Below are 72,089 nucleotides of genomic sequence, written 5' to 3' on the forward strand. Positions count from 1 at the left end.
GGGCTGATTGGCCATTGCCTTGTAAGGACACTCACTTGCTCAATGTGTAGCCTTGACGAGTATAGGATAGTACTCAAGGGTTGGTCATATTTATAGGGATAGTACTTAAGGAGGTGAGGTCCCTAGCACTTATAACATGCTATGGGATGATTGGCCATTGCCTTGTAAGGACACTCACTTGCTCAAGGTGTAGCATTGACAAGTATAGGATTGGATGGCTGGCCTGCAATTCACGGTGTTCATATCCCTACCTCATTGCATAGTGGGAGTGGTCTAATACATTAGAATGTATTGTTCATCCTGCATAATATAGTGGCTTATCTGGCTGATCTGATACACAGGGCCCTCATATGGCATGAGATTGGGTGCTCAAATGGCATAATCAAAATCCTCCCACTCACTTGGTGTCTCTTTAATAATAACTTGATTTATAGGTGTAGTTGGTGTCGGCAGACGGGTGGTGGCAATGGTAGGTTTTGAGTCCTAGGTGGGCCAAGGGGGATCCTTGTATAGCTAATTGGCCCTAGTTATAATGGTTTGATGGTGCGGTCAAGGCCAAGGGTTGCCTCCATTGATACATGGGTGGGGGAATAGACTTGGGGTACCTGTTAGATATGCTCAATGCCCCACCCTCCTAGTAACCACTAGTGGTCCAAGGTGCTCAAGTTGTAAGGCCTCCATATGAGGAGAAGCCATGTGTGAGCCTGGGACACTGGATGTATCCTGACTTGTGATGGTATAGGGAATATTCCCTGAATATTCCATGGACGACTAGTTAGTTCCACCAACTAGGTTGACTGGTCGGCTCCACCGACTAGGTTGACTGGTCAATTCCTTCGACTACGTTGATCCGACTACCGCCCTCATAGCTATAAAGAAGCGACCTCCCCAGTCGATTGTATCAGATCAATTTAGATCAGATCAGATCTTCCAACTAGTAGGTCTTCACCTAGTATCTATCTAGATCGCCATCTAAGCTCCACTGTGGGAGCGCACGGGTGGATGGAGCCATCATCTATACTACATCAGTATTGAAGGAAAATTTTGTTCCTCTTCAGTTTGCTGTGTACTCTCTATTCTTTGTTCAGTTTCTATTCTGATGTATCGTGTAATTTAACATGATATCAGCCCAGGCGGCTCTAAGGATCGAAGAGTAGAAGAGAGGCGAGGGCTTCAACAACATACAGAGTGATGGCAATAGGAAGCGGCTTGAGTTCAGTAGCTACAGCTGCACCAACAATCCAGGCGTTGAGGATTTGCCCACAAGCCTTCACTAAAGGCAAGCTAGATGGTACGAACTACACTCTGTGGAAGTTTAAAATTACTGCTATTTTGGATTCATATGAGCTTCTGGAGACAGTATTGGGGATTGACCCAGAACCACAAGGAACCCCCGACCCAGCAAATCTGGGGAGTACGATACCTCCTTCTATGAGCTTGGAAATGTAGGAACGCAGATGCTCTGTGTGCCTTGGTTACAAGTACTACTGATAGTGTTTTGACCTTGATTCAGCATACATCTAAGGAAATCGTGGCTTGGAACATATTGAAGACTCAGTATGAGACGCGGAATTAGAAAAGGATCTAGAACCTAGAGAATCAGCTCGTAGCTGAGAAGTTTAATGAAGGAGAGATAGTGGAGGCGTTCATAACCCGAATCAAAAATCTGTGTGACCAGATGGCTAGTGCTGGGATACAAAAGAGTAGCGAAGAGCTAGCTCAGTGGTGTCTCTAGATATGTCCACCAAGGTTTGACGGACTGGTAACAATGCGCTTAATACTTAGGTGAGATCCCAACCATTGTCATTTGAGGAGTTTTGTGCTTTACTTATGGAGAAGGAATTGCGGCTTAAAGCTCAAGATGGAGGTGGTAATGGGGATGCTGCATTCTCTGCCACTGCGAAAGGCAAAGTTGGTTCCTCCACTAAAGGTGAGTCCTCTACTAGTGGTGAAAGAAGAAGGGTGGCAAGAAGAAGTTTCAGGAAGAATGCTTCTACTGCAAGAAGAAGGGCCATGTGATTGCAGATTGATGGGTCAAGAAAGCAGATGAAAAAATGGTACCTCAAGAAGATAGATAAGGGGAAAGAGATAGCTAACACAGTGGAAGTAGAGTTGGATCTATTTCTGGCCATTGAGGAAGAGTGTTCCTCAATTCAAGAAGCATCAACCACTAATTCATGGGTGTTGGATAGTGGTGCCTCCCATCACATGACCTGCAAGAAGGGTCTATATTGTTCCATGCAGCCTCTACAGGAACCCATCACCATGACGGTTGGAAATAACGCAAAATTTCCTATTGAGGGTACAGGTATGAGGGTACAGGTACGGTTTCATTTGTTTTTGTAAATGGAGATGTTAAGAAACTATCTAATGCGCTGTATGTTCCACAAATCAAGAGAAATTTGCTATCAGTTGCTTCCATAACTGACCTTGACCATGAGGTGAGGTTCAATAAGACAGGAGCAAAAATTTTGGATAGTGCAGGCAATCTTGTTGGCACAAGAGTAAGGGGGAACAACTTGTATGAGCTAAGTGCTCTTACAACCACTGCGGGATTGGGCACAAGCAGACTTTGGCACGAAAGATTCAGCCACATAAGATTTACAGTGCTGAAGGAGATGCAGAAGCAAGGTATGGCTGCTCACTTACCTGCAGTAGCGTAGAAATCAAAGAACCGCATGAAGCTTGCATGATGGGCAAGCAACAGAGAAAGGCATTCCCACAAGAAAGTAAGAATAGAGCAAACACTCCTCTAGAGTTGGTGCATGTTGACTTGTGCGGTAAGATGCCTACATAGGCCTTGGGGGGAAATTCCTATTTTTTATTGATTGTCGATGGCTATAGTAGGAAGATATTGGTGTACTTTCTTCACAGATGGTGGTGGTGAGTTTGTTTCTATAGAGTTTGGAGATTTTTGCAAGAGCAAAGGGATCAAGTGACAAACGACAATACCACATATGCCTCAGCAAAATTCAGTTGTTGAATGCTAAATGCGAACCACTGTGAGATGAGGAGGTGTATGTTGAAAGGTACTGGACTGCCAAACCACTTTTGGGCTGAGGCTGTCAATACTACAACTTACATCCTAATCGTAGCTATATATTCATCATGATGCATCCTACCAAATACGCAATGATGCTGGCAAAAAGGATGGAGAAGCATGGAGCCACAGCATGGCTTGTCAACATGGGATGGATTGGAGGAAGGTAACACACATACACGCTCACACATGAGCTAATGAGTAGAATCATCTCAGGTCGACAGCCTTTGTAGAAGGCTGTCTCTCTCTCTCTCTCTATCTATCTGTCTCTATCTCTCTCTTACACATGCTGGCACTCAAAGGTAAAACACCACATGAGGCTTACAGCCAATAAGAAGCCATTTGTCTCCCATTTTAGAACATTTGGGTGTAAATGCTATGCACGCATGTTTTAGACAAAGAGAGAAACAAGCTACAACCAAAAAGCACCAAATATATCTTTTTAGGCTATTGTGATGAGAAGAAAGACTATAAGTTGTATGACCGAGAGGCAAAGAAGATCATAGCGAGCCACAATGTGGTGTTTAGGAGCAGCCACATGCAGTGGAGGCAAAGAAGAGCTCTTCCACTTTATCATTAAGTGAAGAGGTAATTCACTATGGACCTATCCTAGGAGCTATAAAGGAGGAGGAAATATTAGATGATGAAGGTATAATTCACTAACCTGTTGTTACACCACCAGAAAAGCAATTGCCATGATGGAAAAGGTAGCTCTATGACCATGATAACCAGATTCCTATGTCTGTTGTGTAGCATGCAGATGGAAAGACCAAGGCGGTCTCAGAGAATCGAGGAGCAAAGGAGGGCTTCTACTCACATAGTCAATATGGCCTTGATGGCTGAGATAATTGTAGACGTAAAGGAGCCTACAAGTTTGGAGGAAGCACTTGCAGACCGAGATTGGAAAAATGCTATATGCAAGTAGAATATGATAGCATCATGAAGAATGAAAGTTGGGAACTAGTAGATTGACCACCCAACAGAAAGGTTATTAGCACCAAGTGGGTTTGGAAGGTAAAGTACAATGCGGATGGGACTTTGAAAAAGTACAAAATCAGATTGGTTGCACAAGGATTTTCGCAGGTTGAAGGATTTGATTTTTAGGAATCTTTCACTCCAACTACTAGCATGACCACTATTCGCACAGTACTATCGGTGGCTGCTCATAAAAAGTGGCCAATTTATCAAATGGATGTTAAATCAACATTCTTGAATGGTGACCTCAAAGAGGAGGTGTATGTGGCTCAGCCACCTAGGTTTGAGGCCCCCCATTCTGAGAACAAGGTATGTAAGCTGAAGAAGGCTCTGTATGGGCTGAAATAGGCCCTAAGAGCATGGTACCAACGGATAGACAAATTCTTTCATAAATTAAACATCAAAAGATGTGCCTCCGATGCTAACTTGTATGTGTATAGGAAAGGTGGAAAATCTGCTTTTATTGTTCTATATGTGGATGATCTCCTTATTATAGGTGACCATGAAGACATGATCTAGCAGACTAGAAAGGCATTGAGCATGGAGTTTGAGATGACAGCAGACTTAGGCTTGATGCACTAATGTTTGGGGATTGAAGTCTGGCAAGAGCCAGGCAAGATCTTCATCTCTCAGTAGAAATATGCAAGGGAGATCTTGAAGGCATTTGGTATGTTCGAGTGCAAGGAGATAGCTACACCTATGGAGGTAAATGCAAGGCTATCTATGGAGGATGCCTCACCACCAGTAGCAGACATTGGGAGGTACAAGAAGTTGGTCAATAGTTTCATCTATCTATACAAGACCAGACCAAACATCAGTTTTGCTATTGGCATTTTGAGCAGGTTCTCCAAGAAGCCCCAGGAGAATCATTAGAATGTAGGGATGTGGGTGCTCAGATATGTCAAGGGCACTCTTGATTATGGCATCACCTATGGTATGGGCACTTCCTTTGCTGGTCATTGTGACTCAGATTGGGTTGGAGATGTTGATTCTAGGAAATCAGTTTCTGGATATTGTTTCTCTTTAGGATCAGGTATCTTCTCTTGGATCAGTAAGAAACAATTGTCTTCTATCGAGGCTGAGCACAAGGTAGCATGTTTTGCTGCATGTGAAGTAATGTGGGTAAGGAGGATCTTATGGCACATGGGAGTGCAAGAGGATGAGGCAATTGTGCTGAGGTGCAACAATCAAAGTTGCATGGCTATTGCTAAAAATCTAGTGTTTCATGCGCGCACAAAACATATAGAGATTCAGTACCACTATGTATGTGATTTGATCGAGAATGGGATATTGGAATTGGTCTACTATCCAATAGAGCAAAATGGAGCAGATATCTTTACCAAGGCACTCGATAAGGATCAACTTCAGGGTCATCTTCAGGGACTCAGCATTGGCCTGAGAAGGTGGTGGACATTAAGGGGAGGTGTTAGATATGCTCAATGTCCCACCCTCCTGGTAACCACCAATGGTCCAAGGTGATTAAGTTGTAAGGCCCCCATATGAGGAGAAGCCATGTGTGAGCCTGGGACATTGGATGGATCTTGACTTGCATGTTAGATAAGGTCTATCAATGAGATCGTTGATGGTAGAAAGATGATTGTGTGGGAGCCCCTTGCTCTCGCTGGAATCTGGGGGCCAGTTGGCCCCCAGTTGGGGGGGTCCTAGGGGGGCTAGCATCCCCCCTGGTGGGGGTTCGAGGGCGAGAGCCCTTGAAGTACAGTATAGAGAATATTCCTTGAATATTCCATGGACGACTAGTGGATTCCATTGACTAGGTTGACTGGTCGGCTCCACTGACTAGGTTGACTAGTTGGTTCCACTGACTACGTTGATCCGACTACCACCCTCATAGCTATAAAGAGGCAACCTCCCTAGTCCATTGTATCAGATCAAATCTTCTAGCTAGTAGCTCTTCACCTAGTATCTATCTAGATTGCCATCTAAACTCCACTATGGGAGTGCACGGGTGGATGGAGCCATCATCTGTACTACATCAATATTGAAGGAAAATTTTGTTCCTCTCTAGTTTGCTGTGTACTCTCTATTCTTTGTTCAGTTTCTGTTCTGCTGTGTCGTGTAATTTAACAGTATCGACATTGAGAAGTCTCACGATTTTCCCATCTTGCATAGTGAGCACAATAAAGCACCAGCCTAGCTCAAAGGTGGGTGCACTCATTCATAGGGTGGTTGCTTGTGCATATCCCACACCCTAAATTGTCTTGTCTTGAAAACCACTGCGGGTTACTGGGACCTTGGTTTACTCTAAGATAACACAACCTCTTACAATAATTTCAAAAAAGTGGATATGTTTTGAAATTGAGGACTTAGATGAGTGAAAGGATCATCGGGATAGATCTTACCATCAAACCAAATGTTAATGTGCTTTTCACCTTTAGCATGAAGGTTAGCTAAAACTGTGGGATGGTGGTCCTTTCTACTGTAGGGAACTCTAATAGGAGCATATTCTTCATCAAGTCGAACATGAACATTGGGCTTTCACTTTCGATATCCATTGGTAAAGTCTTATAAAGGTGTCATAAAATGAAACGAACTGGAAGAATTGCAAGAAGTACTTTAGTGGAACAAAATGAGAAACTAACCAGAAATACAAGAAGTGAAACAAAATGTGACAAACCTAGAAGAAATGCAAGAGGAGCTTGGGAATGGGAATGTGAATGAGAGCTTGAAGGGAATGGGAATGGAAATGGATTGAGAGTTTGAATGACAATGGGAGTTTGAATGGGGATGGGAGATTGAATGGTAGCTTGATGGGAGATTGAATGGTAGCTTGAAGGGAATGGTAGCTTAAAAGAAATGCTAGCATGAAGGGAATGGTAGCTTGAGAGTTGAATGGCAATGGAAGATTGAATGGGGATGGGATTAGGAGCATGAAGGGAAGGGTAGCTTGAATAGGAATGGGAGCTTGATTGGGGTGGGAGATTGAATGGGAGTAAAAAGTGTGAGTGGAAGGAGGTTGGACATGAGGAAAGGTGAAACCATGACCCAAAATGGTAGTATGGGCAATAGTAGTGGCTCATGGGACACTTTGGGGGGGGGGGGGAGGGGTAAAAGTCAAAAATTTGAAAAAAGTCAAATTTTAGGGTTGACCAAATCCACGACTTAGCTTATGTGGCACTTTAGCCCCCTTTAATACTCCCCACCCTTGACCCACTCCATACATAATAAGACAAGGAGAGGGGGGAGTAGTTATTGAGGGGGAGGCTCCACTTGAGAAGCCTTTGGGCCCCAATATGAGCCCTTAAGCATGCTTGACTAACTCACTAATCCATTCCTTATGAGGCCCTTTTTGAGTGTATATTTCCCCTAATGTATGGTCCATGTTAGAGGTGAAAGCATTAGTGATGGACACTGGAATGGAATCACCTGAAGACTGAATGCAATGTGGCATATGATGTTGGAGATGTGAGTTCCTCATACTAAGGACTTACCTGCTGTGTTGAATAACTGCACGAACATTGGTGAACTCTTGCTGAGTATCTACATTTGGCGCAATAGTAGATGGAGTCGGATCCATGCATGAATGTGATGGTTGTACATCACTCGAATCAGTCTGTGCTAATGTAATGGGACTACCTCACGCTAAGGACTTACTATCAAATATGCCTCGTGCTAAGGGCTTACCACTGAGAAATGTGCATGATCAGAAAGTGTGGGCTAATCCATGCTAATATTTTGAAACATCTGTGTCCAATCTCTCAAGACCAATGAGGCTCGAGTCATCATTATAAACTAGTACATACCCGATGGTAATAAATGGTCAAAGTAGGTTCTCTTTCCACTCAGGGATCTCATTCGGAGTTACGACTGGTATGTGTGAATAGCTCCATGCTCAAGGTGGTTTGGTGCTCTGTGCAAGAGGCTTACCCATGTACCGGCGGCGAGAGTGTCTACCCATGAGAACATTGTATGATAGCTGGCACCACTGGGGACTTATGTTCAACTGTCAAAACCAAGTCATATGATGAAATAACAACTGTGTGCCAAGGATCAAGCCTCTAGTGAAATAATGACACCAATTGAGTGTCGGGAGTAGCAAGAGGCTATATAAGGCTGATGTATGTGTGTTGGAACCAATGCCAAAAATAGTCAACAATGTGTGACTTTACATGGGTGGCATGTGTGTGCAAGAAGAATGCAACAATCTTGAATCTGAGAGGAAGATAACTCTACAAAGTGTCACAAATCCCTGATGTAAAGAAGTGTTGAATTGCTGAATGCCAAGAGAAATGAACTGGTGTCAAATATATGAGTGTGTAATCGATGATAGATTCGATGGCACTAATGCCAATGGGACTGACGCCGGTGGGAACTAACTGGGTAATATGGCAATGGATTACTTGGCTTGGTGGAGTTTAATCTCCTCTATGGCTATGCTATTCTACATCTAGCTACATGTCAAAGCATCCAATGCAGCGAAATGAGTTTTACTTCATCCATTTTAAGTGTTGGATGGCTGCAATTGATCAGGAGGTGGCTTTGATGAAAAGGATTGGATTATTTTGACTTATGAAAAAGTCAAATAGCAAATCTGAGGTGCTCATCACATAGAGCACAAGTTGGCGATTTTTTTTCTTTTTGGATCACCACAAAACTCCCTCTTGATCAAAATTTATGGCCATTTGAAAAATGTGCCAAACTTTGTCCAAGGGAGCACCCAAATGATGAGGTGGTACATGTGATGATGTGGTAGTGTGATGTCACATGCCAAATGCATTGTGTGCCTATGAAGAGATAACAATGCCTAGCAGGGGGCTGTGCCTCATGGCATGATGACATGGCATGCTTATGTTACATGCTGACTATGCATCCTAACTGGGCAGATGATGACCTGGCACTGCATGCTGACCGGATAGATGATGACCTAGAACTGCTGAGGTGGCTAATGATGATGTGACCATGAGGTTTAATGAAACCCAGCCTAAGTTAAGTAAACTCGTGTGACTTGGCAAATAAAGTAAAGAGATGACATGGCATCTAGATAACACTCTACCACGTGTCAACCTCTGAACCCTAGGGTTGCCAGCCAACACTTAACCCAACCCTATCTACCCCGTGGAATTGCCACATGGCCTAACATGCTTCTGAGGTAAAAGATGAACAACAGCAGCATCGATGGTGAGGCAGATGAAGGCGATGAACTACATGCTATGGTGTTGAAGGATCGTTGGCATCCGATTGTGCTATGGCATAAGCTGTAGGCAGTGGATGCAGGTAGTCACTGTTGGAAGATGCCACTATTTTAGTTGAGCGGGGCATGGAGTAGCCGTCAAGGGTGTCTATTGCTTGCCTTGGTCACCGTGAGCACTGCCCGTTGTGAGTACTAAGTGTACTAAGTAGTGCACTATTGCTTGTAGTGTTGAGTCGTTGGTGGAGTGCCAGTTGTTGTGATCCGGTTGGTGTTGTAGAGCGCTAGTTGGCCGTATAGAGGCGCAGCGCCGCCGGAGTTTGTGCCAGTTTTTTGTTGTAGCTTCTCTTGGGAGGCATTGAAGACTTTAGCTGGATGAAGGCCATCTCGGTCATCTCTGTTGATGGAGTCGCCCGTCGTGGTGTGTGCAGCCAGTCGTGGTGTGTGCAGCCAGTCGCTACTGGAGTTAATGCTTCGAGGTGGTGTGAGGGCATGGAGCATTAGGAGCTCGTTGGAGTTGCTGGTCGACTGTTCATTGGAGTGGGGGAGAGCCCGTTGTACCTCAAGAGTTAGTCGTTGTGCCTGGAGTGGGAGAGAGCCCGTGAAGTTCGCCCGTTGTAGCTATGGGAGACTGTGGCTTTGGCACACCGGTCGGCCTGTGGGTGCAGCGCTGGAGGTCACTTGCTGCGTCTAGCATTGGTCTTAAGTGCATGAGAACGTGTAGTCGATAGCTTGCTGGATGGCGGCGCTAGAGAAGATGGTAGCCCTCGTGCAGAGTCATGGTAGCAGCTTGCCGTTTTGTTGGAGTTTGGCTGCCCGTATGGTTGTCTGGAGCTCCTTGAAGCTTGGTTGATGCTTGCGTTTGTTGAAGCTTGGAGTAGCCGTGGAGGTCCACCGCTTGGTCGAAGTAGAGCGAGCCTTTGCTGTTGTTTGCTGAACTATCTATGTTGGTCCTGAAATGGCTTTGGAGAACTATAAGACACACCTTGAAAGTGTAATAGAAAGAAGAGAGAGATTTGAGACACTTCGGAATCTCATTAGAACATCTAACTAGGAACCTAAGGTAGGAACCTTAGAACCTTTGAAAAGCTTCGTTAAAGAAGATAACCATCTCTTAATCACTCAAGAGATGATAACTAGAGCTCCAAATGGCAGAATCAAAATCTTTCTTCCTCAAATCGAAGATGACAATGAGCTCTACAAGAAGACTTATAGAAGATGATGAAGGTGCCTCACGTAGAGGGCTTGTGCCTTGACTGAAGCAATGTCTTTTGCCTTGATAAGAGCAAGGGATTGCTCTCTCAAACAGAAAACTCTCTCAATGGAGGATGCCTCATGAAAGGAGGGCTTGACACTCATGAAGGGACTGGGAGCACCATTGGCTCTAATACCATGATAAAGTGTGGAGAGAGAGAGAGAGAGAGGAGTGCACATGATATAGCTACTCCATGTTGTATTGAACATAAACATGAATATATACATGAATATCCCTTAGGAGTAGGTTTAGGGTTTGCTCCTAATGCCCTATCTAGATGGAACAATTTACACGAGATTTCTTAACAAAGGAGAGCCCTCCTTTGATCATGTTACCATTTTTGAAAAAATGCAATCAATGAGTAGCATTTAAGGTCCACACCCTTCATTTTTGCATATTCCCATGCAAATATATCATGACTTACTACATGTACAATGATCCTCAGTGCCGAAGTTGACCTCTGAAAGGTCATCCTCTTTGATACATACAATCCTTAGTATGTGCTCTTCATATGCCACTTCTACTTTCTTGATCACATCTTTATTACACTTAGTGTGGTGAATCTCCTCTTCTATATTGCATTCATATTTTGAACCCAATAATTGTCCTTTTATTTTCTTCTATTCCTAGTCTGAAAAATTCTGCTCCAGTTCTTGGACAAGCACACCTTAAATTCATTTCGTTCCTCTCATAAGTATAGCTAGACAATCCTACTCACATCAAATTCAAAAATTGATATGGGTGACAAATTCAAATCTAAGAAATGTTATTCTAACTTAGAAACCACGTTGATACCTTCTGTGGTGACTGGTCAGGGGACATACCTCCTTTCACAACACAACCTTTGGTATCATTTTTAATTTTAATTTTCTGGCAGATTTGTCACATCGGCATTTTACTACCTTTAGCTATACCGAGTTCTTCAACTTCTCCTCCAAGGGCTTCTCTTGCTCGAATGTATTTTCTACCTTCTTGGATTTACGTTTGTCCTTCTTGCCCTTCTTTTCTTCAAATTTTTATTTCTTTTTCTTCATGCTTTTCCTTTTTTAGATCTCCTTATTGTCTTCATGAGAATCATCATCTAATTAGTCAATATTTGAATTAGAGTAATCCTCAAACTCTAAATTTGAATCTTCCTTATTAGAGTCAAAATCAGTATTTGAGTCCAAGTCTTCCTTCTTGAACTTCTTTTTAGGGGAATGACATCTCCTTTTCACTCACTTTGTTGAATCTATGAGTGCATTAGGCCTCTTGCACTAGCCAATATATCTACTTCTCCCTCCACTTCTTTTAAGAGCCCCTTAGAAAAATACTCCGTTAAGTTTTTCATAAGTCAATTGTTTAGTTCCCCATAATTCTGTATTCATATTTTGGAGCTTTTGGGCGTTGTCCTCCACCAATAACTCCTTTTTTTTAGCAGTTTCTTCCAAAAGTTGTTTGGCATTTTCTCTTTCCAAAATCGTGCCAAAAAATGTTGTCTTCAGAGCATCATAATATGAAAAATGCGCTTACCATATGGGATGCACCAACTCATCTCCTTCTGCACTAGTGTTATTACCAACATGGTGTTAAAGTTTCTCACTTTCCAATGCTTCTCAAACTAAGTGACATGGTTATCATGGTTTAGTTACCTCTCAATTCCAAAAACTTGCACTTTAGATAGCCACATTGGAGTTTTCCATTCCAGCCTAAGGAATAGCTAGTGGTGTTAGGGGTGGTTGGGCTGTGTGTTGTGGTTGTTGTATCATTGGTAGATTTACTAGTCTTTTTTGTTCTTGTTGAATTAGGGTTACTGGTCATTATTGTTATTGTTCCCCCTCTTCCTCTGTAGATGGTGCCTCTGGTCCTTCTAGTTCTGCTATAGATGATGCCTCTTATTCTTTCACATCTTCTTGTTGTACCTTGGCCTCTTTTGGTAGTGTTCTTGATTTTAAACTCCTTGTTTGCGATAGGTCACAAACTGAAGATGGTGATTCATCTTCCATTTTACCAATTCAATAGGGTTGACAATTGACATGAAATCCTTATGGCCTTTCAATTGAGCATTCAAAGCAATCTTCTGTGTTCCTTCTTCAACATTTAAAGGCTCACCAAAGTGAATTCCAACATCCAGTTCGACCATTGGATTACTTCGCTGTTGGGAGAGTTGCTCCTACATGATGTAAAGTCTACTATCTCATATAATAAAAGCAAAATCCCTAGCCATGATAATCTTCTAGCATACAGTCTTTGGTATATGACTGTCCATGCTAGCACACCTTCCCTAAGTGGAATTTGGATAGGAAGAACACAAATATCATTAATTATTGGAACCTTAACCATCATGTACCTACATCTTTTTAAAACTCTAGACTAGGTAAATCATTTTCTCAAAATCAAAATTGGTTCTTGGTCACCTAATAGTCAACAATACCACTCCTCATGTTAACTAATAAATCACTAGTTGAACTCCATCTAAACCATCTTCTATTTCCCAAAAACATGGCATTAATGTCCATGCAAGAACATCCCTTTGCCTCAACTTCATTAATCCATATGTCCGCGAACTAAGACACTATTCCTCCACTATCCATGATTAATCACGTGTAGTGGCCCATTTCGATGATCTTTGGAGGCATCTCCAATCAACTAGGATATGGGCATTCAAACTCATACGATCCTGAAATGTTAAGGAGGTACATGACTCACAAGAATACCAACATGATTTTAGGACTAGATCAAGAAACACACATTTTGAATGAAAATTTGGACTCTTAATCTCACAAACACTAAAAACCACTTCATTCAAGTAAATATTCATTGTATGATGGTTTAGAGCCATTCAAAATGCATTAAAAATGGATCATAAATCATTATGGAAAAGAGATATAGAGCAAGAAACTTTGTTCTAAATTCTACTCTTGTATTGTAGAGCTATACTAGGCAAAAATTCATGGGGCACCAACTCCCTTTAGTAAGAATACCTATCAAAATCTTGAGTATGAGATGAATTTAACAATCTGTCATGAGTAGAAATTAGTCAAATTAGCATGGTTGTGTTCTACACTAAAAGAGTTTCGGATGTGTCTTTATGCCTTGAAATTTAGGTCACACATGAAAAAGTTATATTAATTTGAAAGGAGATGGGTTTTCATACTTTAGTGTTAAAAAAAAAAAAACCCCTCATTTAAAAAACCCCCTGCCTTGGGCCTCACATATTATGAAAAATATGTACAAATCTTAAAATCTTGCATATTTCTCAAGGTGTATACCTTATCTTTTATGGGAGAGGGGACATGCGATTTTCATATTCTTCCCTTGCATATTTGAATATTTTTTAAGGAAATCTATGCATATTGTATATGGACATTGTCCTCCCATACCTTGGATTTTCGACAAGGGTAGTAACATAATAAATATTGAGTTGGTGTTCCAGCCAAAAATTGTAGGCATGAAAAATTGTAGAGATGTAGTTTACATAGCAGTTACTAACTCCCACATAACCATATGTGCAAAAATCAAGAGATATAGAGTATTCCAAAATCTACTATTTTGTTATAGAAATGTATTGTGCAAAAATTATAGGTGTGCTGAATTGCAGAACTATACTGTATATAACTACAATGAATGACTCCCACATAACTATACATGCAAAATCCAATTATGGTTCCCTTCTCCTCTACTCTTGTGCTTCCACTCCTTGCTAGGCTAACCTCCATGGCCTAGCCTATGGGGTTAGATATCAAGCTAGAGTCTCCAACAAGTTGATCCTATGAAGAATGAACCATAGGAGGTCCCTCTTTGGCCATTTTTCCCCTCCAAATGAATTTCTACTAGGTTGCCTTTAGTTTGGTTTTTTCATAGGCAAAGAAATAAGTATAACTTTTCAAGCTTTACTCAGATCAATTCAAAGTAAAAAGAACTTTTATTCCTTAAAAGATAGGCCATAATTCTACCATCCAAGTTAAAGTAATATTTTGCATTGTTTCCATGACATTAGTGTCACAAGAAGGGGGGGTTCCTAGCCTATTGTCATTTCTGTTCTATGATGAGTCAGAGCAATAGCCTTCCTATGGTGCAACAATAGCATTAGCTATGCCTAACACTAGGTAGAATGACTTCATCCTTCTCTAACAAATAATTCTCCTTCTTAAGAAGGAGAACAATGAGGCTGAAAGACATGTTTAAAAAGCTAGAAGAGAGAGTGAAAATTGTTGCATTCAAGCTCAACAATCTAACTCCCAATGCAGTTGTAGATGAAGAGCTAGTCTCTACACTCAGATGAGAGAGTTCCATAAGAAGCTTAAAGGACAAATTCAAGATAATCTCAAAAAAGAAGTGAAGAAATAGGTTTAAAAGAAAGTAAAGCAAACTGGAGGGTAGCTCAACTCAAAGAAAATTTGGATTAGAGGATGATCAGGCAACTAGAATGTAGTAGAAGATAATGGGAGAGTGAAACCTTTGAAAAACTCAGCAAATTTATACTAGGAATTGAGTATGGTGATATAGATTTTGATATTGGTTAGGAAGGAGCTCATGGAATTTTCACTTTCAGCATAAGAGAGGACGAACACGGATCCTTAGACAGTCCAACAAGCTAAAAGAACTTGTAGTGTGCACTGTAGAGGAACTCAGAAAAACTTAGCTAAATAGCAAAGCCTCGGAGATGAAAAGGTGAAGGCAATTAAGAAAGAAGGCAAATGGGTTGTCTACCTAGATGATAAGGCATTGATCAAGGAGTCAAAGCCGAACCAACATGCCCTCAGTCTATAACTGATGTATGATGTCCATTTGCTTCTTTTTTTTTCTGTTTTAGTTTCTCAGATGTACTAGTGGATCAGTTGTAGTTGGGAGTGCATATAATTATCTCATGTCTTTTAGGAAATAATAAAAAAATATTTTCTTCTAAAAATAATTTCAAGTGATACATACCCTTAATCTGACCCCTCATATCTCTATGGTGTAAAGACATATTATCAATGACCACTATTTGATCTTGGGATAATTTTGTGCATATTTATAAGAGAATATTCATGGTGTTACAAGACTCTAGAGCAAGATAAGGTAGCTACGTCTCATAATATAGTATTGTCCTTCTCTTGTTTGTTTCTAGGAAATGAAGCAAAAACACACTAGGGAGCAAGTTGATAGGGTGATGGATAAATAAGGGAATTTGGAGATTGGTGGTGGCAAATCATACCTAGACAACAAAATGTAGGAGATTTTATATGTGGTAGGAAGCAAAGTCACCAAGAGCAAGCATGACAAGTTTACAATTGAATTCTATTTGCAATCTTGGAATGTGATCAAGGAAGATTGGGTGGAAATGGAAGATTCCTCAATTTACAAGGGTATTAATCATCAAGGCCTTCTCTACATTTGGACCTCACTTTTTTCCTCTTCCAAGGCCTTCTCTGCATTTAACAACCTTTCTTTGAGGCCTGCCATGACTTGGAATCCATGTTCATTGTATTGCAAGTTGCACTTTGCACCATCTAGCATCTCATTTGTTGCATCGCATGACGACATGGCATTTTTCATTTTTTTTCTGACCTCTACTTGAATATCTACTACTATAGATTGAACCTAGGCTTCATGTGTTGCATAAGTGTATGCGGTATCCATGCATGCACCTGTAGTGTTGCTGATGATGCCACTAAATGGCTCACTATTTTCATGGGAAAACTTTGATATTTTTCTCAAAAATCCACCTTAGAGACTAGGTTTATTTACATGCTCTCCTCAAACATGGTCCAATTAATTGGCTCGGTGCACAATTCATATACAAGCCTCTTGCAATTACTAGCTTACTTCAAAATTTAGAGGAGGGCCCTAATAATACTATTTGTACAATATGTACAATTGGTTGTAGTTATCTTGCCTCACAGTCCTTAATTTTCCCTTTTGGCCCCTTTTTGGGAGCTCGAACAACACTCTTAGACATAGCTTGGGTGCTACCTCCTCTCAGTAAGCCGCCTTGGATTTTGTCCTTCTATAAACTAGCTATATTCATGATTAAAATCCTCCTTTGTTTTGTAAAATTCCTTCAGACCACTAATTCAACATTGGGAGCACAACAATGGCTTAATGACTATGTAGCGGGTAGAATTTCTTGATAAGGACTGAAATGATGTATATTTCAATGACATTGATCCCACCTGTGACTGAAATCCTTGAAGGACATGATCCCAACTCTGAATCACATTGGTCCCGAAAAATAGTGGTCAAATACGTGCTACAATGAGGCTACAATTCTATGATCTCGCCTGCATCAACAGTATAGAACAAAATTCAAGGTTACATTAATTACACTAAAATTATACTTAACTTCAAGAATTTGAGAGCTAATGTTGACCTCAAAAGATCGTGCATATCATACAAGCTGCACACCAAACAACAAACACAAGCAAGCACATAACATACACAATAGTGCTATATATGTGACACCACATTCACATAGCATGTCATCACATACAACAAGAAACACATCTTTGAATAAGAACATTCACAAATCGATTTTCATTCTTGCCCCAACAACATAAAACCCCATGACTTTTTGGGAGGATTTGTATCTTTCTTTCAAGGACAAGTCCAACTCTTAAATTTGTGATTTGAAAATGCATAGAATTGTGTGCTATGCATTCATTTCACCCTTTCCTTCCTCTATTCTCCATAGTCATATAGCATACATCCCTAGCTGTAAAGTGAAGCCCCAAGGCAAAGCTCTATGGATGGAAGGGTTTTAGGACAGTGCAACCACCAAAGTTATTGAAGGAAGGATTTCTCCACATGGTCATCTTTCAATAATGCACTTGAGAGAACCTACAAGGAGGCTAGCTTAGCCTTTGGCAATAATGAGGCAATGAATATCGAGCGCTTGGATCAATATCTCTTCTGTTCTTGTTTGTACACCCATTGTTTCAACCCAACCAATTTATACACCCTCTCTTGCGCTGATACTGCACCACCATTTGAACTCCCTACCAGATGAATTGTCAATGTTGGACGGTTGTGCATGCACGTATGTGCGTGTGTGCATGTGTGTGTGTGTGTGTGTGTGTGTGTGTGTGTGTGTGTGTGTGTGTGTGTGTGTGTGTGTGTGTGTGTGTGTGTGTGTGTGTGTGTGTGTGTGTGTGTGTGTGTGTGTGTGTGTGTGAGAGAGAGAGAGAGAGAGAGAGAGAGAGAGAGAGAGAGAGAGAGAGAGAGAGTTTGTTGCCTACTAGACCTTTAGCTAGTCAAGTAAGAGGATTTAAGAACGCTGTGCTGATAGAAAGATTGTAGGTTCCGACCAGAGAGATTTTGCATGCTCCAGAGAGTTTGCAATGAGGTGAAAGAGAGACTTGGATGTTTGCATACCCTGAATTTGATCTCATCACCACATGAGAAATGTACTCCAATTTTGTTTCATGATTATTAATTAACCATGCATTTCACTCACTTGGTATAACAGATGCACATTTAGAACCACTTCCTATTTATGTTTCACACAACCATAGATAAATAGAGAAATAAATAAATAAACATAGATAGATAGATAGATAGATAGATAGATAGATATATGGATGGATAGATCGATAGATAGATAGATGGATAGATAGATAAATAGATAGATAATGGATAGATATATGGATAGATAGATAGATAGATAGATAGATAGATAGATAGATAGATAGATAGATATCTAGATATAGATAGATAAATAGATATAGATAGATGGATAAACAAATACATAGACAAACAGATAGACAGATAGACAGATAGATAGACACATAGATAGGTAGGTAGGTAGGTAGGTAGGTAGATAAAGATAAATATATATATTGAGACATATATTGAGAGGTATTACACACACACACACACACACACACACACACACACACACACACACACACACACACACACACACACACACACACACACACACACACACACACACACACACACACACACACGTGCGCACACACCAACCAAAAACCAAGTATACACCACTTTTGGCCAACTTGGCTACCTCAAGATTAATTAGGTTAAATATCACATAAAAACTCATTCTTTTTGCTATCCCACTGCCATTTTCTCCACATCCTTTGCATGTCCTTTAATATGAGCTTACAAGTTTGGTAGGTCTTTTCATTACATAATTCTATGCAAACCTTATATGCATAGGATGAACCCAAGGGCTCATGTAGTTTCATGCTTTCACATGCATCTATGATTGCAAGACCTTTGGCAACCTTAGAACCCATCACCTTATCCTCATCCTTAGCATCTACATCAAGAAACTTTTATATTTTGTACAATCCTTAGCATCTCATCCTTAGAGTCCAACCATATCCTCATCCTTAGCATCGACATCAATTACTTCAAGAAACTTCCACATTTTGTGCAATCATAACATTAGGCGAGATGAGGGCGAGATTTGGGCTCTCAAAAGGGTGCCAAATTAGTGTTTCCTCATCTTTAGGATTAGGGAGTGATTTGAGATTCGAGTGATATCGGAAGGCTAAATTTTGCTCTATGGGATAAAAGCATGCTCATAGGGTAAAACTATGTGGAGAACAACTTTCCCTTTACTTACTTGTTCAATTTAATCTATTTTCATGGATAAATTGAGGGAAAATGTAGGTGTGAAGTTTGTTAGGTTGTGTGCGGTGAGGATCTCAATGAATTCTTGATGGAAATGGATCTATTTGTGTGCAGTGATGATCTCAGTGAATTCTTGATGGAATATGCAGGTGCAAACTTTGTTAGGTTGTGTGAGGTGATGATCTCAGTGAATTCTTGATGGAAATGGATCTATTTAGATCCGCAAGGAAATAGCTATGTGAATCTAGATAGTATGATGATAGATATACTAACACAAATGCACCCATCTACACTTAATAAGAAAATACCATGCTAACCAATGCTAATTTGTACATGGGTCTTATTTGTGGATCCCTGAAGGGACTTATCCCCTAGACCCTAACATCCCTAACATGGTTTCTATATACCTTCTCTCTCAAGCTTCAAATGTAATACTTTTTGGCCTTGAAATTCGACATATAATGATGGAGGTAGGCATGTTGCAAATCTCAAAGTGTATTCTCTTTGCAATTGCGTCTAATGGTTTATGAACGTGCTCAAGATGATACTATAGTTGTTCAATTTTTATTATAGACACTTTGTAAAATCATAAAGCTAATCACTTAAGGGGAGATTTATAGGATGTTATTAATAGCCCCATGTAGTTGATATAGTATCTTGACTCCTTTTTCCTCATGTTTTACAAGGTCGACAACATTAAATAAGATGTTTAAAAAATGATTAATTATGAATGATCTCTCTTTTTGTTCGTATGTTTAGTAAGCTCTTTTCATTTGTATGTTTCATAGTCCTTTTGACAAGGTCTAAACTAATATCCCTTTGAGATAGCTTTTTTCTTAATATCATGGTATCTTATAAAAAATGCCAATATATTTATACTCTCATTGTTGCTAGAATGCCTACTGGATTATATGCCTCCTCTCATTGTTGCAATTTATGCGTCTTGTAGGACCAAGGAGGTGTAGAGGTTGAATTCAAGAGTAGCAGAGGATTAGAATAAGAGGAGCAGATGTTTAGAGTAAAAGTAGCAGAGGTATAGATGAGGCGTAGCAAACGTTTAGAGGAGTAGACAATTACTTTAGGAGTAGAAGAGATTCAAAGCAAGAGTAGATGAGATATAGAGTAGGAAGGCAAGTGCAGCAATAAAGTAGGGTAATAGGTGCCAAGTTTCAGAGTAGGACAATAGATGCAAAGGTTCAACGGAATAGCCCAAAGGTTCAAAGCAATAGTGCAAAGGTTGTGAGGAACACTAGCAGAGACTCAAAGCAGGAAAGCAAGACACCAATTGCATAGCAAAAGCAATAGATATGCAGAGGTTTAGAGAAGGAGAGCAAGACAACAGGTGCAAGGAAGAAGCAACAGACATGCAGTGGGAGGATGAATTTTGAAATTTGGAAATCCTTGGGACACAAATTTTAGAACTAGTCCCCCTAAGATTCACCCCCCACTTTTGGCAGCTTCAAAGCAAAATTGTGGGCTTAACCCACCTAGGTAGGGGGTCAAAGCCTCCCTTGGAGGCCACCATCATTCAATTAGATCCCCTAATCCGTTCATTAAGAGGCTCTTTTGAGACCCCAAATCTCCCCTAATGAAGGGCACTTTCTTTCTCAAGCAAAAAACTTTGTCCTTTCCTTATCACAAGTTGATAGGGAGGGAGATGAACTTGAGGCTGCCCGAGTCCATGCATAAAGGCACCAAATTACTTTACTCAACTCTTTGCTTTAAATTTTTATTATTTGACTTTGTGTTTGGTTACACACATAAAGGATGGTTTCCAATTGGCTATCGCTTTTAGATCTTGATATTTTTTCGTCATTTTGTAACACAATCTTTATCCCACATCTTTATTTCCACAAGATACTTTTAAATGAATCCATAAATTGAATTGCAATTATTTGCTTCAAATTTTTATTATTTGACTTTGTGTTTGTTTAGACACAAAGGATGGTTTCCAATTGGCTACCCCTTTTAGATCTTGATATTTTTTCGTCGTGCATTTTGTAACACAATCTTTATCCCACATCTCCATTTCCTCAAGATACTTTTATATGACTCGATAAATCGAATTACAATTATCTTCGAAATCCCTTTTAACTAGTTTCCCATCATTTCTAGGTGGCTAAGAACACAAAGTGATGATTACCTTCAAAGTTGTGACCATCTTTAGAATCCTTTTGATCATAGTTTTCTATGATCTCTATGGCTAACTCACCTCAAGTTCCTAAAAAGTCTTTAAAAGATTTCTTGGATACAACAAAAGGATTGGGAGTATGTGATTATTACAACGTGAGATCCCCTTCTAGAATATCCTCACATGGGGGAGGTGGTGAGTTTGATTCCTCATGGTGCACTACATGAAGAGTTGCATGTCCTCTCTAAAGAACGTGGGTGGTCAACTAAATTTGAGGTTTGTTTTATCTTGGGGCATTTAGAACTTAGCTCAAACAAAAAGTACGAAAGGACCGAGAGAGATGCGACTCAATAGAGAAGGAGAATTAGGGACCAAAGGATGGGAGTTCCTCCTTAGTGAAAGCCAAGACATAACGGTATGCAATCTAAGGCAACATACAACATTAATAACGATCTAAAAGTTGATACTCTCTAGTTAGTGGGGCAAGCCGAAAGAAAGACTTACACACCTATCTCAATATTCTCCTTGAAGTGGAAGTGCCTAAGGATAGGAATTATTAACTACCCAAGAAAAGTCTCCACAAGACAATCAATCCACATGCTGATGTGCTATGCTTCGGCGTAGCTCTCTCGAAGGTGCATGGATCTCCTACTCTTGTAGGTGTAAGACGTGTAAATTCATCCCATGTACAAATATAGCCATACAATGACCCAAGCATATCTTATGAAGATGGAAGATCCTCTTAACATCTTACCCATGGTCTTTCGAGTACATAGAGCACACTCTATAATGATGCCTGGAGGTCAGGAATGTGATTTAAAAGACTATGGACTTTGCAAGGTTATTATGACTATCCACGAGCTAATGCATGGCAAGCATGTGCACCACAATATCCAAAAGCTCCCATAGGATTTGATGGGTTAGAAAATGTTCATTATGCACTTTGATGCAAGGGCAATAGATGTGGTGATCAAATTCTTGCGAAAGATGCTGGAGTACCTACCAAGTGCCAATCAGCTCAAAGCATTACTTTTATGGTAATAATGATGGAAGAGTTTCCCTGCAGTATTCATTTAAGACTCGATTTCTACTCCTGCATAGTTCTTTTCTGTGTTTTGTGTTTCCAATGCATGCCTTTATTTTCTGTGCACCCTTTGTAGCTGACATTTTCACTTTCGAGTGTTTCCAATAAAAAAGTGTACTGCTCCCGACATTCGTGTTTCAATCCCCTTGGAGCCTTCATTCCATTCAACCAAAGACTTACACACGGGTTTAGGTATGCGCCATTTCTTAGCTGAGTCTAAAGCTAGAGCCACGTTGTTCCCTTGCATAGCAGCCAAATGACCCCAACACAGATTGCTCAGCTGATGAGTCATTAAGTCTTATGAGCCTGACACCAATTCAACATCAGTTAACTCTCAGCTAGCAAAATTTTGAAAACCTGCGAGCCATTCAAGCATCATATCAGAATAGTTATGGTCTTCAGGAAATAAATTTCCTATGCTCCCTCGCTTATGCTTTGCTTATACGTTAAGTCAGAAGCTACCATAGAACATTTTAGCACCCTTCCACATCGTGGCTAAAGGCTACTAGTCCCAGATTCTGCAGCCACACAACAGAGTCCAGGTTGTTTTAAACATTAGCTCATCGACTTGAGGCTCAGCTCATTATAAACTATTTTCTGAATACATGCCGTGTACTGTCTTAGGCTTTGAATGCTCTCTCCCAGAGGGACTTCAAATGTTCCAAGGCCGTCTGCCCAACCCTCCTGACTTTTGGAAACTAGTTCCAACATCTCTAGGTAGACTTGCAACCCCACAAGCAATGCATAATGTGCTTAAAACAGTTCTATGCCACCAGAGGAATCTCAGCTCCAACTAGATAGCTCCTAAAATTTCTGCATGACCCTCCAGCCTCTACTCATTGAGTAGATTACTCCCATTTTTCCCTTGACGACACTCTGCATGCAGTCTTCTTTGTTCATCTCAAAAGGCTATGAAGTAACAATTTTAAGGGTTTATATAGCTATGTGTTGCTGGCATGGCAACAATTTGCACGCAGTCTTCTTTATTACTCATCTCAAAGGCTCTAAAGCATTTTCAAGGATATAGGGTCTCTTTTCTACTATAGCTCCCTCAGCCTGGAGGGTTGGCATTGCTTGCTGGCCATGTGGGACCATACTCTCTTTGTACCCCAATAGGAAACTTTGAATACACTTCAAGCGCCTCGTTAATGCGTGCTCTCCTTAGATAGGAGTTTGAAAGCATAGAAGATGCCAAGTGTCATGGGAGCATGCCACATGAGGTGATTTTCATACCCCCATGCTTGGCTATACAAGGGGGCATGGGGAGTCCCCCTTCTCACGGATGCTGGGAACTGAGGGTGGCTGGAGTAAGGTCTGTCACTCAATTGGCACCCGAGCATCAACTGCTCAAGTTACCCATAATAATGATAGGTAAACAGTGAGATTTTTCCATCCCATTTGGTCTACATTGTTGACACACACATATTTTCTATGCCTTACATCATTAAGTATTGTAAAGATCTTGTTGGAAATTTTCTTTCATGATAGTTAATACCTAGTTAATACTAGTTGATGAACTCTTGTGCTTATATTAAGCTGATGTTGCAACTTCTACCCTCATTCAAGAGACACGTGTGCCCTCCTTTTGCACAAATATAGCAGTTGAAGATTATCTCTTCATTTATCTGAGTGAGACTCCAATATCTCTTTCACTTCCAAAGACTTTCAAATGCTCTACTAAAAATCAATAAGAAAAACCGTAAACTGCCACGTAAAATATGCCTTCATCATTGGGGACAATGTCTGTGCGCCGAATTCACATGGAAAAGATTATTCTATAGCAGGAACTTGATACGAGCAAACCCTACACAAGATGCATGTGAAGGCTGAACACAGTTCAAGCCAGTTAGCTCTAAGAAGGGCAAACATAGGATGATGTGCAATCACAAGTTTTCAAACAGCTTGCTACCCACTTTAAGCAGAAAAAAATGGGAGCATAGAAACAAAAGTGGCTTTACATCCAGTCCACTTCTGCGAAAAGGGTGAAAGTTCTAATCATATTGTTGAGTAGAGTAACACGATATTGAGACAGGCAACTTAGTCACACAAAAAGAACCAGAAAGGACACACAAGGCTCGAACTTCACCTATGATATCACATGAATGTCCTCTAAAGATCTTGCTAGATCAAGCATAAGCTGAAGACTTCACCTCGAACCACGATAAGATGTGATCTGTCTACATTGAAATGTCAATCACTGTCAGATTCAAAATACAATTTGACCATCTTCCACAGTTCATTCAAAAACATACACAAAATTACGACAATCAATGAAAAGTAAATGAAGACTCTACATTTTTAATAGTCTCCCACATGAAGATAATGATAGAAAAAAGATAGTGATGCAAGTTAAACACAAAAATTTAGCACGAGTAACCCTCATGTATGAAGGACAGAATTGACAACATCCCACAATTCATCGTCGGCATCACAACCAGGCAAGACAGGTCCACCAAATCAACAGGATTTCAAATTACAATAAAGAATCCTACTTCACCATATGTTCATCTGCAAAAAAATTTGACAGACCCTTCAACTTCCAAGGGCAACCGTTTCCTCGACAGTCAACAAAATCATAACAAAAAAGCACAGCCATACGTAGTCAAAAGCATCTTCGCTATTTGAGCAAAACTGAGTCTGATGTCCTGCCAAATGACCAAAAAACTCTTGCAATCAGTAGAACACCAGCCTTCCAAAAAATATAACAAATTGTTTCTGGAATCTATCTTGAGATGGCAGACGGATGCCCATGTAATGTTCATTTTAACATGATCGTAGTGACCGATCAACCTGAAGGGATGGCAACACTAAAAGAATGGCAGGCACTGTAAGATGAATCTCTAACTGGACACAAAGAATCACAAGGTAATTATACAACACTGATGGCACTTCCTCCAGATGAATCGATCTCCCTGCCGCGTAGGGATGGATTCACGTGAAAAGCAGAATGCCGTGTGGGCTCTTCGGATAATTTTAAGGAAAGTGGGGAAGGCCTCACGGTAGGGGGAGGAGCGCCCAGACTCAACTCTGAAATTCCATTCCAGACATCTATCCTGATGGGAGTGGTTGGGAATACAGGTGTGGGCCTGACGATTTTGCAATCAAAAGAGTGATCAGAGTCTCGAAGTTCAAATACTGGCCAGGCCGGTACTGGTAAGCAGTTAATAGGTCCAAAAGGACCCTGCATCAATGACGACCCACGCAAGTCTTCCGAATCAATGGGAAGAGATGCTAATCCACTGTGTTTGGATTCTTCTCCTGTCTCCGCAGCATTTTCTGCACTCGCGTCGCTGGACCCGGAGTTCGCCACAGTTCCACTCGTGTAAACACACGGACTAGGCGAAGGTGGCGGAGCTTGAAACGTGCTCCCAGTCGACAGACCTGAAGTAACCCCATAGCGCGCTTTGTGAAACTCTGCAGTCCAAGCAAGTTCGTGTCGAGATGAAGGTTGTGCTGCCTCACTTGAGTCTTCGCCTGGGTTTTCAATGGGTTCCTGATATGATGCCATGAATCCTTAGTCGTCGCTTAGCAACACCTTGCGGCGATCGGTCAGCAAAACGAGGATTTGGCCACAAAAACAGGATACAAGGGCGTAAAGAAGGACCAACTGTGACTTACAGTTTCTGGAATCATATCGAAGAGACTGGACCTCCTCTTCCGTTTGTTCAGATTACTCTGCCTGATGAAATACTTCTGGGCATGGCTGGCGACCTGCGTGGGAGTTCTGGTGGTGACGAAATTTCGAGAGATACCTTTCCAATCGCCCTTCCCCAACTTCTGTAGTCCAAGGAGAAACATCCGGTGCTCTTCTTCGCTCCAAGGGATGCCTGAAGCAGTCCATGACAAGATCACAACAAAACTCTTCTTTTTGAGCATAATAGAGCAGAGGCTGCTCGCCTCGCGGAGATCACTGGCATAAACGAGATCAAAACTGCAAAATCAAGCGCCCAGGACTTGTCTCACCCTTCTTCCGATCCCGCGAGCTGCTGGGTGCCTGCACCATTCCGTCCGAAGCATAGCCGTCCGCGGTACCACCCGACTCAGCCTGCTCAGTGGGGGAGGATGGACTGTTGGAGGGAGCGCCCCAATTGGAGAGGTTCCCCATGCTCATGCTCTTGCGCATGCTCCCTTCGTCTGTCAACCGGACTCCAAACAATCGCAGTCCGCGGTCGGGGCAAGTTCGGGAATTGTGCCCATTGTGGCCACAATAGGAGCACTTCCTGGTCATGATTCGCGAAAAAAGACGCCGGAATGGGTGTGCCCTAACGTGCGGATGAAGCTTCTTGCTGCTGCTGCCGCCACAGCGGCGGCCTCAAATGGAAGCCGTAGATCTGAGGGCTATGGCGATGAAGATTCTACAGCAATTGAAGCGCCGACCTTGCAAAACAAGAGGCATGCAAGCGCTGGCTGGCTATGGCGATGCCCATGCCTCTCTATAACGGAGGTCAGCTCACAGGACCTCGTTAACCTAACCATGGTTCAGACTCAGACTTACAATCACTTTTAGTTTCGATTACTTTTGTAATCATACAATGAGGAAGAGAGTTACTACATCTCGCACAAGCCACGAAAGATGTCTAGCTTTTGCTATTTCATCATGCAATGCGGGGGTAATCTTGGAACAAATGAGAGCAAAGCAATCAAACAAGTTTTGTCATTGTTGAGTCAATGAGAGAGCATGCTAGCAATGTCACTAAGAGTCTTGCAAAATTGAAATTGAACTCTATGAGAGGGGAACTAAGTGCTTGAGAGTTATTTCATCCACTTTGCAAAGCAAAGTCGGATTTAAAGGGGCTTTTACTTCAAGGGATAACTTCAAAAATTGGCATGTGTGCAAGGGTTAACTTTAATGAATAAAGGAGATATTTTTATGTTCTCACACTTATTGTGATACATATTGGCCAATGCAAGCTCATGCACCCCTTAAAAAATATTGCTTTGATGTTTATCATGTATGCCTCTCAATTTCAAAAAATCCTCATATATTAAAACTTTTCATCTACAACTAACCTCTAGGACATCATAGTGAAAAACTGCTAGGACATCAAAGCTTGTATGAAAGTCCAAGAAACTTAAGTACTCCAAAGAAAAAAAGGTAAAACAAAACTTATGTACGCTTGTATGTCCGAGTAAGCAATGTGATGTATTTGAGGCTTAAAAATGTGGATTTCGTCATGCCGTTAATGGGGAGGCGTAGATGTAGAATGTGAAATGGGATTCCAAATTCATTTTGTGTTGTAAAAAGGGATTCCAAAGTTATCCACAAGATGTGAACAGGACCAGGCTTTGGTTTAACTTGAGTTGGGGAGAAGCCGCACGTTTTCCGAGTTGCGTGCCCTTTGATAACATCTCGCCGTCCACGTTTGCATTACCGTAGTGGCACCCACCCTCCATCCTTCCATTGACCACGTGCCACTGCCGCGTCACTGTCCTCCAGGTCGCGCTGGCCGCCATGCACGCCGTGTTCCGTCCAAAGACTGTTCGCCACGTCATCTTTGAAAGGTTTCTCTTATTTGCCACATCATCCACGTCGGCAGAACGCTGCAGCCCACACGCCAGTGAGGCCATTGCTGAGCGAAGCTCGAGATATCTAGTCTCATCCGGATCTTATTATTGTCCCCCTCGGTACAATTACTTACATTATCCAATGTCTATCCATATAATGATTTCATTTCTGGTCGGTCGCTAAAAGTTTACTAGCCTAACCGCCCAATTATCAGTATGCCTTGCCTTGCAAGTTGCTTGTGCTTCACAATCATCACACTTGGGTCGCTTAAATCCAAAGTTACGAATCTAGGCATGGGAGGTCGGTATTTAGACGTTAAATCCAACGTTGGGAGGTGACATCAACTAATAGAGGGCTCATTCGCCATCGAGTGCGTGTGCTCGAGGTCTCTTTGGTAGCCACCTTTTAATCTCTTGGCCCCATTGAAGGATTTCTCTAAAACATGGAACACAAATATATTTATCAACCTTAGCCATCTCACATATATATTCATGAGTGCTCTCCTTTTCCAAAAAAGGTAGAATGTTCCCTGTTCATAAGTTCATAACATTGAATAGCAATAATGCAACTCAAATACCTTTCTTCAAGTCAATATCAAGGTCAAAAAGGTTTCATGTGTTTAAGAAGCGTGCATTAGCATTTGTTCATAGGTTCATTTGCTTACATCAAACAATTAGATGGACTCATTGTGGTTTATTGGAGCTAGTAGGAATTACATTGAGGTTAGAGAAAAGCAAGGAGAAGGTGGTGAACATCATAAGTCACCACAACCGTGATCTCCGTGATTTTAGAGAGAGAGTCTAGAAAGAGAGAGAGAGACTCTGTCTCTCTCTCTCTCTCTCGTGTGTGTCTTTGTCATATAATGACAACTCGATTTCAAGTGCGTGCATGTGTGTGTGTGTGTGTGAAAATTCCACCAAAAAAAAAAAATGTGTGTGTGAAGACTCGACAAAACCCCATTTTATAGTAAAATGAAAACAATTTTGGACACAAACAAGAATACTATAATTTAGCAAAATTTTACCAACATGTAGGTGAAACCTTAATGGTCAATTTGCAAAAGGTGTACAGAATGCATGTACAAATTTTTTTTGCTTTGATAAGTCGTAGCAGGCATCACTTTTATTGAAGAGGGGAGTCTACACACCTCCCACCATCCAACAAGAAAAACATGGTAAGAACCAGCTTAAACCTTACTTGGGAAGACAGGTGTCCTCCTCCCTTGTTATCGGCGTTACAATAAAAATAAGAACTTAACCACCACAGACTTATCAAGCTTGATGTAAACTGGTGAGAGTCAAGATGATTGGAGTAATCGTGAGTTTAGGGGAAGGGTGTAAGACAAAGGGAATAAATTTGTGTTCATTATGGACGGAATTAATAAAAAAGAGGTAAGCCAGAGGAAAAAAGGGGGGTTATGAATTTTCTAAGAAAGCATATGGAAATTTATGGAGAGAAATTCTAACAAGAGAAGGGGTAGAGAAAAAATTAAAGAAATAATCATTACAAATTTAAAAAAATTGAAACTTACTAAGGGACATGATTAAAATTAAGTTAAAAAATGAACTTTTAAGACCATGGAGGGAGAGGAGGCTAAAAGAATAAATACTGTAGTATTTAGGAAAGTTAGGGTCAATAATTTATAGAGGTTAGAGAGGGAAAAAAAAAAGCTTTACAAGTAAAGTCAATTAATAAAAGAGATTACCAAGGGAAATGACAAAATATAGAGCTTTAAGACCATGGAGGGTGGGGAGGGTAAAATAAGAAATTAGGTATCAGAAGAGTCAACAATTAGAAAAGGTTAGCAATAGTAAATGTAGTAATTCTTATAGAAGCATAGTTCAATCAAGGGAGAGGGGGGAATAAATAAAGGGGGAGATAAGAAATAAACAAAGGGAGGGTATCAATATGATGTCCTTTGGGATGATGGTACTTTATTGCCTTTTCCATTGGCAGCCAGACAGTATGGATTGGGAATGCATTATAGGCCTCTTTGGCATTCCCTCTCTTAGATGCTTTTTTCTTTTGTGCCAGTTCCCAGATTGGAGCTCACAAATTGGCTTACTGATTGGTCTTTGCATTGCCAGGGTTCTCCTTTGCGGCCTTTATGCTTGGCTGATATTTCAGTGGGGCTGGTTTATACAGAATTTTGCTACCTTCTCCTTGGATTTTGCAACATGCCAACCGACTCTGTTCTTTTAATCATAATGCCAAATGGTGGTGTAAAAGGTTATTCACTCAGTGGCCAGTGCAGCATCATTCGCTAGTGAGTGTTGTATCTCAAGCACAAGCCTGGGTCGTTCGGAGGGCTACTCATCTCGAGTTGCTAGTTGCTAAACTTGGCGCGGGTCCCTTCAACCTCTTAAACACTCAGCCGTGCTCCCTTCATCTAGCATAAAGAAGTTCCCACAGATTTTGGGCTGGCTGATCGTAATCTACTGGCATATAGGGATCTCGTGAGCTCGGTCCATGAACTAGTGCCCATAGTCTATGTAATTGAATATAATGAAAGGCAATTCGTAAATCTTGGAAGTACATAATCTGTGTAGTGAGTGTGCCAGCATGCAATCCCTGGCAACTTTCCCAGACTATCATGAGGTTTAGACTGAGATGCACGTAAAGCAAGCTTAGTATCTCTTTGTGGGGCGACAACCCCGTAGCATCACTTATCTGTCTGTGGAGCGATAACACCGTCAAAAATCTATCTAACTACCCATAGCGAAACATATCTCCAACTATGGGCTAGCACAATGAGCCTGGCTACCATGCTCTACGCTACTAGGATCTTAGAGGAGTAATGTGTTTTGTAAAGTGGACTCCTAGCTACACGGGTCGAGAGGCAAGAAGAAACAAAAATAGAATAGCTACCACACATGGGACATGGGGCTCCATTGTCCACAATTCATAAGTGGCATCATTTCGTGATGCTCCAGGTCTTCTGATGTGCTGAGCCCAATATAATCAGCAGCAAGTCACTGAAGTCAGCAGTTCGCCAAAGCTTTGTAAGCCACAGATTCGTGCCAGAGCTTGGTAGGTCATGCCAGTGCTTAGTAGGTCATTGGAGCTTGGTAAGTCGTCGGAGCTTTGAAAGTGTGTTCGCTTCAAGAATAGAGGTTGAAAGGGAAGTGCTCTTGGGGTTTTCCAAGGTTGGGAGGGAGGGAAAGATGTACATTCCCATGCAATCATTTCCTCAATAGAGCACACTGATAAAACTGTGACTTCTCAAGTACAAAAAGTTCCTTTCATAATATTTAAAGCGTATCAGTATGTGATCTCTTCCCTCCATGCCATACCTTCACTCCCTTTTTTCAATATAAATCTCTACCCCATACTTTCACTCCCTTTCTTCAATATAAATCTCTACCCCAAATCTATCAAATCTCATAGTATACATAAATGACCAGAAAAAAATCCAACCAAGTGAAGGCATCTTTTTCTCCAACTTTCAATAGTAATATCCAAGGTCATCAAAGTGTTGAACAAGTGCTAGGATACTCCTCTCCCATACCGATGTGGGGGGTTGTAGCATAAAAGTCATGTGGACCCATCATGCACACTTGGGGTCACAAGGGTCCGCAAGGGGAGGAGTGCGTGTGTGTGCATGCGTGCGTGTGTGTGTGTGTGTGTGTGTGTGTGTGTGTGTGTGTGTATGTGATGTCCTTTGGTTGTTGGTGATGTCCTTTAGGATGATGGTACTTTATTGCCTTTTCCATTGGCAGCCAGACAGTATGGATTGGGAATGCATTATAGGCCTCTTTGGCATTCCCTCTCTTAGATGCTTTCTTCTTTCTTACCGATTCCCCAGATTGGAGCTCACAAATCGGCTTACTGATTAGTCTTTGCATTGCCAGGGTTCTCCTTGTGGCCTTTATGCTTGGCTGATATTTCAGTGGGGTTGGTTTATACCGAATTCTGCTACCTTCTCCTTGGATTTCGCAACATGCCAAGCGACTCTATTCTTTTAATCATAATGCCAAATGGTGGTGTAAAAGGTTGCATCAAATCTGGTCCTACAAACTAACAGTTTTATGGCAAGTGCTACTTGGTGTCATTCCCATTGGCACACTCCTAGTTTATCGACACATTGCTCATGCATTATGCCACAGATGTTTGGCTCCCAAGGCATCTTTACTTCATCTTTTCTGGACTTGTCCCGTTGCTCAAGGTTTCTTTATGTTGATTCATCAGTGTCTTCATGCACGCTTTCCTTTTGCTACATTTGGAAAGCTTTTTTGGCTCTCTGGGATTCACTCGCAATGACTGGAGTTTGACTTGTTCTTTGCATGTGTCAGATATTGGGCACTCTAGACCATATGGAAAGACAAGAATTAGCAAGTCTTTCATGAGCCCACCTCTTCCATGTCCTTTTATTTTTGCATGTCACTCATGCAATCACTCTATGATTGCTTGTCTGTTCAGCAGATAGACTATGATGTCTACTTATCTTATAATGAGATTTTTTGATTTTGTATTGGCTGATCTCTCCTTTCAAGACAATCTTTTTGTTCAGAGACAGGCTATGATGTCTACTTGTCTTATACTGAGATTTTTTGATTTTGTATTGGCTGATCTCACCTTTCGAGATAGTCTTTTTGTAATATAAAGTTACATGGATTTCACTATATATATAAAAAATGTGTGTGTGTGGTGTCTGTGTCTATGTGTCATTGACCAAATAAAAAAGCTCTCAAGAGTTTCACATCCAAGACCTCATCACCATAAAGATGTGCAAATGATTACTTACTCAGAATAGACTTCCATTATACCGATGTTATAAGTCATAACTTTTCCCAATTATATAAAGATAGAATCGATTAATGACATATCTGCGTCAGTAATGGTCCTAGCTAAGCATGATGCAGTGTTTCCAAAGCATTAACCTTTAGGCATTACTCCCACATAGCGCTACTTTTCACTATTTTATGGGTGAATTGGTATGAGTTACCACGTGTCAAATAGTATCACCAACTCGCATAGTGCACTATTTAAAGCAAGGATTATAATACAAAGATGGATGAATAAGTAGAGCATAGAGGAGAGATCTTATCAGAAGGTAAGGCATAAGGGACCAAGCTACATACCCCCATTTCCTTACTAAACCACCACAGACCATTATAGTCACTAAAGGAGTGATTTGATGAGGCATGGGAATGAAAAGGGAATTCCATTTACTAGAAGACAAAAATCACCCCATTGCGAATATTTTCATACATAATGAAGGTAGTGGCATCGAATTACCCTGCAACAAGAAAGAAGAAATATTCTTCTTAGTTGTACATTGGAGTGAGTAGAAATTTAGAACTGAAGTTACTCCTTGGTGGAGTATCAGTCCATAAGGGTGGAAGAAGCAAAACAACATGAAGACTGACCTAGTTAGATCAAGAACTAGTGAGCACAGACATAATAGATTAGGCTCCCGCCTTTGGTCATCCACAATCACTTTCTACTCCTACTGGTAATCCGTTTTAGGATTGCAAATAGAACTTGTTGTATGTGTCATGTTGGGTGGGGGGAAGGAAAAGACCGGGGACCATAGGTTGTGAGGAAGATAGGGGTATGCCTTCTTTTATATGGAACAGAGTGTGAATTGCACAAAACTTATGGTAGGATTCGAAGAATTTCATCTATTAGCCCAAAAAGTGAGCCAAATTGCATAGCATAATGAAACCTCTCCATCGTCCATTGCTCCTTTTGCTATGTATCAAATGCTTCATGGATATAAAAATCTAATAGCCATCTCGAAGTAGATTCAAACGTGATTCAATTGTATTGCTAGGTACCAAGGTACGAAGGTATCCTAATAAAGGGTCTTCACAAAAAATCTCAAGGAAGCATAAGCATCCCATAACAAGATTTCTTTGAAAAGGCCTACCAGGGGAAAATAAAGTTTAACTATTTGCATGCGTGCATTGATATGTGCATGCATACGTAGGTCCATTGTTGCATGTGAATGCATGCATCTGCATGCCTACATGCATTAGTGTGCATGCATGTGTGCATATGTAAGAGTGCACCTGCACGCACGTGTGTGTGTGTGTGTGTGTGTGTGTGTGTGTGTGTGTGTGTGTGTGTGTGTGTGTGTGTGGAAGACTTTACAAAACCCCTCTCCATAGTGAAATGAAAACAATGTGGACAATGGATTCAAAAGAGAAAACTACTATATTTAGTGGAAGTTTCAACATGTAGGTCATTGCCTACTAATGTTTATCCAAAAAAGGTCATCAAGAGGTAAGCATTTTCCAAAAATTTGCAGATTGTGAATACATAATTGCACAAAAGTTTGAGCTTTGACAAGTCGTAGAAAGCATCACCTTTATTTTTATTTTTTTATTTTTTATTTATGCATCACCTTTATTGAAGAGGAGAGTTTGCATACCTGCCACCATGCGACAAGAAAGAACCATCTTAAACTTTAGTTGGGAAGACAAGTGTCATAGTGACAACCCATCATTTGTAGACACAAATAATTGTCCAACATAACCAAAGAGTAGATATGAGATCAAAGTGCTGAATCCTTCAAGAAGTCCGAGAGCCAAGGTCAGGGTCAACTTACCTACCACCATCCAAGAGAAACTAAGTGTTAGAACACCTTAGTTTCAATTAGGTAGATAGGTAATACTTGTTTACCCCGGCTTATAGTTTTACCAAAGAACCAAACAACCTTCTTGATTCAAGAGTTGCCAGTAAACTGTGTATGACATAAGACGTGTGTAAGAGAGTAGGTCAGCATATGTGTCGAGGCATATCCTTGGGTGGTAATCCCAACAATGATTATTTCAAATAATATCACCAAGCAATCAAATGTTAGAAAAAGGCTTGCAATTAACTTAAAATTTTAAATGTATAAAGCTTACATCCAAATTAAAGACTATTTTACTGAGAATTCCCAATATTAACACGAGAAAGAGATGAAATTAATGTACTAAGAAAGGTCACATAGATGGAATGCACTAATTGTACGATAAATCCATGAAAATATATTAATTAAGACCCTATCCAGAGTCAATTAACTTAAAATTTTAAATGTATAAAGCTTACATCCAAATTAAAGACTATTTTACTAAGAATTCCCAATATTAACATGAGAAAGAGATGAAATTAATGTATAAGAAAGGTCACATAGATGGAATGCACTAATTGTACGATAAATCCATGAAAATATATTAATTAAGACCCTATCCAGAGTCTAAAGAACATTTTACTACACCAAGTGTTTTATAGGCTAAAGAACATTTAAATGAAGAACATCCATTTGGTTTCAAGGGGCTAATAGAGTCCAAGAAATAGAGAATAGAAAAATTAGGAAGGAAAATAGCTTGACCAATTAAATAGATAGGAAAATTAGATTGCACAAGAAAGCAATGACCATTGCACATGCAACAATTTCTCAAATAAAAATTAACATATAAATTAGCATATGTAAATATAGAGGTACATATATGTTTTCAAATTAATACAAATTTGAGACCATGAGGGCATGAGGGGAGAACCATTCTTGTTGCCTAATAATTGAAAGAATTACTATGGAAATGAATATATATATATATATATATATATATATATAAGAGGACCAATAAAATTATATGCGCATTGCTATCTAAATATCTATATAAAATTATATGCACATTGCTATCTAAATATCTATAAGACAATCTAAAGTACATGGGGTCTTAAAACTAAACTACATATTATATATATATACCATGTATAAAAACTACAAGACCATAATGTAAAAGTCGAGGCATTAGATTAGATATGCTGAGCAAGTAATGTCAAAACTGTTAGAATTAATGAAGTCAATCTAATGTGCACAATGTGCAAGGACATTAATAAATGTGTGGAACAATGTGAGTACCAATTTATAAGGTACAAGAGTGGTGTGGATTAAATGAGTCTAAGACTAAGGTCATAAATGTCTAAGGTGCAAAACATACATGTAATAGAAAATTTGGAGCATGGAATTCAGTTACGCTTCACCTTCTACGTCTCGCTCAATCTCTCTCCCTCTCTCCCTCACGTGATCTTGTGGACATTTGCACACTGCATTGTGCATATCTTTTCATGGTATCAGAGCAGTCGTGATCGAGAGAAGGAGACACACGCATTGATGTAACTTTCAGCCAATTTGAGTGAGAGTTCATGGAGCAAATGTGGAGAAATCAGATCTGAAGTGAAACAGCCCTAAAAGAGACACTTTCATCGTGAAGAATAAAGCCAAATCCATCAAATGATGAGTCAAATGGAAGGAGATTTAGGCCAGCAATGAAGATGCACCATTTTTGAAGCGAAATATGCAAATCGGAGTCCCCAAAGTGAAGAAAATCAAGGCGCCCAGTTTTAGCAAGCAATGAAGCATCCCAAAATGAAGAAAATCCTGATTTTTTGGGAAAAAGACTCTCAAATCTAGGCGTTTTCAAAACGCCCCTATTCAGCCTTGTAGGAGACCTCCTTAGCATCCTCTCCGTGAAGTTTGGTGGCCAACGGAGAAATTTTCGAGGTACAAATCTCGAAATTAGGGTTTGCAGTCCCGGAATTAGGGTTTCTGCAGAAAAATCAGACATGAAAAAGTCTTCAAAATTGACTCAAAATCGAAGAAATGGGCTTCCCTTTCCAATGTAATTACGAAATTAGGTTTTCACACCTGGTTTTTGTGCAAAAAGTGAAGAAAACATAGCCCCAAGGTTGTGCAAAGCAAGCTTGAATGATGGCCGTGTGGATGAGTCCCGAAATGATGGCAAAAGTTGAGGCAAACGATGCCCAAGTCAAGAGAAAACAGTCCTAGCCATGTGTGAGATATGGAAGATGGATATTTGCTGCTGTTTGTTGAAGCAATTGTGTGGCATTTCATGCGTGAAGTGTCGAATTTGTTTGTGGACCTGTATGTGTGTCCAATGGGAAGCATATTGATGCTATCCAACATCCAAGGACAAATGAATGTCAAGGGACTTGAGGGAAGGAAAATTTCCAGCTTGTTCATGAGCCCATGAAGAGGGCACAATTGAAGGAGAAGGCAAAGAAACGTGACTAGCAAAGTGAAGAGTTGAATGTGAAGGAAAATTGCAGCCAATGGTAATGTACTTGTCATTTAAAATATGAGCAAGATTGATGGTTCATTGTGAGCAGTAATTGTGTCCCAAAATTTTGTGTGGTTGGTGGCCATATAATCTCTAATTGTGTGGAGAATACCTTTCTTTAATTGTTTGCTGTCCTAAGGTTGAAATGGCAGAAACAACGTCAGATATGCTTTTCCTACCTGAGAGTGGGAAGCTTGATGGAAAGAACTATCCTATATGGAAGTTCAAATTGATGAACATCCTCAAAATGAAGGATTTGTGGGACATAACTTTAGGCAAAGAGGGGAGACCTGAAGTAAGGAAGCCCGTGTATGCTGAAAAGGCAACAAGTCAACAAAGAGACACTGAAGATGAAAGGTATGAAGTTGAATTGAAAGCAAGGGAGCAATTTGATAAGAGAGCACAAAGGGCTCTTGTTTACATCAATATGAATGTAAAAGACAACATTATTCCACAAATAAGTGGACCACAATGGCTGGATGAAGCATGGACTATTTGTCAAGCTTGTTTGAGTCAGTGAATACAACAAGGTTGCTCTTCCTAAAATAGAAATTGCACTCATTCAAATGGGAGTCAAGAGAGCCAATCACAAGCTACTTGACACGTTTGAAGGACATATGTGATCAACTACTTTCCGTTGAAGAAATGGTAAGTGATGTTGATATGGTAAGCATTGCAATTAATGGGCTTACATCACATGAAACTAACTCTCCATGGCAACAATTAACTACCTCTTTGATGGTAAGAGACACTACTCCAACTTATGAAGAACTAAGTGCTCTTCTACTTCAAGAAGAGCTGAGAAGGCAAGGAAGCGGCACAAGGAGTGTCAAAGGCAAAGATGAAGCCCTGAATGTAAGAAATAAGCAATGGAGAGGCCCTGGAGGAGGAAGCAATTGGAAGAATCAAGAGAGGCAAAATCAGTCTAGCCAAGAAGAAATGGGTGAATCAAGTAACTTCGGGAATGATAGAAGACCATTCAATGCTTGTGGAAGAGGCAACTATGGAGGAAGTGCAAGAGGCAATTTTAGAGGTGGCTCAAGAGGAGTATTTAGCTCCAACTCAAGAGGTAAAGGACCTTGTTTTTATTGTGGAAAGGATGGTCACATTGAAGCAGAATGTAGAATTAAGCGACATGCACAAAACATGAGAGGTAGGGGGAGAGGTTACTCCAACTACCAAAGAAGTCAAAACAGCAATTATGTGGAGAGAGATGCTCACAATTATGAAGGACAAAGCAGAGAAGAATTCTTGTTAATGGCTAATTCAACTCAGTCACAATTCAAGAGTGAATGGTACGTTGATTCCGATGCTACAGCTCATATGACTTGCCATAATGATTGGTTTGTCAATTATGTGGAAGAAAACAGTCCAAGTAAAGTGGTTTTAGGTGATGACAGCACCCAAGTGATTAAAGGACATGGAGATGTTCAAATACAGCTTTCTAATGGTGATCAAGGCACACTTAAAGATGTGTTGTGGATACCCAAACTTGCAAGGAATCTCTTGAGTGTTGGCTGTATAACAGACCAGCACATGTCAGTTGAATTTTTTAATGATCATTTTGTCATAAAGGATCTCAAGAAGCAAGGAGAAGAAGTGGCTTGTGGTGTACTCCAACCTCCTTTCCAGTGGCAAGATTGTCTATTGTAGCCTTGCCTTAGAAGCAAGTGACGAATTCCGTCTCAAGCTTAAATGGGAGAATCCAGAAACTGCTCTTGTAATAGGGAATCAAGGATGGCAATCCCTTCTAGGGAAGCCCACACAAGGGTTGCTCAAGCTATAAAATAGTCGAGGAGGAGTCTGAGATTGTGGTGCCAAAGCTCAGTCTCCCACATTAAGCTTATCAAGCCTCTCTAGGAGTCCATCATACTAAGGCTAACTGAAAGAGAAACTAGGGTTGTATGGGATATCCTAGAAAGCTCCACCTCCCTCCATGGATCCCTTCTGTATCCCAGATCATGAAAATGAACTACTCCTAATTGCTCCTCTGTACCGCTAGCATCATTCTAAAGGAGGCTCCACCTTGCTTGTCCTCCTTGAACTCTAGATCATTAAAGTTGCCCCCAAAAGCTGGAAGTCAACATCTGGGAGTCTCTCCATCAGTCACCTCCAAAAGAAGAGTCATTTGCTGTCTACAACTTGAGGCATAGACATTCAAGATGCTTATCTTGGAGTCCCCTATGGACCCCATTCAAAACTCCCTGCCTATGATCAGCTGCCCTTGCTTGCAAGACTAAGATGCAGACCCCCTTGGGCAATCTTGCTTACTACTGGGGACCACACCTCAAGTCCTCTTCCTTAGCGAAATTTGATGCCTCGTGCTAATATCTAGAATTGAAAACATACAGTCCTATATCAAAAGAAAATCCAACAAACATCTAACCACTGTTGCCTTCTGCAACTCCTATTGAAGTATCAAGTACTACAGCTATTGATGTGCATGGTCATGGAGCCCATGTACATTCCAACTCACTAGAGTCCATCTCATGGAGAAGAGGCCAAAAAAAACACCTCGCTCTTATCATCTCTCTTATGAGTGGAAGCCTACACAACCATATCTGACCTCTGGGAATTCAAGTGGGGTTTGGAAGGGTAGTAGTCCACATCTGTGCATCTCCATACCAATGGCATAATAGGTTCCACGCTAATCTTGAGGGCCCACTACATCATGAAAGAAACCTTAACCCCCAACTTGGTTGCGTACTAGTGGAGAGACCAATGCATGACCTATGAGTTATAAATCTCTAGTCCTAGGAAAATAACGCCCATCACAAAACCTATGCCAGATCTCTCATTAGAGAAACCTAGCTAAAAAGTAGCAGAATCACCATGGTTGAGCCAAATCTTGACTTCTTGAGGGCCCATCCACTCCTCTATCATGCAATACATCTGGTCCTTCATCATACAATGAAACAAGGAGGGAGTCTAATTCTCCTTTCAAATGGAGGAGAAGTTGAAAGCCCAAAAGGGGCAAGTGTAGGAGCCAACCACTCCAATTGTTCCCCCTTTGTGGGGCTACAAAAATCATGATGGTAATCTCCAGGACAAGGGGGTATTTATCAAGTATCTGTAGATAGTTCCATTGTACGATCCAAGCCAAAAAACTCCCTCAGCAAGGGTTGCCTACTAGGCCGAGGCTTTAGACCTAGAAGCTAAGAGAAGAAGCCTTTTAAGAAGAAGCAGTGTCTTGAAGGATGGAGGAAGACTCAGGCTACATTGAGGAGGCTGCGAGGAGGCTGCTGCCTAAGGACGAGAGGGGGCAGGGAGGGCCTCCACCACTCCCTTGCCCGAAGTCTTCAGGTCAGAAGCAAAGGGAGGATTGGAGGACAAAGAAGAGGCCTTCGACCTTGTCGCAAGTGAGGTGACAATGGGGGGGCGAGTGGTAGGGGTGATAGCAGCTGGAGGGGAAGAAAGGGGGAATAAATGGAGAAGAAGAGGGAGGGGGAGGAGCCACTAGATCAACCACCATTGAGGCTGAAGTGCTCTATCCTCCTACACCTAATGGATCTATCAAAACATCGAGGAAGGCCTCATCCTCAAGCATACAGGGACGGTTCGCTGAGGCACCCTTTGCCTACTTCCTCTGAGATTAGGAAGGTGTCTCCTACTCTGCTCTCATCTGCTCACATTGGTTGGCACGCCTTTTTGATCCTTCATGGCATTCTTGCTTGGATTTTTGTGATGCCCCTTGGTCCAAGCCCCTCCATAAGGCTCTACCCATAATGTTTGGGACTCCATTTGTTGGCCTACCCCCTGCTTCCCACTCTCTAGGCAAGCAGCCCTCTGCCCTGGGTGTGACTGAGAGGGATCTCTACCTTGACCCCTCCTATAATCCCTAGCCAGGTGTCCCATCTTCTTATACCAAAGGCATTAGCCTAGCAAGACCAAAATCTCAATACACTGTCTAAATTCACCACCATCCAAGGCCTCTAAGAAGATCTCTAGTGGAAGAGTCTACGGGTACTCCATTATCAATCTAAGTTTGGGAATGCCATCATCCAAAATCCCTGACGCTACCGTCTAAGGTGTCAACTCCACCACTATGTCGAAGGCCCCACCAATGGAGTGAAGGATGGGTCTATACTCCTTGGGGAGCCCCAGAAAACAAAGAGTCACCAGAAGCCAAGGCATGTGAGGTGTCAAATCCATGTCATCTGCAGTGAACCCATGATACCAAGGAATGAGGTAGACAAGATGCGGGCCTAATAGAAGAGGGTTTTGCCCCATAATCGAGTGGTGCCTGCGGAGCTTAGGTGGAGAAGGATAACCACCTAAGCTCCGAAGGGTGGCTTGGCATCTTGGACAACCGAGGTGATTCAGAGGAGCAATGAGGATAATGACCTCCTAAATGTGGTATCGATCCAATGACAAGCTTGCCTAGATCCAATCTCATACCTAGCTCTTGGTTGGCATGTGGCCAACTATCCTACCTACTACTACTCTATCCTAAAGAGACTGAATTGCTTTCTGCACCTGGTGTTTGTCTTTTGGAGAAAGAAGAACTTTAATGGCTTGGGGAGTCAACCATGCTTGCATGAGAACCCCTCTAGCCAAACCAACGGTCACCACCAAGATTCAATCTCTAGAAGAATAAACACAATGGTTGTGCTGCAAGAAGGGAGAAGATAGAAAAAGGAGCGAGGCCCAAGAGAGGACAAGGTCTCTCGAAGGTTCCTCAAAGAATGGCAAAAGAGGCCAGAAAAAGGGGAGATTCTCAACAGAGATAATGAGGGAAGGGCCCTCTGAATCACTACCAAAAGGATTCCCAAAGACAAACAACTAGCCCAAAGGAGAGGATACCTACTCACAAGGGTGAGAAAACCAAAGGATAGCTCCAAAAAGAAAGCTCTTGGAACACTAGGACTCGGTGAACTGAAGGAAAGCTAAACTTGAGGCCCTCTCAAGGTCAAGACTTGTGGAGAGAGTCCTTATGCTTGAAATCGCCTTGTTGGAGAGATTTGCCCCTTGAAAGCAACCCTATGGGCATATGTGCAATAGCATAGGATCACACACACACCTAGGGGAAGCTTGAGGGTAGGCCACTTGGGCTGCAGACTAGGCGGCTAGTCCTAGCTGCACCACCAATACCTAAGGGGGGGCTAATTCCCTCTCAACCTTGTTCAATGATGTGGAAACTGCCACAGCCCCACACTAGGCTACGGGGGCAAGAATGCTCCAAAGAGGAGGGGGGTCAAAATGAGGCTGATGCAGTGCGCCAAGGAGCAAAAAAGGGAGGTGGGTGAAGACAAGGACACGAGGGAGAGAAGATGCAGATGAAGGAGAGGAGAGGCAGATGGGGGAAGGAGGAAGCAAAGGAGGGGGGAGGGAGGAGTAGCATGAGCACAAGGATGAGTACAAAGGAAGAATCCTTGCTTTTTAGATCCAACAAAAATCAAAACACAAGGTTGATTTTTTAGCTCTATGTTTTTCATATTTATAACTAAAGACTTATGAAACATGCTTTCCAATTTGTGACTTTAGATCTTCCAAATCTAGCTTTATATAAAGTGTAGTAAAATCAAAGTGTTTCAAGCAAAGATTGGTCTTCTACAGTTAGAGAGGAGTTTAAAACTTTATGACTAGTATAACACCTACCAAGTCATTCAAAATCCAACTTAAATCTAAAGAAATATCAGCCTTTCTTAAAAAGTTTCTCCAAAGTTCATGGATATTTGGTATTATGGCCTTGAAGCAACAACTGAACCACTTTAAGACATTAGTTAGAGAATTCTTACAAGCCGCTCCCATGAATCTAGATCTCTTAGGATTTTCATGAAACTTCCAAGTTGCACAAAAAAAAGGAAGACTTGGGTTGCAAATGAGCCCAAAAGGCTTACAAAGCTTTGATTTTTTGAAATCAAATCCTATGATGTATAAGAACAACTAGCATACATCTTTGCTAAGAGTTTGCAAATAATACTTTTTGCAAGCAAAGACAAAATTATTTCAGCATTTGTCTAGATAATCAACCTAGTCCACATGCTTTAGGTATCTATGATTTATGGTTTTTAAAATTTATGGCACCACATGTGCTTATTGCATGAGCACATGACTATGACATGTTCTTGTAATATGTTGGCACTTCATAGCACAACACACCACTTCAAATCACACATATGCTTCAAGTATTATGCTTGTTGCTAGCATAATAAATCTTGCTTTGCATCTACCTATGTAAGGAAGTGCTTCACGTGTGTGATTTATAGAAAAATAGTTTTTGCTTTCTAGTACTATAGTTTCTTGCCATGTGCTTTTCAACATTTTACACTAGTCTCATGAAGGCTTGTTGTCATATCGAGCAAATCGTATGCTTTTCACCATTTTACACTAGTCTCATGAATGTTTGTTGGGATGTCAAGCACATCATGTGCTTTTGTTTTTTTTGGGTGCTTCATAGCACAATACTCTTCATGTAATAGCATTAATTGCTTGTGCTAATTGCTTTTACTTCAAGGCTAACTTGACAGACAAAGAGAAATCATACCAAGTGGAGCTAGCTCATGTGGCTTTTCCTACATCTCTGAAGACTTGGGCTACTAAGTGTCACCTTCATCAGCTTTGTTCTACTTATCCACTGCCTCTACACCCTCAATTGGTTTATGGGACATGATTACTTGTACAAGCTATTGTGGATGTGGCTTTCATTTTCATGAAAGAGATCTAAAAGTGTTTCTCTCTACATTGTCATCATGTCTACCACCACTACCGATGCTTTGTGCATTCGTGTAGTAATATAACCATGTTCATGGTGGGTAATTCCAATCAAATTGTCTCTACATGGACATTGAGCATATTGGGTATCATAGCCCCAAAAAGGTATATACAAAAGAGCATGTGTATTCATCATACTCTCAATCTATGGTATTTCTTATGTTTTGCAAATTTTATTTTCATGCTGTAGATCAAGTAAGGACTACAAAAGAAATTATATATATATATATATATGTATGTATGTATGTATGTATGTATGTATGTATGTATGCAATTACAAGACAAACATTATCCATATTAGACTTATCAATCAAGACAATTTGTGATAGGATATTCTCTACCAAGAAAGCTTGCGAAAAGATCAAATAATTTTGCTCAAAAAAATACTGGATGATATTGAAGGAGCTCCACTCACCTACATGACAAAACATGTGTTCCTCAGGATCTATGGAACGCTCTAAGGTGGATGAAACCTATGAGGAGACATGATGAAGAGAGTGCTCATGACATGTATCTCAAGTCAATTAGGTTCCAAGATAGATTAGCTTGGACTCATAAAGAGAATCTTGAGATAGTGCAAAGTGCTTGATTGATATTCCTTCAAATGAACCTCCCTTTTATAGGTGGGGGTACTTACATCCATTTGCTTGCTCACATGTGGGATATCTCCTCCATGCCATGTGGCAGCTTTCCCTTTGCTCATACCTTTGCTCTACATGTGCTCATGGCACCACAACTCTCAACACCTCCCCTTGGTGCCATAATCCTTTGGCTACTGCAAGGTGGTCAGGTGTGGCTTTTACATGTCAATACCTCCCCTAGGTGCTTTCATAGCTACTCTCAGGTGGTCAGGTTTGATTACAAAACATAGGCAAGGTTGGCAAGGTTTTTGCTTCTCAATACATTTCATTTATGTCATCTTTTGGCTCATGGCTTGATTACGACTCGTTTGCTTCTTTGCTTGGTGTAGCTACTTGCATGATGCTTTGTTCTACCATATGCCTTGATGCTTTATGTGTGGATGCCATGCTTTCTGCTATGGTCATCTCATGCACTTGTGCTTTCGGCTTGCTTTTTACATCGATGTTTGCATTCATGCTTTGCTTTTCCAATTGTTGCAAAGGTCTTACCAATTGATTTCTTTCAATATTGGTAGTGTCTAATTGCATACAATGATTCTGATCTGACAGGCGCGTAGAGCTTGAAAAGACGATCACTTTTCCTTTTTGGAGCGTGTGCAGATTCTTCCTGGATTGCAAGTTATGGCTTGTTGAAGGTTTTGTGAAGAAGAGGGCCTTTGATGATGTGTCACAGGGATTCACATGCTGAATTCCATACTGTGCTTAACAAGAGGCTCTGTGCTTAGAAGGCACTGCTGACTGTGCAAGCTGATGTGGCATTCTTGTGACCCAACTAGATAAACCCAAGGTTACATTCACTTTACCATAGTTCAACTAACCCAAGTAGCTGAACCTAACCATAGTTAATTTTTGACTACCTTATCTGCCACGTGGCATTTGTAGAGAACTTTAGCAAAGAAATGAAAACTTTGAGATCTGCAGACGACGTCGACGGAAATGCTTCGTGACAGAGATGCGGGTGTGCCTTGCAGGAGAAGGCCTTCAACAGTCGTTGGAGTTAGACGGAGGTGGTGGGAGCCTTAAGCTCTGTAGAGTTCGGGGTTGTAGCAGCTCGTTTGAGAGCCGGTCGGGTCATTGCAGAGGAGCGTCGATGAGTTGATTCCGTCGGCTGAGCATTGAAGGAGAAGGCTGTCTGCAGGTCTGAAGCTATGGAGAGCCAGGAGCTAAAATTGCTCTCGCGCTTCTATTGTGAACGGGCTGCTGTTTTGGAGAGGCATGGCTTTGGCTGCTAGAGAGCGTAGACTATAGGGAGTGATGGCGCAGCAGAGTTGGAGAAGCTCAACTATGGGATAAGCTTGTAGCCATGTCCTCCTGTCGCTCCCAAGCTCCGTTCTCGTGACGTCAAGCTGAAGAAAGGCTGCCACCGTGCTATGCAATCGACAAGGGCAGCTGGAGTGGATCCAAATGCGAAAATTCGAAGAACCCAAGAGTCGCGAAGGCCGATTATCGCTGCCGGAGCTGAGTTGTTGATCGTATGGAGCTAATGGCGAGGGAGCTCAGAGATCGTCGCATAGAGGCTGCCTTGCCTTACGGGCTGTTGAGGGGCTCGTTTGTTGAGAGCGGTCACAATTTCTTCGAGTGGCAGAACTCTCCTTGCGGCTCTGTAGTGCGCTCTGTAGCCTCCGAGGCCAACAACCCGAGCAAGGAGGTAGAAAGCTTATCAGAGGGCCTTTCTTCTAACACCTCTGTTGTCTCTCAGGAGAGGCACCTCCGTAATGGGCGGATGAAGTCTGATGGCTCTCCTAGCACCGAAGTAGAAGGAAGGGCATCATCTGCGATGCATTTTAGAGTTCGGAACGATCACCTTCACGTGTTGTCTCACAAGGATTATGAGAAATTTGTACTTGTTGTTGCCTACATTGTCATGCTGCTAGACACTCCTCCTTTGTAGATAGGAGCTTAGATGCTGTAGATAGGCCACCTTAGTTGTAGTTTGAAAGACAGAGAAGCAATACTCCTCACAATACACCTCTCAAAACTTTGAAATATCTTATTCTCACATCTCTCAAGTCAAAATGAAGAAGAAGATACTCTCTCTCTTACACACACAATGTCTCTCAAAGAAACAATGAATTGAATTGAAGAAGATGAACGGAAACCTTTCAATCTCAGATGGACGGAACTCTCCCTCAATCTAGAACTAAAACTAACCTAGGAGAAAACATGTGCTCCTAAAACATGCCTACAACTAATCTAGGAATGGAAGCAATCCTGGTGAACTACTAATGAGCTAAACTAGGAGAGCTAAACCTATGCTCTGATACCATGACAAAACATGTGTTCCTCAGGATCTATGGAACGCTCTAAGGTGGATGAAACCTGTGAGGAGACATGATGAAGAGAGTGCTCATGACATGTATCTCAAGTCAATTAGGTTCCAAGATAGATTAGCTTGGACTCATAAAGAGAATCTTGAGATAGTGCAAAGTGCTTGATTGATATTCCTTCAAATGAACCTCCCTTTTATAGGTGAGGGTACTTACATCCATTTGCTTGCTCACATGTGGGATATCTCCTCCATGCCATGTGGCAGCTTTCCCTTTGCTCATACCTTTGCTCTACATGTGCTCATGGCACCACAACTCTCAACACTACATCCGTCCACAACAAGGATAAGTTAGAACAAGACCCCTTATTTGTGGGACTACAGGCTTCAATGCGCAGCTCCACTTGTTATCAATGTCACAATATCATAGGTTATTCTAATAAAGCAAAATTGAATCGACCTTTGACGGTGGTACATCGTGCGGCACCTCAATATTTGAGTCACAAGATCCAGATGCTCCATGTTTACAGTGTGAGCTCTTCACACTTTCTGAAACATATTTTTACAAATTACCCCAGAACAGAGGACAAAAGAAACTTTAGTCTGGTCTGATATGGAGAAAGTTTTATCTCCATTGAAGCTATAAACAAGATTCCTATAGAGACCAAGGATTTAATCATATAGATTACCATTTACTGAAATTTAGAAATAGACATCGAATGGTCTCGATTCATGTCTATAGGAATATGACAATAATATGCTTAGTGAAAAAATCATCATACCTTTAGAATAAGAGACAACAAGGAAGTAGAGTATGATTTTCGTGAGTCTCCACCAAATCACATCTAAGATCCAAGTGAATCCCTGATTATTTTCCATTTTCAGAACAAGAAAATTTCATTTATGTATATACCCACGAAAAAATGGTATATGTTTAAGAGGTATATTGGCATTATATTCACTATTACCATTTAAGCTCTATAACTAGCATGTGTAAAGCGTTGATGTCTAGATAGTATATGAAGTATTTTATGATACATTTTATGCAATAATGGCTCATCAAATGTTGGGCTATGTTTTTTCGTGTATTGAGATATTCTTATTGATGAAGTTCTAGCTTCTTTTTCAACAAGATTCTTGCACACTTCATGTTAGGTACTCGAGATCTAGACGCCGTAGCAAGCATGTGTAAAGTGTTGGCACGTGGGCAATTGATAAAGTGTTTTATGATACATTTCTTTTTTTTGCACTGTTGGCTTTTTGGAACATTAATTTTATCTTCTAATCACATCAAATGATGGGTTGTGTTTTGTGTTGTACTGAGAGATACTTATAAACATATACTTGATAAAGATATAGTTGTTTTTTGAACAAGATTCTTGCTGGATCTTTATCATGATAAGGTTGTGTATTGATTTTTGTATAGGTGTGGTAGTAGCAAGGATCTTGTTAAAGATGCAATAGGAGGAAGATGGCTCCCTAACATGGTTTTGACATTGTTTGTGAAAGCGCCAACAAGATATGGCCAAAACAATGAAGATAAGGGACATATTCCCTCCATGTTGATAGGTCATTGTCAAAAGTGGGCATGGCTTGGCACACCAATCAGATGGCCAAACAATATCATCACAATCCGCTTGGCCATCCCACATGCTTCTGTCCCTTGCAAGGAAGCTCTTACTAATATCAATTATGAAGGAGCATTGTGCCTTGATTCTAGATATGAATGAGCTGCTCTTACATGTGCATGATCAATGCAAAGATTGGTTTTTTCCTCCTTGGCACAAAACCTACCGACAAGTGAGGGTTTTCTATCTTGGGAACCAAAATTTCAACGTCAGTGCAGGGATGCTGAAGAGCTCTTGCAGCGGGCTTTGTCATGGTTTGATGTATTTATATGGAGCTTCTAGCATCAACATAACCTTATATGGCTTTTCAACCTTGCCTTTTTTGACATGGCTAACAAATTTGCAAGGTTTCTTGACCAAGAGGAATGTGCTAAATCTAAATTTTGTTTTCCATGTGGGAAACTAGTGTTCTTCAAAATTTTGCAAGTTTTTGAGATGAATTGTTTGCAATATTGACTAGAAAGTATAATGTTATTGGGCAACAGCTTCTAAAAAGTAGCAACAAGGAGCCCAATCAGTGTTTAAGTCAAATTTTGTAAGGATGCCACAATTTGAGAAAGGAATCCCATTGTTGAGGGTTTGGCTATAGAATCCTAGATGAGTTGATGATATGTAAAGTCAATAAACTTAGTATGCTCTCTATTCATTCATTGCTTGCACTCGTAGTACTTAGCTCGTATCTCAATATTTTGATATCATCTTTAACTAATATCTCAATATTTCTTCACCAATAGCTAGCAACTTTTATTCCTAATACTAAATTGGTAACAGGACATTAAAGTGTCTTGACATAAAAATGTCCTGCTAAGTGGTCATGTTTGAGGAATTTTCATGAGCTACATGCAATGATTTTTCATATCCTATCTTCATCATGTCCTTTCTTATGATCCAAATTTTATTTAAAAATGTTTTAAGTTATAATTACATGTCCTAGGATTAAAATTATAGAATTTTCTCCACCCTAAATTCCTAGTGGTCAAAACAACACCCAAAAACAAAAGCTTGAGGTTTTGTGAAAGTGGGTCTTACAAGGACCTAATGCATACTTTTTTGGATCCATAAAATTATAATCATTTCTATCTGGTCAAAAGCATCTTCCTTGAATTAAAAAGTCCAAAATTTAGAGCTGTATCTAGGATTTGATTGCTATTTCCTCCTATTTTTAGTCAAACGGGCTAAAAATTACTCATAATTAATTATTTTTTTCTCAAAATAGGTATTTATACTTTGAGGTTTCTATATGTGGATGAAAAATTCTTTGCATATCAAAGATTTTACATTTTTCAAGTCCCTAAAGTGGTTGGATGTAAGGATTTTATCATCTTTTTTTCGATCTATACAAATGATGAATTATCATAGGGCACCTAGAGAGTAATATAGTGTAAAGTTAAAAGTAATATATTCCTTAAGAAAAATTTCACGTCTTGCATGGTTATACATAGTAATATGGGTTATATAAGATATTTTCTCACACTTGTATAGTAATGTAAGGCCATTAGATGAGATATAGAAGGTTTCAATGGCCATTGTATTAAACTATGAGCTTTTTAAACCTAATTAAATAGTCAAAAATTGATTACTCGTGAATTGATGTTATATTATATCATGTAAAACAAAATTTCAAGATTTAAATTTTGTTTGTGTGTATAAGATGTAGGTTTCATATGTATATAACTTTGAGTACACTATAGCAAACGCTAATATACACATATTTATTCAATTTTAAAGGCGATAATACATATTTTAGTACAGAAAGTTACACCCAAATTTATTTTCTAAACTAAAACTATGTTTAAAAAACTTAATAACACTAGAATTTTATATTTTTTAATAGCTATATGCTTGAAATTCGTTCATCCAATAGTTTGTATGAGTCAATACAGAAACCACGCAAGTTTTGCAAAGAAAATGGAGGCTTTGTCATAGCTTTTCCTCTATGGATGTATTTTTACCATGTTCTTGAACAAGTCAAAAATATATTTCTTGAAGGTTGCAAGCACATTCGATAGAGATTCAAACCACTAAAAAATAAATTTAGAATCCTAAAAAGGACACTTATATGTCCTATTGAGCTACCAAACTAGTGTTAATGGATAAAATTTTATATTAAGATGCATACTTGGTATTGGATCAAGTGTTGCAAAGTGTCAAATTTGGAACATAACAAAAAGAGAAAACATCAACGTCATCCATTTGACCAAAGACTTGAGCAGAAATTAGACTAGTCGATTGGATTTCATATAGTGTTTTTACAAAAGGCTAAATAATTCGACCTTACCACAAGAGTTCTATTCACATAGTGGTTTTTTTTTTTTTTGGGCAAAAAAGAAACTTCTATTAAGTAAGAAAAAAACACGCTAGAGTAAGCTCTGTGCAAAAATACAACATGCTAAGCATGTAATAAAAAACACCTCAGAAGAATGAGGTAGAAAGAAACCAAGGCTGAGACTGAAAATGCCAACTCAACCCTGTAGAAGTCTCAGCAAGGAAGGGAGAGACTCTCCAATCCCTGAGAAAAGTAACTCTCCTGGAGAAGGCTGCTCGAGAGGATCCCTGCATGGTCGCCCATATGGCCATCAGAGTGTGTTCCGTATCTATCCAAGTATTGGCCAAGATCTGAGAAGGATGAACTTGAGAACCCTCCATAGCCGCAGTGCATCTGGCTCTCCAAATATGCCATGCTGCAATGCTAGCTAAAACTCCCATGGAGAGTCAACCGAGGAATAAGCAGCCTGAAGAGTGGCCGGAACATCCTCTAAAGAGCACGACTCCACAAGGTATCATTGGATGTTAAGAGCCCAAGACGAATCATGTCTCTCAAAGAAAACCTGGGGCCTTGAAAGAGTGAGCCAAGCCACTGATCCCCAGGTCATATAGGAGGGGAGGCGAACAAAAGTGCTGAAAAGTCTTGCAATCCCCTTTCATATGATTCTCGCCTATCTGTAATTCCAAAGGCAATGCTATACTATCTCCGAAGGAGAAAGGCAACGAGGGTAAGTAGGGTCAGCCTTGAACCTGGATCTCCAATGGTTTACTGCTATCCCACCATGAATAGAAAGCCAAAAGAAGAGAGTGATTTTTCTATTCCGATGGGATTATTCACATAGTGGTTTGAATTCAACTCACATAGAAACTAGCACATACTAATTTTTTAAAAGGTTGAGTAATTTTAAATCTTACAATAGTAATTTAATTCACAGACCAATTTTGAATAGTACATGCCTTCTCTCTCTCTCTCTCTCTCTCTCTCTCTCTCTCTACACACACACACACACACATGTCATTTTAAAAGACAACCACGTACAACATTGAATAAACAAAGGTATATGCATAGGTTTAGTAATCTCACATTATGTTATGTGTAGTTCTCTTATAGCCCAACACTCTTGGATGTGGCATAAGTCACTACCCACCATATCGCTAGTCCTCTTCAACGTTGATGTTCCATAGCTGTCCTCAATCCCTAGATGGTGAAGCCTCTACCACCCTAGGATCCACGAGCTAAACAACAAGTCCATATGGGGATTTGAATCTTGATAAAGCTAGCAAGTGGGATATAGCATTGATAGTAAATTGTGTAATTTACAAGATGGGATAGGATTATTACATATCACATATAGCATTGTGCTTAATCACTAGACACACATATACATGTGCATAATCACTAGAAGCTATATCTTAATCACATGTAGACTATGTGCCTTAGAACATATGTCACACCTCGGATGTATCTACACAAAGAATACTGAGTATACATGTTCAACACACATTGATGCCCATGTGCTTTTACCTCTCATGTTTAGTGGCTATGTTCATCAAACATATTCATGAATTGGGAAAAGACAATGTAGAATTGGCACAAAAGAGTAGGTTATTACCAAAGGATTAGTTCATGACATCAACTTGCTTAAAGATGACCTTAGATGTCACACATCATCACCAACATCATTTGGCATAGTTTTTATATTGACTCACGAAACTCTTAAGATAATTAATACATCTTAGATGTGTGTCGATGAGATTCATGTAAAATTTAAGTGTTTGTGTCTATGAGCTTCATGTGAAATTTATTACACCTATACAAGATGGGATATGGTTTGCAATTGGTTGTTCGTCCCATAAACAATAATGTTCATCATCTTGCTTTTTGTAGAACCAACGAGTAGCAAATTTGAAGCCATAATAACCATGTATCTTTTAATACACGCTTTGCCATTGATCTGGTGGAACAACATTTTAAGATGAAGAAAAATCTATACCTTTTTCATTCTCAGCTTCTATAGGCACAACAAAGTTGTCACTCTTTACAAGAACATGACATATGAAGTCTTCTAGTCCCTCAATGCTTTCAATCTTCTACAACAAATATAAATAGATGAATCCAATAACATGCCCAACCTCATCCTCTAAAACACAACATGTTGCAATTTCGATCTCATGATAGTCACTCATAGGTTGAAGATCATAAACTCAAAGCTTCGATCTTCTACAACAATATTAATAGTGATTGTTGCTGAAGATTTACTCGAATTCAAAATTATGTGTTTCCACTTCTTAATATATTGCTTGTTCACACAAGAACTACAAGCATTGCGCATACATCTTCACAATAACAAGAAAGTCTTGTCGTTTTCCATTGAGTACTATCAACCTTTCTATAACCCATATGTTATTCAACCATCAATTGCCCACAACTCATCACTCCTACATGTTTTTTTAATCCACATCACTAGCCAATAACAAGAAAGTCTTGTCGTTTTCCATTGAGTACTATCAACCTTTCTATAACCCATATGTTATTCAACCATCAATTGCCCACAACTCATCACTCCTACATGTTTTTTTAATCCACATCACTAGCTTTATCTCCCAAAAGAACCTTGTGAAAACCCTTTTCTTGATGGAGGCTTGATGTAGCTTGTTGCATTGCTCAATGATCCTTTTAATGACTCCACAACATCATCTTCTTTAGTTTTGGTCTTTCATATATCGATGGTATTTACATTTATTTTGCATTTAAGTACGCCACACATATGAAAAAACAAAGGGGATATAAAAATAAGGCTTTACTTAAGGGATATGATAAAATAAAGCCTTAGTTGAAAGGATATTATGGGGGTTAAAGGCCATTGTACCTTAACCCCAGTTATGTACACAATACTCAAACACACATATATATGGATGACATAGAAGATTAGGGTGTTCTGCTCCCACCAAAACTTGTGTGGCTCTCTCTTTTGGCTCTTCCTCTCTTTCGCCTTCTTCCATTCCACTTCCTCTCAATTGGTATCAGAGCGCAGGTGTTATAGCTGAGCCCAAGTGTGAGCTTGGAGCCCGAAGTCTGCTACTGCAGCTCTGTGGGAGGAAAGAGAAGCTTTGTTGGGTAACTTTACCTGCATCGTGATATGCAGAGACCTTCTAAAAACCTTTGGAAAGTTCTCTGAGTGATTTTGGAGAAAAAAGACGTTTTTTAATGATTCCCTTGTTCCTTTCAACTGCTGAGAGTCCAGAATGACCTGTAGAGGCAACTATTGCCTGCTTTTGGTGTTCATTGCACTTTGGGAGTTCAAAAACACCTTCATTCTTAAATTTGGCATCACTTTGTTGGATTTCTGACTCACTTTCAAAAACACCTTCATTCTTGAATTTGGCATCACTTCATTGGATTTCTGACTCACTATCTCTGCTTCAACGTTTTTTTGCCAGTATGTTAGAACTCGAATTTAAAGCAACCATTCACAAATTTGTCAGTTCCAGTGGACTCATGAGGTTCTAAAAATTATGTGTTGCTCATCATTCACACTCCTGTGGTGTTTACAAACAGATCTATTTGCAAAAACGTTTTTTCTTATCCGTGTATTGGACGTGGTGATTAGGATCACAATTTTCAAAAACGTCTGTTCCATTGCGTTTCGGAGATCCAAAAACCCCTACTTGTCAGCTCTTGCACGATTCTATGGAGAATTGGAGAAGTTCCTTCTCTCTAAGATGCCAAATCATATGTTCTCTGTCAAAAATCCATTCAAAGATTCAAACCTTTAATTTCTTGATTACAGGTCAATTGTAAGAGTTGACTCCCTGTTTTCAATTCATTGGTTCGAATTTTGGAGTTCCAACAGAAGAGAGATTTATAAATTGTCTTGCTGAGTCTGATTATGCACTAACGCCCATGTTTTAAGGCATCTCAGATTCTATTTTCACAAGCAATCATTACCATGGGATCATGATTTTTTAATATACCTTATGCAGATCACTCTAGTTGTAATCTAAGCCATGTGCGCTCATTCGTCGTTTGCATTGGATTTATTTTGAATGCTTTACAAGCCATTTGAATGTATTGCGATCCTTGTTGGATGCACTGATAGGCCCAAATTACACTTTAAAATGCTATTTTATACTGAGGGACAACTTTGACATATTACAGTGGATGCACAAGTTGTGCTATGATCTCTTGGATGAGATTTTATTGACGCATATGCTCATGGACAACATTTATGCTTGAGACATTTTGACACTTATAAACATTGGGATTGTCATTGTTTTGCCATTGCAGTTGGCATTTTCTTTTAGGCCATATTTGCTCATATGGATGCATAGTATATGCACATGAATCATATGCATTTAAATGCTTTGAGTCTTTGAGGTTTGGTGATATTTCCTTCCATTTTAACATACACAGTTGGGTGCACCCGGTGTTTGATGTGATTTCTCTTACATATACTAGCATTTGGGATTTTATTTCATTTGCATCATGGCATCCTCTTCCATGTCTGAAAATGAGTTTTTCAACATTAAAAAGTTTGATGGGACAAACTTTTCTTTATGGAAATAACAGATAAGGAATGTACTTATTCAAAAGAAGTACATTAAATCCTTGGCACGGATTGGAGCTAAGCTTGCAGATATGTCTGAGAATGATTAGAATGAGTTGGATGTATTAGCAAAGTCTACTGTTAGACTTCATCTTACAGAGTCAATCTATTTCACAGTAGTTAAGCAGACTACGGAAGATTTGTGAGAGAAATTGTGTGCCACTTATGAGAAGGAAACTATCTCTAATAAAATTTATCTCATGAAAAGGTTGTTTGAGCTGCAAATGAATGAAGGAGTCTCCATTGCTTCTCATTTGAATGAATTCAATATTATTTTCAGCCAGCTTCAAGCTCAAAAGATGAATTCTGATGCGAAAACTAAGGCAATATTCCTCTTGTGTTAATTGCCATCCTCATGGGATACCTTCAGTACAGTTGTCAATAACTTTGCACCTGGTGGAGTACTGAAGTTTGATGATGTTTGGATAGCTTGCTGCTAAGGAGATTAGACGAAAGTCTATGGATAGCAACAAGCAGGATGTAGCCTTAAATGTGCGAAGGGACAGAACACAATTTAGGGAGAAGTCCCAAGAAAGAGGGAAGTCTCGTAGCAAATCCAAGGCACGGAACATTAAGTGTTACCATTGTGGCAAGAAGAGCCACATGAAAAAGGATTTCTACAAGTTGAAAAGAGAGCAAAAGGATAAGAAAAAGAATGCAAATTGGGGTGCAAATAAGAAGGAAAAGAGTCCAAGGGAGGACAATGAAAAAATGAAGATCGAGGAGATTAATACAGTCATCACTGATAATAGTAACAATGACACTCTCTTCATGTCTAGTCTACCTGCAGACTTGCTTACCACTTCAGATGATGCATATTCCCAAGGTTGGATTATAGATTCTGATGCTTCATTCCATGTTACTCCCCATAAGAAATGGTTCTCCACTTATGACATTGAAAAGACAAGTTGTATGCATCTTGGAAATAACTATGCATGTAACATAGTGGGAGCAAGTAACAAAGTTTTATTTTGAAAATTGGTCTGCATTTGTTTTGAAAAATGTGAGACATTTGCCTAAGCTAACCAAGAGTCTCATTTCAACGGGTCAGCTAGATGATGCTAGTTTTCAGACCACTTTTAACTTTCAGAGTTAGAAAATTCAAAAGGACTCTATGGTTTTGACCAAAGATGCGAAGTGTAAGACTTTGTATTCCTTACATGTATCAGGGGTGTTTGATCTGTTGTTGCAATAACCGAGCAGCGAAGTACTTCTTTGTGGCATTGCAGGTTGGAGCACATGAGCTAGAATGAAATGAAACTCTTATGTCATTTGGGTTATGTACCACATTTGAGTTTTCTGATTTTGAATTTTGTGAGCACTGTCTTTATGGAAAGCAGACTAAATCAGCCCACGAAAGAAGAAAAAAGAAAGAGCTTAAAAGACTTGATTTGGTGCATTCAGACATATGTGGTCCTATGCCTACACAATCATTAGGTAGGGGTGAATACTATGTGATAATTATTGATGATATAGCTAGAAAAGTGTAGGCTTATGCTATAGCTCGAAAAAGCGATGTGTTTCATCTATTTCAAAAATGACTCGCTTTGGTTCAGAATCAGTCAAGTAGAATGCTTAAATGTCTACGGACTGACAATGGTGGAGAGTATCTCTCTCATGACTTTCAACATTTTTGTGATACACGTGGGATCAAGAGGGAGCTCACGTCCCCTCGTACTCTAGAGCAAAATCCAATTGCAGAACAAATGAACCGCACCATTCAGGAAAGGTTACAATCTATGCTTTCCAATGCAAGTCTTTCTTATGGTTTTTGGGTTGAGGCAATGAAGACTGCAATGCATGTGATCAATAGATCACCTAGTAAGAGTTTGGATGATGGTATTCCTGAAGAGACACGGAGTGGCAAGAAGCCCTCTTACTCTCGTTTGTGTATATTTGGGGGTGAGGCATATGCACATGTGCAAACAGAGCTTCGAAAGAAGTTAGATCTTAAGTCTAGGAAATGCATCTTTCTAGGTTATGGTGAAAGTGGAGAGATGGATCACCGTCTCTGAAATCCAGAAGCAAAGAAAATCATACGAAGCCATGATGTGGTCCTCAATGAGAAGAAGATGCATAAGATACCCATGAGGGATGTGAAAATGTGGAGAATCACTTTCCAGGATGTGAATTCACCCGCATATGTTGATAGATAGCAAGCTATCCATACACTAAATGTGCAACAAATGGTGCCACTAAGTACTCCCACGGATACACAATCAAGGGTAGATAATGGATCATCTATTGGTGGTAATGATGAGCCAAATGCAGCTGATATGCAAGTGGGACAGCAAGCTGAAATGCCCTTAAGACGAACGTCTAGAATGTCTAGACGGCCTCAGAGATTTGTGCCAAGGACAAACTATGTGATGCTTACTGATTGCGGGAAGCCTTCTTGCTATAGGGAGGCTATGATGCACGAGGATCAGTGCAAGTGGGATGCTATGCAATTAGAGATGAATTCATTCATGAAAAATTAGACTTGGAACTTGGTTTCTTTGCCACATGGAAAGAATGCATTGCCATGTAAACGGGTCTATAAGATGAAGGCCACAGGTGATGATGTGCCTAAGTACAAGGCTCGTTTGGTTGCTAAAGGGTTCAAGCACAAGAAGGGTGTGGACTTTGATAAGGTCTTCTCTCCGGTTGTGAAGATGACCACACTTAGATGTGTACTTGGACTTGTGGCAGCAGAGGATATGGAGCTTATGCAGATGTCAAGACAGCTTTTTTGCATGGGGATTTGCATGAGGAAATTTACATGGTACAACTGGAAGGCTTTGAAAAAAAGAGCAAAGAGCATTTGGTTTGCCAGCTGAAAAGGAGTCTCTATGGCCTTAAGCAAGCGCTTAGAGAATAATATCAAAAGTTTGACGCTTTCTTTCGGTCCTAGGGTTTTAGAAGAAGTGAGATTGATCATTGCCTCTACACTAAAAGAGCTAAGAATAATAGCCTGATACTCCTTGTACTTTGTGTGGATGATATGCTATTGCCTAGCAAGAACACTTACGAGCTGGATGCATTGAAGGCCAAGTTGCATGAGGCCTTTGACATGAAGAATTTGGGACCTGCAGGTCATATATTTGGTATGCGCATCATGCGTGACCGAAGTAGGAAACTCCTTTGGCCTTCATAGAAGGAGTATGTTACAAAAGGGTTGCAACGTTTCAATATGGAGGGGGAGAAGGCACTAAGTACTCCATTGCTTCCATATGTGAAACTGAGTCAGGAAGATAGCCTCAAATCAAATGAAGAGAGCGCCATGATGGCCAAGCTTCCTTATGCATCAGCGATTGGGAGTCTTATGTATGCTATGATAGCTACTAGACCGAACATTGCATTTGCAGTGGGAGTTGTTAGCCGGTATATGGCTAATCCAAGAAGAAGGCATTCGGAGGCAGTTAAGTGCATCATGAGATACATGAAGGGTACCAAGGATATGTGTATCTGCTTTAACAAAGGAGAGATGCGTGTACTTGGGTACATAGATTCATACTATGCAAGGCATGTGGATAGCAAGAGATCCACTTCTGATTATGTATTCACCTTTGCAGGTGGTGCAGTGTCATGGATGTCTCGCGCACAGAAGTGCGTTGCTTTGTCTACCACAGATCGAGTATGTTGCAGCCACAGAGGATTGCAAGGAAGCTATATGGCTTGATCGACTAGTAGGAGAGTTGGGGATTCATACAATGTACCGACATTGTATAGTGATTCCATAAGTGCTATTCAGTTAGCACGAAATCCAGTCTTTCATGCAAAGACCAAACACATTGAGATCAGGTACCATTTTATTAGAGAGGTACTTGAGGACAAGCGCATAGAGCTTGTCAAGGTTCATATAGATGATAGCCCTCCAAATATGCTGACGAAGAGTCTACCTAGTCGATGATTTGAATATTATCATGTATTGATAGGAATTGGATAGTATGTCCACTGGTTGTTCTCCATTAAAGGCACATTGACCTTTAAGTGGGAGGTTGTGGGGGTTAAAGGCCATTGTACCTTAACCCCACTTATGTACAATACTCAAATACATACATATATGGATGACATAGAAGATGACAGTGTTTTGCACCCACCGAAAACATGTCTGGCTCTCTCTTCTGGCTCTCCCTCTCTCTCACCTTCTTCCATTCCACTTCCAATGTTGAGATCTCTCAGATATAAAACTAAGACCTAAGGGCTATGATAAAATAAGGTCTTAATCAAAGGGATATTGCAATAAACTAAGGCCTTAATTATGCAAAAGAAGAAGATAGCTACATAAAACACATATCCGACCAATCTTGTAATTATCCCAATCATGGAACGGACTAGAAGATGAGTCGAGCAATCGATCCATGGATTCATATACCTAGAAAGGCCCTTAATAGGCTTGTACAAGAAAGTGTTAGAAATCATGTTAGAAATCAATGCTCCACTCTCATGTAACTATGTGGGTATTGACTAGCTCTACTTGTAAGCCCCCCATTATAAGAAAGCGTTGAGCAACACGATTACTCGATAGGTCCTAGTTTAGACACCAAATGGAGGCTGAGTGTGGCTTAATAGTTAGAGATGGCTTCGGATAGATTAGGCACTCTATCAGCTAAGCTACATGCAAGTGCAAAAAGGTATGCCCATAGCTTACCACACTAAGCGACGAGGGAACCTTTCTCGAGGCAACCCTATCTCAATTTGTGAGACCCATTTGTGGACCCAGATGACCCCAAATGGCTCTAAGATGAACGATGACCAAAGGCAAGTTGTCCTACATTATGTCACCTCTCTATACTATGGCCGGTGGCTAATTTTGGGTTGTCAACTAGGTCAAGCCTCAACTAATGCCAACGGATCTCCCTTGAGTGGCTATATAAGACCACCCTGCAAGGTCCATAGTCACTCACTAACACCCTTGCTTACAACATTCAGCCTCCATCTTCTATCATTTCTAGCACGCCATCAAAGATTCTTCACTGGAACATGGTTGGGAAGCAAGTATCGTCTACTATAGCGAGTTATAGTAATAAAGTTTTTATTATCCATACTATCTATCTTTTTCTCGTCTCCTTGTCTTGTGAGTTCTATCAAAAATACTCGATTGACTCATGATGTTGTGGCTTCACATCAACCCTCTTACATGGTATGAGAGCTTCCACTCTAGACAAGAAGTATTGGTAGTTCCTCTTTGTTTGCAAGCAAATTTGAAGAAATGGCTCAACCTGCAAGAGCGTAACCACCACCGTTTAGCACTAAAAGATAGCTCTTCAACAAGAACTACACCCTCTAGAAACTTAAAATGAAGGTGATCACATGCTCGCATGAGCTTTAGGAGACTGCAAATGGAGTGGATACAATGTCAATTACAAGATCGAATCCTAAAAATGTAGCATCATGATAGTATCGATGACAACTAAGATTCTAGCATGGAGAAGCCAAAAACACGCCAGCAATAAACAACATTTTCGAGGAGCCCTTCCAGGTGGGAAGGTCAATTCCCCTCTTCCGGAGAGGGAAGGAAGGATGGCAAAGAAGGGACGAGGATACTACAGGTTACATTGTTACTAGTGCCAATGATGCTATCATGGCGTTGATTCAACATGTCACTCCAGCTACAAAGGCATGGGCGGTCCCAAAGAACCAATATGAGACAACAAATCACATAAGCATGTAGAATTTGGAGAATCATGTTGCATTAGAGCATCTGTATGAGTTTGAGCAATGGAGCTATCCATCACTAGGATGTAAAATTTGTGCGACCACATGTCTACAATCAAAATCACAATCACTAGCAAAGATCTTGCACGTACGTGCACTCATCATCGCATTAGATATGCAAGTAAGAGTACCTTCTCTCGCTTTTGAGAATTTCAGCACTATGCTTTTGGAGAAGATGTGTCAGAAGACAAGGCAAGGAGAGGATTCAACCCTCTCCACAAGCTACAAGAAAGGCAAAGGTAGGGCTCTGGCAACCCATCCTTTTTTAAAAGAAACATGGTGTTGAGGGGGAGAGAGAGAGAGAGAGAGAGAGAAGGTAGGATAAGGGAAATGATACTCAAATGAAAACATAATGGAAAGGTTTTCATTCATTCAATCAATCAATCGATGATGTGACAAGAGAAGTACAAGCCCTTATAGAATAGGCACACACGCTCTAGTACCAAATGCATGTGGGATAACTCCCAAAGTGACACGTGGCACTAGCTCATAAAACCCCTACTAGAACTCCTACTAAAACACACCAACACACACTCTTTAGCTATGATTTCTACAACTTTTTTGATGGACAAGAAGAAGGAGAAGAAGATGATGATGAAATGTTTATACTGCAACTCCATTGTCGATGGTCCATGATTCATCGACCATACGAAGTGGATTGCCTTCGTACAGATTTCGTTGGTTGCCAAGAACAGACTTGAGTACTATTTTTGAAATCTTTCTTGTAGAGTTTCGGTGTATCATTTTTCTCACTTGCGACTTTCTTTCCACATTGGCGATAAACCATAGAGATTGGTACATCTCCCTACATTCGATGGGGAATGACATAATGGTATTAGCCAGCAACGATGCAAAATGCCTAGCCAAAGGCACAAGTATGATTGCTCTCAAGTCTAATGGAGTTACTCACAGCTTGTCTGATGTCCACTACGTGCCATACATCAAGAGGGACTTGGTATCCCACGTGGCTATCATTGATTGGGAGTTCAAAGTTCACTTTGACAAGAATGGCAAAGAGATCTTAGATTCCAACATTGATACCAACATTGATAGGACACATGGCGTAGCAACATTTATGAACTCTTTGATGAGTGCTCATGCCAATGTGAGTACAAGTATGTTGTGTCATGAAACGTTTGGTCGCCTAGGCCTTGCGAATGCTCATGCCGATGTGAGTACAAGTAAGTTGTTGCATGAGAGAGTTGATCATCTAATCCTTGTAGCATTGAAAGAATGTAAAAGGCTGAGATTGTTGCAGATCTAGCAGAAATAACAAATTTCCTATATCTGAGTGAAGCTTGCACGATGGGCAAGCACTATTAGAAATCCTTTCCAAAATAGGCAAACAAAGCATGGGTTTCTCTACATCTCATTCACATGGACCTCTATGGAAAGATGGAGATTGAAGCAGTGGGGGGTTTTTTTCACTTTATGAAACTGATGATGACTATAGTAGAAAGATATAGATATATTTCTTGAAGATAGGGACCAAGCCTTCGGAAAGTTTAAGGAAAATCATATTCTCGGACAAAGGAAGGAGAGAGAGTGAAATACACACATACAACAAGAGAAGAGGAGATCCAAGACGCAAGAGGGACCCTTAATCCCATGGTAGTGATAATCTCATTACAGAAATATGCTTTACAATTATACATACATTTTTTGTGCTGCCTGCTTTGCTGCTATCTCAACTTCTTTAACTACCATCTCTCACCTTGGATTCCCTAATACTCTACTAATGCTACATGTGCTGCCATTAATTGTCCTTTACATCCTTAAGCTTTCTGCCAATCCATTTGAAACCGTGCATCCAATCCATGGTCGACTACACCCGTAGGGTTATCGGTTAACAATGACATGCTTTGGTCAAAATGAATTTGGCAAGAAACGAAAGATGTAAAGATCAATTGAGGTCGTGAATTCACATCCAACAAATTTGAGAGTTACTTTGGGACAACCAAAGTTGCATGGCGATTGTGAAGAATCTTGTGTGCCACGCTTGCACCAAACACATCGAGATTCAGTTATCATTTTGCGCACAAGCTTATCATGGAAGGAGAGGTTAAGCTGGTCTACTGTCCAACCACGGAGAATGGCGTAGACATCTTCATGAAGGCTCTTGGGAAAGACTTGCTAGACTGGCATCTTCATTGACTTGGCATCAAACCAAAGAGGTAGTTTACCGTTGATGGACATTGAGGAGCAGTGTAGAAAATGAATGCTCCACTCTCATATAACTATGCAGTATCATCTAGCTCTATTTGTAAGCTGTTGGGGTAAAGGCACATTGCCACCCCTTTATTAAAGATAGGACATCTATGACTGTCTTAAGACAGTCATAGGGTAAAACCTAATCCTAATAAAACTAATGAGTTTGTGGTGTGGCTCATCACTTCACACCCGCACATTTGAGTCTCTCTCTCTCACACTCTCTTCCCCTTTGCTCTTCTCCCTGCTTCCTTCCCTCTCAACTGGTATCAAAGCCTTACTTCCTCTCTACCCCTGCCTACCTCTTGCTCTACCCCCTCGGGAATCGTGCCCTCAGGCAGTGTGGCGGAGCTTGGCATTGCGTAGGCAGCACGGGCTGCAGCGGGGCAGTGAGGGTGCATCGCGGGCCAGCGGGACAGCAGAGGCGGCGCGCAAGTGTACGGACGTACGTCGTCCGTACATCCGTACGGACAGGAGTCGCCCGTACAACCCCGTGGGCTGCAGCAGATCTGCGGGCAGCAAGGCGGCGCGCACGTGTGGACGTCGGCAGCATGAGCTCAGAGGCAGTGCGGGCTGCAGCGGCAGCGCATCGCACAGGCGCACGTGTGGACGCAAGCCGTGCGCCTTTTCGCGCGCCGTACAAAACAGTACGGACGTACGACCGTCCGTACTGCCGTACCTACAGGGAGCTGCATCAGGGAAGAACTTTCGAAAATTTTTTTTTTCTCTTTTGGGATTCCGTACCCTGCACACGTACACAGGTATAGCAGGTACATTGCTGCTAGTACAGAAAGTACAGCAGAAATTGGGATTTATGCATCTGACAAAGTATATATGCTTTTACTGGGTTTGAATCTCAGTTTACGGGTGAGCAGATCATAGGGCTTTTGCCCAACAGTTGATGCTTTGTATGCCTTGAGGTAGTGTGGTGTCAGAGTGCACACATTTGTCTCGATTTCCGCAGTGTGGAGGTGACATTTTCTTGCAGGTCACATTTCTTGTGCAACACTCAGAGAACCTCAGTTGAGCCACGCTTGGCCAGGGCGCATCGAGTTTACTCGGTCCCTAACTGTCCATCGTTGACAGTGCTCAAAAGGTTCCTCATTGAGTGTTTGTACGTTGGGATCTGTGTATGTCATTTCTACACAGGGCAGTATATGCATTACACTGTTGGTTGATTTTGTCAGAGAGATTTTCACGTTGCATGCTACCTCAGTGTTGAGGTGTTCTTCACTTGGTTCAGATGTCAAATCAAGGGGCTTTTGCCCAGATTTTGTTTGAGAGCACTTGGGTTACCGACAGAGATCTTCAGATGCATATTATCCCCTTGGCAGAAGGGTGATTGCTTGGGATTTATCCCATTTTCTGTTGCAAGTTTTGTGACAGGCTGAAGTGTCAAATTTTTTTTTTGGTGTATGCCAAGTTTTTTATGCATATTAAATCAGTGCAATACCTCATCTGAGGTGGGAGAAGTGATCAGGACAGCAGTGTTTGTGCTTTGTCAGCTGATGATGCACTGTTAAAGCACTTGTGGAGCAGCTGCAGCATTCTGAAATTGCACGGTACAGTGTGTCAGAAGGTACAGTAGCTGGAGGGAATTTTCTGTTTTGCTGCAGATTTTCTGACAGTAAAAAACAGCACTATTGTGAGTGCTGTTGGCTCTTGATAGAGCAGGTTTTTTTTCTGAGAAATCAGAATTTTATTCAGTCTTTCTTAACTTACAGGGAGTCAGGTACTTTCCTTATCTGATATGGCATCAGGGGGAAGTGAATCATCAATTCTGAACATAAAGAAATTGGAAGGGGCACACAATTATGCATTATAGGCAGAACAGTGTTTGAATGTACTTCTGTTAAAGAAGATTTCTAAGCCCATAAGGGTGAAGGGTGTCAAGCCATCTGACATGACAAATGATGACTGGGAAGAGCTTGATTTGTCCGCAAGGGCAGCTATCATGCTTACTATTTCTGATACTCTTGTGTTCAATGTTCAGGCTGAAAAGACCTCTTATGGCCTATGGCAGAGGCTAGAAGAGTTGTATGCCCAAAAGAGCTCAGCCAGTAAGGTTTATTGGTTGAAGAAGCTGGTTGATCTTCGCATGAAGAAGGTACAGCTATGACCTCACACTTGAGTGAGTTCAGTGCCATCTTTACATAGCTTATTGCACAGGGATTGAACCTTGATGAGGAGTTCAAGGCTACTTTCTTGTTGTGTACCCTCCCTGAGAGTTGGGACACTTTCAAGACCACCCTGTCAAATTCGAATGTCACTCTTATGTATGCTGATGTAGAGAGCTCTCTCCTTATGGAGGAGATGAGCAGAAAGAATAATGCGAGCAGCAAGCCTTCAAATGCCTTGCAGGTACAGGATAGAGGCAGGACTCAGCAGAAGGGGAGATCTGCTAGTAAGTCCAAATCCCGCAGTCATTCCCGTGGCAAAAAGGATATTGAATGCTTTTATTGTGGCAAGAAGGGACATGTGAAGTCTAAGTGCTTCAAGTTCACACGGGATCAGAAAGCCAAGAAGGCTGAAACAAAGGATGCAGGCAATGGAAGCAAAGGCAAAGGCAAGGCCAAGGCAGATGACTTGGATGCAGTGAATGTTGCAGCAAAGGACAGTGACAGTGACATACATGATGTTTTATGCTCTTCTGCTGTAATAGCACATACTTTGGTTATTGATGGCCATGACATGCACACCTGGCTCTTGGACTCAGGTGCTTCCTTTCATGTTACTCCTCATAGGGAGTGGTTTACTTCCTACACAGGTACTTATGGAGTTGTTCATCTTGGGAACAACTATGCATGTCAGATTGCAGGGATTGGCAGAATACAGATAGTGTTCCCTGATGGACGCACATTTATGCTTGATGGTGTTCGCCATGTGCCGCAAATCAAGAAAAATCTGATTAGCACTGGCTTATTGGATGATAGTGGTTACCACACCACATTTGGGGATTCCAAATGGGTGATTACTGATGGCCAGAATCTAGTGGCTGAGGGTTTTAAGAGTGATACCTTGTACCCTCTTTATGTTTCCAGTGTGGGTAATCATGTTGTTGCCATAACCGAGCTGCCAAAGGTTTCATTGTGGCATAGCCGGTTGGGACACATGCCTGTTAAAGGAATGCAAGAACTGTCACGTTTGGGTTATCTGCCGTCTCTTTCTTTCTCAGATTTGCCTACTTGTGATCATTGCATATTTGGCAAGCATTCTGTGACTCCTCATAAGAGGAGAACTCCCCAAAATAGAGCACCGCTTGATCTAGTGCACACTGATTTGTGTGAGATGCCACAGTTATCACTAGGGGGTGCAAAATATTTTATTACTTTCATTGATGATGCCACACGCAAAGTGTGGGTCTATTTCTTGAAGCATAAGGGCGATGCCTTAGATGCTTTCAAGAAGTTTGTCGCTCAGGTTGAGAATCGGACAGGTCGTAGGCTGAAATGCCTCAGATCCGATAATGGGGGTGAGTATGTGTCACATGCTTTTGTGCAGTTTTGCGAAGCTAAGGGCATCAAACAGGAACTCACAGCCCCTCATAATGCATCTCAAAATGGTGCAAGTGAGCGGATGAATCGAACTATTCAGGAGAAGGTTCGATGTATGTTGTCTTATGCTGCATTACCCCATGGCTTTTGGGCAGAAGCCGTGCAAACAGCAGTTCACATTATTAACAGGTCGCCAAACAAGGCTTTGGAGTTGAAAGTACCAGAGGAGGTGTGGTCTGGCAAGCCACCTTCATATAAGCACTTACGTGTATTTGGCTGCGAGTGCTTTGCTCATGTACGCAAAGAACTGCGCACCAAACTGGATCCAAAGTCTATCAGATGCATCTTTATGGGTTATGGTGACGAAGGTGAAATGGGGTACAGGTTATGGGATCCCGCTAAACGGAAGATTATACGCAGCAATGATGTCATCTTTAAAGAGGATAGTGTACACAAGGAACCCGTGCAACCTGTGGAATACAGGAGGGTTATTTATGATGATGTTGGACAGGAAAGAATGCCCATTTATATGCAGCAGCAGGCTGCTGCAGATAACCCTGTTCAAGAGGGTATACATGCTGAAAATCAGCCAGATAATTTTGCCAATGATGCACCACTGGATATGCCAGCAGATGGGGCTGTAGAACAGCCAGATATGGTGGTACAGCCACCCGTCATGCATGACGAACAGGCTGGACAGCAGCCTAATCCAGAACATTTTGTTAGGAGGAGCACCCGTGTACAACGGCCTCCTGCCAGGTTTGTTCCAGGAGCCAATAATGTGGCTGATTTTATCATGCTGACAGATTGTGGTGAGCCTTCCAGCTTCAAGGAAGCTATGGGAAGAACAGAGAAAAAGAAGTGGGAGAAAGCCATGCAGTCAGAAATGGACTCCCTACTTCAAAATGATACATGGGACTTGGTGCAGCTACCTGCAGGCAGAAAGGTTTTGCCATGCAAGTGGGTTTACAAAGTCAAAGTGGATTCAAATGCTTTACCGAGGTATAAGGCCAGATTGGTTGCCAAGGGATTTAAGCAGGAGAAAGGCATTGACTTTGATGAGATCTTTTCCCCTGTAGTCAAGATGACTACTTTGAGAGCAGTGTTAGCTCTTGTTGCTCATGACGACATGGATTTATGTCAGATGGATGTGAAGACAGCTTTTCTTCACGGAGATCTCCATGATGAGATCTATATGAGTCAGCCAGAGGGATATGCTGTTAAAGGGAAAGAGCAGCTTGTGTGTAAGCTCAAGAGGAGCTTGTATGGACTCAAGCAGGCGCCAAGAGAATGGTACAAGAAGTTTGATGCCTTCATGTAGTCCCAAGGGTATCATAGGTGTGAGACCGATCATTGCTTGTACACCAAACGGGCAAAGGATGGTAGTTTGATGCTACTCATTCTATATGTGGATGACATGCTTATTGCCAGTAAATCTCAGCATGAGATTAGTGCTTTGAAGAAACAACTGCATAAGTCCTTTGACATGAAAGACTTGGGTGATGCAAATCATATTCTTGGCATGCGGATTACTCGTGACAGGTCCAAGGGACTTTTGTTTCTATCACAGAAGGAGTACATTGACAAAGTACTGCAGCGGTTTAACATGGAGGGGGGGAAGTCTATTAGTACCCCGTTGCCTCCACATTTAAAACTCAGCAGTAAGGACAGCCCTAGATCAGATGATGATAAGGCTGAAATGGCCAAGGTTCCGTATGCATCTGCAGTTGGTTCTTTGACGTATGCCATGGTTGCCACTCGTCCGGATATTGCTTTTGCGGTGGGAGTCATCAGCAGGTATATGGCAAATCCAGGCAAGAGGCACTGGGAAGCAGTGAAAGGTGTCTTGAGGTATCTCAAGGGTACCAAAGACTTGTGCATATGCTATGGTAGGCAAGATGCATTGGTGCATGGTTTTACAGATTCAGACTATGCAGGGAATGCAGATAACCGGAAGTCTACTACCGGTTACATTTTCACATTTGCAGGAGGTGCTATATCATGGGTGTCTCCGTTGCAGAAATGCATTGCACTGTCAACCACTGAAGCTGAATATGTTGCAGCCACTGAGGCTTGCAAGGAAGCAATATGGCTTACTCGGCTGGTGGGAGATTTGGGCATTACAGGAGATATGCCAGTTTTGCATTGTGATAGTCAGAGTGCTATCATGTTGGCAAAGAATCCGGTCTTTCATCAAAAGACCAAGCACATAGATGTGAAATACCATTTCATCAGAGAGGTACTGGAAGACAAGCGACTTGAGCTTGTGAAGGTGCATACTGATGATAATCCTGCAGATTTGCTCACTAAGAGTTTGCCTACAGAGCGGTTTGCACATTGCCGCCACATCATGGGATTAGGATGAGACCATTCTTATTTTATGGTCTTGTATACAGTAACTGTATATTGCTGTAATTTTTATTCTTTTCTCCCCTTTAGGCACATTGGCCTTTAGGTGGGAGGTTGTTGGGGTAAAGGCACATTGCCACCCCTTTATTAAAGATAGGACATCTATGACTGTCTTAAGACAGTCATAGGGTAAAACCTAATCCTAATAAAACTAATGAGTTTGTGGTGTGGCTCATCACTTCACACCCGCACATTTGGGTCTCTCTCTCTCACACTCTCTTCCCCTTTGCTCTTCTCCCTGCTTCCTTCCCTCTCATAAGCCCCCCTTTATGAGGAGCAGGCATTGAGTAGCACAATTGCTCAGTAGGACCTCGTTTAGACATCAAATGGAGGCCGAGTGTGGCCCAATAGTTAGAGCTGGCTTTGGATAGTGTTGGCACTCTACCAGCTAGGCTACATGCAAGTGCAAAAAGGTATGCCCATATCTTATGGCACTAAGGGCCGAGGAAGGCTTTCAAGAGGCAACCTTATCTCGATTTGCGGGGACCATTTGGGAGCCTACATGATACCAGCTGTCCTAAATTACACCTCCTCTCTACGATATAGTCCATGGACAACCTACAATATAGTCCATGGACAACCTCCAATTGGCTGCCAATTTGGGTCGACTAGGTTGGGCCCCGACTAACCGACTAACAGCCAATTGACCTCTCCTAGCTGGCTATATACGAACACCCCTTGAGGTCCATACTCAGCCTCTTAGTATCACCCTTGCTTACATTCAGCCTACGAGCTCTATTGTTTCCAGCATGACATCAAAACTTCTTCACCATAGTACATGGCTAGGGAAGCGGCAACCATCTACTGTATCAAGTTACAGTAATAAAGTTTTTATTCTCTATTGTATTGGCTGCCATCTATTGTATCGAGTTATAGTGATAAATTTGTTATATTCTATAGTATCAGCTTCAAGTCATAGTAATACTTTTTTTATTCTCTAAATTGTTTACCTTCCTCTCTCGTCTGTGAAAATCCTACTACGCAGAAGTTGTATTATTTCTTACAGAAAGAAGGCAACATCTCCAAGAAGAATCCAGCAGCGAGGAAGAAGTGCAATGTGAAAACAGTAGCACCATAGAAATCAACTTGGCAATAGAGGAGCAACTTCTCGATGAGGCCAAAAAGGGGATGGGATGAAGAGGAAACAAACGGAGGGGATGAAGAACTTCTGAATACTTGGCCAACATGACTTAAAGGGTGAAGCAATAGAGCTACAAACGATAGATTGAAGAAAAATTGTCAAAAGAATCCAAGTTAAAAGGCGACAGAATTAGAAAAATGATGAAATTGAAAGCACAATGACCACAACAAACCTATCATCATCATGGGGTGAGAATCCTCTTGAATTCCCAAATGCAAGGCTTGCAATGGGAGGAAAGAAACTTTGTCAAAGTCATGCAAAAGTGTAGGCGCGTGCGGGAGGAAAATCGCTTCTTGAAAGACCTTCACAAGTCTAGTAACAAGGAAGGCCTAAAATAGAAGGTGAATCACTTCATCAAAGACCTCTAAAAGTCCAAGGTATAGGAAGCACAAAAGAGATACCAGTGACCATCGCAAAGGCGAAGGCGGGGGTGGGGGTGGAGGCAGGGGCAGTAGAGGAAGTGGTGGTGGATAAGGTGGAGCGGAGGCGGAAGTGGCAGTAGCAGTCGTAGCAGAGGCAAAGGTGTTAATGGTTAAAGGAGATATTACAGGAAGCCAAGGCAAAATGCTCGTTTGGAAATTAGAAAGTCTCAGAAGTCCACAGACCTCATCAGTCCTAGAGGTCCTTCTAAGCCAGGGAATTAGAAAGTCTCAAAAGTATATAGCCCTCATCATTCCTAGAGGTCCTTCTGCCCACTTAGTGAAAGAGATTTTGTTTGAACACAAACAGGATGTCCAAACGTTAGCAATTGCATTAGCCTCCCTACAAGAGGGTGTAGAGCAGGCTATAATCTCTTTTTTTCCAGACTCAAACAACTATGTGCAATACATGCAAAGAGAGTAACTGTCATGGATAAGGATATGCAACTTGCAAGGCACTTAAGGAGTGATTCTATGCTGAGACCATGATAGTTTTGAGAGCAAGTTTTTGAGAGAAACCAAAAACTTGCAATAGTAATTCAGATATTTTAAACCACCCATACGAAGGTCAAGTTTGACATCCACATTGATGCTTCAAATGCTGGAAACTGGAGGTTAGACTTACTCAAACCTCACACTCTCTGCGGATAAGACTGAGCTCAGAGTAATCACACAATCATGTTTCTGTATTGAACACCTCACTCCTGACTACGAACAGTAAATAGAACAGAGGAAGAGAGAATGAACTCCGCATATATTCTTCACCAAACAGTGGGCAAAAAACACAGCTCAAACTAAGCACAAAATATCTAGCAAAGGGGCTGGCATATAACAGTACAGTACTCTCTGCCAAAACTGCAACTCTCCCTCAGTCAGGACGCTGCCTCGGATGAAGAGCTTCAGTGGAATGAGATACCAATATGTGGAAGAAGGGAAAGGCAAGGGGGGGGGATTATATAGGGGCTGGCTTCCCCCAACCTGCTGGTCAGTTCCCACAGACTGGGCTGACCAGCTTGGTTGGCTGGCCGACCTGCTGGCCAACCCCTTGGGCAGGCCTATAGTAGGGCCTGCCAGTGGGTCCTTTTCTTGCTGCTGCTGCACCTCAGGAAGCGGGGAGATTGATTTTCAAAACCCCCTCTCAATGACACAACTGTGAGCCGATCCACATACGTCTAATGTGAAGTGTTCCATCTGCTCCCTTGGGAGCACCTCCATGAAGACATATGATAAGTTGTCGGTGGTTGGACATTACATCAGCTCTACGACCCCATCAATGATGTGCTCCCCTACGAATTGGTAACAGACTTCGATGTGCCTCGTCCGTGCACGGAACACAAGGTTCTTTGCGATGACAATGCAACTCTAATTGTCGCACATGACCACCGTCGCCTCCTCCTAAGTCACATCCATATCCTCAAGGATCCACCTGAGCTACAACTTTTCACATGCTGCTGTGCAAGCAGATCTGTACTCCCCTTCTGTAGACGAGAGGGAAACTGAGGGCTGTTTCTTGCTAAACCATGAGATGGCCCCTAATGCAACACAAAACAATACCTATGGTTGAACGTGTGGTGTCCCCATCACCTGCCCAATCTGAGTCACAAAGACCGCCAAAATCTAATCCTGTGGTGTACATAATCCCATAAGTGCAAGTACCCTTCAGATACCTCAATACTCATAAACTGCATTCCAGTGATTCTCCCTGGGCTTCATAAAAAACTGATAGTCCAATGGCATAAGAGATGTCTAGCCTGGTGTTGGTTAGGTGAAGTAGGCAACCTACCAACCTTCGATACCTGCTAGCATCCACCGGCTGAGATGAAC

The 72,089-nt window shown here is 41.1% G+C and overlaps 1 protein-coding gene across 2 annotated transcripts; it reads right to left on the bottom strand.

Annotated features, from left to right (window-relative positions):
• Positions 1 to 21,960: 21,960 nt before the first annotated feature.
• Positions 21,961 to 26,641, bottom strand: LOC147906359 (transcription factor MYBS3-like). Of its 2 annotated transcripts, XR_015541424.1 has the most exons (4): positions 26,157 to 26,641; positions 25,812 to 26,020; positions 24,280 to 25,686; positions 21,961 to 22,550 (listed from the first exon to the last, which is right to left on the bottom strand). XR_015541424.1 is itself a non-coding variant. In XM_087378239.1 (3 exons), exons 1-3 carry the CDS (start codon positions 26,419 to 26,421, stop codon positions 25,063 to 25,065), a joined length of 1,098 nt encoding a protein of 365 aa, XP_087234365.1. In that variant the 5' UTR covers positions 26,422 to 26,641; the 3' UTR covers positions 24,113 to 25,062. The 2 variants fall into 2 exon arrangements, 1 of the variants encoding a protein (XP_087234365.1); XM_087378239.1 differs by lacking the exon at positions 21,961 to 22,550 and having other exon boundaries at positions 24,113 to 25,686.
• Positions 26,642 to 72,089: the final 45,448 nt, after the last annotated feature.

Source organism: Dipteris shenzhenensis, chromosome 1, assembly GCF_047967505.1.
Source record: "Dipteris shenzhenensis isolate YYH24624 ecotype China chromosome 1, Dip_SZ_1.0, whole genome shotgun sequence".
Classification (NCBI taxonomy): domain Eukaryota; kingdom Viridiplantae; phylum Streptophyta; class Polypodiopsida; order Gleicheniales; family Dipteridaceae; genus Dipteris; species Dipteris shenzhenensis.

Bases quoted from the DNA above. Each gene is read 5' to 3' on its own strand.
- LOC147906359 (XM_087378239.1), bottom strand. From the start codon at position 26,421: ATGACCAGGAAGTGCTCCTATTGTGGCCACAATGGGCACAATTCCCGA. The intron at 26,021-26,156 runs GTGAGACAAGTC...GGACTGCTTCAG, and splicing joins CTCGCGGGATCGGAAGAAGG to GCATCCCTTGGAGCGAAGAA. The intron at 25,687-25,811 runs GTAAGTCACAGT...GCATCATATCAG, and splicing joins TCGATATGATTCCAGAAACT to GAACCCATTGAAAACCCAGG.